At 38.5% G+C, this 72,089-nt stretch overlaps 2 protein-coding genes across 2 annotated transcripts; one reads left to right on the top strand and one right to left on the bottom strand.

Moving 5' to 3' along the window:
- Positions 1 to 38,034: 38,034 nt before the first annotated feature.
- Positions 38,035 to 44,647, top strand: LOC107780802 (cell division control protein 6 homolog B). Its single transcript, XM_016601380.1, has 17 exons — positions 38,035 to 38,436; positions 38,545 to 38,641; positions 39,098 to 39,318; positions 40,255 to 40,329; positions 40,405 to 40,514; positions 40,711 to 40,817; positions 40,945 to 41,004; positions 41,468 to 41,541; positions 41,674 to 41,724; positions 41,890 to 41,939; positions 42,117 to 42,252; positions 43,107 to 43,196; positions 43,603 to 43,665; positions 43,748 to 43,843; positions 43,982 to 44,071; positions 44,194 to 44,313; positions 44,391 to 44,647. The coding sequence occupies exons 1-16, from the start codon at positions 38,194 to 38,196 to the stop codon at positions 44,230 to 44,232; spliced, it is 1,602 nt and encodes a 533-aa protein (XP_016456866.1). The 5' UTR covers positions 38,035 to 38,193; the 3' UTR covers positions 44,233 to 44,313; positions 44,391 to 44,647.
- Positions 44,648 to 45,200: 553 nt separating this feature from the next.
- Positions 45,201 to 47,982, bottom strand: LOC107780804 (large ribosomal subunit protein uL10z-like). The gene is made up of 5 exons (XM_016601382.2): positions 47,480 to 47,982; positions 46,693 to 46,761; positions 46,072 to 46,170; positions 45,604 to 45,996; positions 45,201 to 45,518 (listed from the first exon to the last, which is right to left on the bottom strand). The coding sequence occupies exons 1-5, from the start codon at positions 47,735 to 47,737 to the stop codon at positions 45,378 to 45,380; spliced, it is 960 nt and encodes a 319-aa protein (XP_016456868.1). The 5' UTR covers positions 47,738 to 47,982; the 3' UTR covers positions 45,201 to 45,377.
- Positions 47,983 to 72,089: the final 24,107 nt, after the last annotated feature.

Genomic DNA, 72,089 nt, shown 5'->3' with positions numbered 1-72,089 from the left:
CGTGGACAGTAGAAACCAAGGCTGGTGCATGTCTAGCCAAGCTGGTGTAACGGACAGTATACTCTGAAACAGTCATAGCACCCTGGTGCAAATACTCAAACTCTATGCGCCATGCGTCCTTGAGGCTCTGAGGAATATACTCTCTTAGGAACAAATCTGAAAACTGAGCCCAAGTCAGTGAAGCAGCCTCATCTGGACTGTTTAGCTCATAGGTGCGCCACCACTCATAGGCGACTCCTCGAAGCTGGAAGGTAGTGAAAGAAACCCCGCTCGATCCTGAAATACCCATGGTACAGAGAATGCGATAACACTCATATCCTAGAGCATCCTCCGATGCTAGACCACTAAATACAAGGGGTTTGTACTTCTTGAATCTCTGAAGCCTCAACTGCTCATCCTCGGAAGCCGCTGCCCTGTCCTCGGGCTGAACTGGCACTGTAGGCAGTACAGGAATAATCTCAGGGACCTGATCAACATGCACTCGCTGCTCAGGAGTGCAAGCGTCGGGAGTCTGTGCTTCTCCCCCGGCCTGAGATATAGTTGCAGCAAGGGGAAGCAACCCTGTCTGAGCCAGAGTGGTGTACATGCTCATGAACTGTGCCAGAGTCTCCTGAAGAGCTAGAGTAGTAGTAGCAGTAGGCATGTCAGGTGCTTGGACTCCGGTTAGATCGCTGGTGGTACCTCGACGGCAGCTCGCACAGGTGCTCTAGTTGCACCACGTACGCGTACTCGGCCTCTTCCCCGGCCCTGGCCTCTGTCAGCTGTAGTAGGGGGTGCGGGTGCTTGATCGTCTCAGGTAGCACATGTCATCACCATCTGTGAGAGAATAGAAGACAAAAGTTTAGAATTGTGATGTCAAAATACCGCATGACAAGGAACTCAAATGAAGTGGAAATTTTCCTAACAAATACATAGCCTCTCATAGATAAATACAGACATCTCCGAACCGATCAGCGAGACTCTAATAAACTGGTTTGTGATCCGTGGCTCCTATGAACCTAGAGCTCTGATACCAACTTGTCACGACCCCGGTTCTCCCTCCGTGAACCATCATGACGCACCTAGTCTCTACAACTAGGCAAGCCTAAACTTGCGGAAGATAACCAAAACTTGCGGAAGATAACCAAAACTTGCAGAAGATAACCGAATTTAAAAACAGAAATAAGGCAATAACAGTGTTAAATGTGTCGCTCGGCATACACCATATTTATATAGATCTCCAAACCAATATCAAAATCCAAGACCCGGAAACTCACGAATCACAAGCTAAGAAAAGGAAATACTACATAGCTCCAACTCTCGAATTTGTCTAATAAGAACAGAAAGTACAAAAGGGCTAAATACTAAAAGCAGGAATAGAAAGGGACTTCTCGGTCTGCGGACGCGGCAGATGTACCTCGAAGTCTCTAGAGCAGTCGCCTCCCTCAAGGATAGTAGGCCTGATCAGTGATACCTGGATCTGCACATGAAAAACATGTGCAGAAGGGGCATGAGTACACCACAGCATTACTCAGTAAGTGCCAAGCCTAACCTCGATTAGGTAGTGACGAGGAAGGTCAGGGCCCTACTGAGGTTAAACAAATATAAAGGTCAACAGTATATGACAGAACAGTATAAATAAGTACGGCAGTAAAATAACACAGGATATACAGAACAACAACAATTATACAGAACACAATAAACATGGAAAGGAAATACAGCTCAGCACCAATAGTAACAATCGGGGATCTCCCAGGATACCGTCTTGTAGTCCCATCTTTACATATCCAATAAATCTCCTGGGATACCGTCCCGTAGTCCATCATATATATGTCCGAAGGATCTCCCCGGATCCTGTCTCGTAGTCCAACTCATAGTGCATGGGGATCTACCGGAATCCCGTTCCGTAGTCCCAAATGTAAATACCCAATACTGGAAAAATCTACCGGGTGCATTCCCGTAGTTCTATATAACTGTGCAGGGGGATCTACCGGGAATCTAACCCGTAGTCCCAAAGTAAATGTGCAGGGGGATCTACCGGGAATCTAACTCATAGTCCCAAAGTAAATAGACAAGGGGGAGCTACTAGAATTCCACATCCGTAGTCCCAAAATAAATACACAGCAGCAGCAGCAGGAAGACAAACAGAAATAGCAAAATTCATATTAAGGCAATAAGTGATTCTAGCCTAGCATGCTGCACAGAATTCAAGTAAGGCAGGTTGAATCAGTTAAAGCCGTTAAGTCACTTAGACATACTTTCATAAGCTAACAACAGGCTTAATAGTGCAAGAAATAGAAACAGGAAAGGAAACATACTAGTAATTACTTAAGAAAATCAGATTTCCAACAATTAGCACAAGTACACACTCGTCACCTCACGTACAAGGCATTTCAATTACCAAATATACCAATCCTAAGGAGAAGGTCCCCCACACAAGGTTACACAAGCCACTTACCTCGAACCGGCTCAAAATCAACCCAATACCACGTCTTTGCCACGAGTACTCGACTCCAAATGGCCCAAATCTATTCAATTCAATCGCATAATATAAATAACACTTCAAGCAATTGATTTTACAATTGAATTCTAAGCTATTACGCGAAATTATGTAAAATGACCAAAATGCCCCTCGGGCCGACGTCTCGAAATCGGGTGGAATTTACATTTTTGGAAACCTCCTCTCACGAGTCTATACATAACAAGAACACTAAAATAGGAGTCCAAATGGCCCCACAAATCCTCAATTAAAAGCCTCTTGAACTCAAGCCCTAATTACCCATTTTTCTCGGATTTCTTACCACTAATTAGGTCTTTAATCACATAAAAAAGAGTTATGAAGTCACGGATGTTACCTCCAAGTGATTCCCCTTTGTTTTTCTAAAAAATCTCTCTCAAAATCCTCAAACCCGGATGAAAATGGTGAAAGAATCCATCAAATTCGAAAAGGCAACTATTTATATGTTCTGCCAGCGATTTCCGCATTTGCGGCCCTGGGACTGCATCTGCGATCCCGCTTCTGCGAACACAATGTCACATCTGCGACTTTCATTAAAATGCCAGCTTCCGCATTTGCAGACCTCTAATCGCAGGGGCGGTTCTGCTTCTGCGAGTCGTTTACCGCATCTGCGGTTCCTGAGGAATTGACACAAGCCGTTTCTGCGGCGCCGTTTCTGCGGTCCCCTAACTGCATATACGAAAATACAAGAAGACCAGCAGCTGCAGCAACTTCAACTCCAAAATTTCCTCCGTTAATTATCCGAATTCATCCTGAGGTCCTCGGGACCTCAACCAAAGGCATCAACATATCCTAAAACCTTATTCAAACTTGTTCAAATCTTCAAAACACCTCAAACAACATCAAAACAACCAAAATACATTGGATTCAAACCTAAGTTTCTAAAAATCTTCCGAATTTCGCTTTCGATCAAAAACCCAACCAAAGCACGTCCGAATGACCTGAAACTTTGCACATACATAACAAATGACTCAACAAAACTACTGCAACTTTCGGAATTCCATTCCGGCCCTCAGATCAAAATCTCACTATCTAACCAGAAAATTCCAAAATTCAACTTTCGGCATTTCAAGCCTAAATTAGCTACGGACCTCCAAAATACAATCCGAACATGCTCCTAACCCCGAAATCACCCAACGGAGCTAACAGAACCATCAAATTTATGTTCTGAGGTCGTCTCCACATTGTTCCGACTACGGTTACTTTTCCAACGCTTATGCTCTCATTTAGGGACTAAGTGTCCCAAAACTCTCCGAAACTCAGAACCGAACATCCCGGCAAATCTAAATAGAGAAATAAACTCGGGAAAACTAGTTAATAGGGGATCAAGACGTAAATTCTTAAGACAACCGGCTGGGTCGTCACATAATATTGGCCTAATTATCTGATTTAATACATATTTAAAACCTATGTGCATTTTTAACCTTCGACCGCTTTTAATTAGTTCTGGAATTATTCTAGAACAAGTTACGATTGTCGTACACTTGTTTGTTTGGTACATATTGCGAATTGTGTCACAGGAATCATACCCACGATCTACAATATGTTTAATTTATTAATATTATTAGAAGTAATGGTCGAGTCACATGAAATGTGCACCCGAATTTGGAAATTATGTATCACAACTACGTCACGGGAGCCGTACCCGTAGCTATGATGATTTTTATTATAAACGCACCTAAAGCAAACTACGAAGGTTCGTGTTTAAACTAATTTGAAATTCAATATGAAGCTTCTAATTATAGATAGGTGTTGGGTAGACATGTTGACTCCAATTATTTTGGGACAAATTGGGCCAGCAGAGAGCCCATTAGGGCATTTGACCACAAGTTTTTAAAGAATAACAACGTCGACACTGTTTGGGCTATGAAATTGAGCCCCAGAAATGAGAAAGGCCCAGAAATCACACCAGGGATGATTTCGATCAGGCCAACCCATTTGGGCCAACGCCTGGCCCAATTGTTACTAAAGCCTACTGAAGCTCGACCCTCTCGAACACACTTATAACAAAAGATTGCATAAATCCTGGAAATTAAATGCCATATTATGGGTTTTAATTAATTAACAATATTAGCAATACAATATTAACTTAAACTACTAATTGATCCATTAACATCAGGTGTGTTGTTACTTCAATCACAACTGGAATTCTACGATAACTAATCTGAATATTTCCTAGCAATTAAACATTGAATAATCTTTGAAAGTGTATGAACTTAGACCTCAAAATTTTAAAAGAAAAGAAATAAACCATGGCCAGCATACTAATCAACAGACCCTTCCAGTGAACACACAAAAGAAACGAGCTAGTGACATTATACAATCATCTTGGACTTTCAAATGAATCCAACACATGAAAGAGGAACTACTAAAACCATTCAGTACTAATTGTCCCAGCATATTTACACATCAGAATCTGTCTATATCGAAATTTTGTATTTCTTTGGCAGTAATCCACAGACTATGAACCATTAGTCAACCAACTATGACTAAACAAAATGAATAAAGCTCAATCTATGAAATGATAGACAAACTTAATCTAAAATATCAAAACAACTATCCTAATGGCTATGATGGAAATTTCAGCAATAGTCTTTTTGAAGGATGCCAGATCTTCCATATACACCCAGAGTTCCATTTTAGCTTTGAATCCTAAGGATCTAACCATGTCAAATATTAGATCCACCAAGGGCATGGCTTCCCACATGTTACCAGTAATACTACCATACAAATGCAGCCAACAAATACAAGAATATTAGCCCAGAATGACAAAAAACAGTATACATAACCTAAATCCAACGGATACAAGTACTATGTTTAACGCACAAGACAACATGTTTATTATGGCATGAGAAACATTGAACTTAACAAGGAATCATATGGTCAAAGAAAACTTAAATGTTATTGCATTCATGAGAATGAATCTCATTATATAAAAACAACATCAAATAGGAGTCTCTTGCATTCATATCAAATCAGATTTGCAAATACTTAAACATAGGGTGAGATGTGTACCTAGCTGCTTAAGAATTGCTCCAAAAAATACTAAGTAAAGGTAAGTAGTTCAGGAGCAAGGAGACAGCAGTAATAATGAATAGTTAGCTTCAATACCAGATCACACTTCAGTTTTAGAACCCAAAACTCCAAAGGAGACGGCTCCAAATTTTAGTGAAGAAGAAGAATATAAAAGAGCTGATTAAAACAAGCTGGACTTTTCATAGAGTCTTCAGGTCTGTTTTTTGTGTGAATTAAATGTGGGGAGGGTCTTAATATATAACTAAAGGAATAAGGCATTGTCCTTTTAGATAAGGAAATCATTCCCTATCAGAAAAGGGCATCTTTCCTAACAGAAAAGGGACAGCTGGTTCCTTCTGATTAGCTTCAGCAATTTAAATTGGCAAAAGAGCCAGCTGTCCACATTTAGAAGCGTCTAGATGCTCTACTTGAAACCTTTATTTTACATCTTACAAATGACCCCTTCTTGTTTCTTTTTGTTCTATTACCCCCTAAAAGTTTCTAATGATTTACACACCATAACAAACAATCAACAAAACCAGCAATTATAGGACTAAAGTAACAAATAAACAACAAAACAGTGCAATTAAATCTTATAATATTAAGCATCTAAACAAAGAAAACCTAAATCAAGCTAAACCCTAGCGTGAACTAAGATGATGGAATCAACAAGCATTTTTCATGCAAAAAAATAGCCAAACTCAAAAGCAAACATGTTTTTGACAATTCAGGTTAATATAAGCAGAATGAAAGGACACAGAATTGACAAAGCGAAAAAAACTGTGAACCTTGTAACATACAAACTAAACAGAGACGATAATTATGAAGAAGGAAAATAAAGAAGAACAAAAACATAAAGGAAAGGGAATACCATCCTAGATAGTTGCCGACTTGGATCAGACTTAGTTGGGTACATGAACTCAGACTTAAATCAATCGATTGCTCTCATCAAGAGCAATTGACTGATGTAAGTCATGGGTTCAAACGACCAATTTTGCATGCCTAAATCGGAGATAGAGATGAACCTAGGGTTTCAAACCTAGATCCGAAATTAATAAAGTAATGGTGGGGGTTTTGGGAAATAGCCAACGGATTAAGTTTTAAGGGCGTGTGAGGAGTGTGAGGTGTAGTTTTGGGGTTGTTTGGGCGAACTAGGGTTTTGGGCTTCAATTTCAGATCTGGATTTAAATGATTTGGGTGGTGATTTGGGAGAAAATGGTGATGGATTAGTGTTCAAGGGGTGGTGAAGAGTGTAGAGGGTGAATTTTGGGTGTTTTGGTGATAGGCCGCCGCCGTGGGGCGATTTCTGGCAGGCGGCGGCTAGTGGTGAAGAGAAAAAGAATCAGGTTGGCTAGGGTTTGTGTTTTAGTGAGGGAGACAGGTAGATGGGAGGGTTTGAAGGGTTTGGAGGGGTCTAGGACAGTTATATGGTAAGGATAGGCTAGTTCCCAACCGTTCGATCTAAGGAGATCAACGACTAAGATTGGGAGGGGCTGAAACGACGTCGTTTGGGTTAGTGGGTGATCTGGGTTGGGTAAAAGGATTTGGGCTTGGCGGATTGGGAAAGGTAATTGGGCTTCTGAGACCAAATGTGGCCCATTTTCCAAATTAAAACAAAGCCTGCCTATTTCTTTGTCTCTTTTTTTTGGATTTTCCATTTTTTCATGATTTAAACTTACTCAATTAACTAAAAATCCTAAACTAAAGACCTAATTTATAAAAATAAATTAATTGCTTATTTTTTAACATAAAAATGACTAATTAACTTAGATTTAAAGAAAGAAAACTACTAATTTGTAACTAAAGCCTAAAAATGCAAAATGACCAATATTTTTTATTTTTGTCTATTAATGTAATTAATTAACAACTTAAACCTAAAAATGCAAATATCAGCCTATAAACGCAATGCATGAAACTTGAATATTTTTTGGATATTTTCTATGCTTTTAAAAGATTAAAATGCAATCAATTAAGCAAATATTCCTAAATATTTCATAAAAAATTAAAATAAATTAGAAAACATCTATGTTGTGATTTTGTAGGAGTATTCCGGTCATGTGCTCACAGAGACCAGATATCCCAGAAACTTACCAGAACTGCCCTGAACGCGCATTTCTCGGGATTAAGTTTCATGTTATGCTATCTTAGGATGTCGAAAGTTTCTTGCAAATGTTTAAGGTGGTCACCTACATTCAAAGACTTAATGAGCATATCGTCTATATAAACTTTCATGGTCTTTCCTATTTGATTTTAAAACATTTTGTTCACGAGCCGTTGATAGTGGCTCCAGCGTTCTTCAACCGAAGGGCATCATATTATAATAATATGTACTGAAATTCGTATAAACGAAGTCTTTTCCTAATCTTCTGGTTTCATCTTGATTTTGTTGTACCTAGAATAAGTATCGAGGAAACTCATTAACTCGTGCCCGACCGTAGCATCAATCATTTGATCGACATTTGGTAGTGGGAACGAGTCTTTTGGGTATTCCTTATTAAGATCTTTATAATCTACACACATGCAAAAATTTATTGTTCTTCTTAGGAACTACTATTACATTAGCTAGCCAATCCGGATATCTTACCTCTCGGATCGAATCGATATTAAGTAAGCGGGTTACCTCTTCTTTGACGAATTTATTCCTGGCTTCGGCAATAAGGCATTTATTTTGTCTTATTGGAGGTATGTTGGGATCCAAGCTTAACTTGTGCATTGCTACCTCCATCAGCATACCTATCATATCCTCGTGCGACTATGCAAAACAATCGGCATTAAATTTAAGAAATTCACTAAAACCAGCCCTGAGCTCCAGGTGCAGTCCCATCCCCAAGTGAAATTTCCTTGCTAGGAATTCTTCGAACAATGCAATTCTCTCCAGTTCCTCGGACGTGGACTTCATTGCATTCGTCTCTTCTAGAACTTGGAAATATCTCAACACCTGATATTGTTCTGACACCTCTGTCCCCGGACTAACTCCTTCTGGTTCGGGGTTAGGTGTTGGTTCCTGTAATTGTATACCGTGTGTTCCTTTCCTTTGCTACTAGAGACCGAAATTGCAGTCATATCCCTTGTTGCCGATTGATCACCCCTTATCTTCTTGATTTCTTTGGGCATTGGAAACTTCAACAATTGGTGAAACGTTGAGGGTACAACTTTCAAATCGTGTAACCATGGCCTTCCCAGGATGATATTGTATCCCATGTCACCATTTACTACTTCGAAGAGAGTTGTTTTCATTACTCCTTCAGCATTCGTGAGCAGCAAAATCTCTCCCCTAGTCGTCACGCTCGCAAGGTTGAATCCGGCGAGGAGCTTTGTTGCCAGAATAATGCTTTCGGTGAGTTTATCTTGCTCCAATACTCTCCATTGTATGATATTAGCCGAACTTCCTGGATCTACTAGAACACGTTTAATCTTAAAATCTAACACATTTAAAGAAATTACTAGTGCATCGTTGTGTGGTAGCAGTAATCTGTCTGCGTCCTCTTCAAAAGTGATATCATCTTCCCAAATCCTTTTACTATGAGTTATTAACACTTTTGTCTTTTTTGCTGCCGAAAAGGTGACTCCGTTAATCTCATTCCCCCTCCCCCCCCCCAAAGATTATATTGATTGTTTGGCGTGTGGGTTCTTCTCCTGCTTTCGAGGGTTCCGTGTTATCTCTGTTACAACAATAATTGTTCTTAGCTTGGTCACTTAAGAATTCTCTAAGGTGACCATTCTTCAATAGTGTTGCAACTTCTTTCCGGAGGTGTCGGCAATCCTCTATTCGGTGGCCATTCGTCCCATGGTATTCACACCATAAGTTGGAATCCCTTTGGCTGCGAATCTCATAGGTCTCGAGAATCATGCCTTTGTTATGTTTCTCATGGCTGACGCTGGCTCAACTATACTGATGTTGAAGTTGTATTCTAATAACTTGGGGTAAGAAGGATCCGGTGACCCCGACATTTCTTTATCCTGTAGTGATCTATTGCTGCGACCACAATCAGTCCTTATGTATATGGTGAACTTGTCTGCTGTCCTAAAGCTTCTACCACGACCTTCGGTCCACTCGTAGGGCAAAAACCGCCCCCTCGAAGTCCGTTTGTCCGCATTATAGTCATCTTTTGATTTTTCTCTATTCTTCTCCTGTCCTTTGGACGGCAATGGAAAGCCAACCTGATCATCTTCGATCCTTATTTTTGACTCGAACGTGTTGTGGACATCTGCCCAAGTAGTTGCTTGAAACTCAAGCAGGCTTTTCTTCAGTTTCCGGGAAGCGTCTGAACTTCTCGGATTCAATCCTTTAGTGAATGCTTTAGCCGCCCATTCATCCAAGTAAACCGAGAGCAACATTCTTTCTTTCTGGAATCGGGTAACGAATTCTCGTAGTAACTTGGACTCTCCCTTCGCAATCTTGAATATATCGGCCTTCCGGGCTAGAACTTTTCTAGCCCTAGCATGGGCCTTGATGAAAGAGTCCGCGAGCATTTCAAAGGAATCTATGGAATGCTCGAGTAATAGTGAATACCACGTCAGAGCTCCCTTCATGAGAGTTTCTCCAAATTTCTTTAACTATACAGATTCAATTTCTAAAGAGATAAATTATTTCCATTTTGCCGGCATTGTGTAGGTGGTAACATGCTCCTGAGGATTTGAAGTTCCGTTATATTTTGGCACTTCAAGCATTCTGAACTACTTTGAGATTAATTCTGATACCATACTTGGATTGTACTACAACTGAGTATACTTCTTTGAGTTTGGGCCTGTAACGACCCGACCGACCGTTTTGAGCTTTTACACCTTGCTCATCAGTTCTCGTGCATGAATTGCCCCGTGTGATGGATTGTGACTATGTAAATCGTTGTTTTTGGTTTTCAGGGTAATCGGAACGAATTTGGAAGAACAATTCTCAGTTTAAAGCTTGAAATTTGAAAAGTTCGACCCAGATTTGACTTGTTGGTATATGATCTCAGATCGGAATTTTTATGATTTGGTTAGCTCCATTAGGTGATTTGGAACTTAGGAGCGTGATCGAAATGCATTTTGGAAGCTCGTGGAAGGTTTAGGCTTGAATTGGCGAAATTGAGATTATGGCGTGTTCCAGTTGATAAGTGAGATTTTGATATAGGGGTTGGAATGGAATTTGGGAAGTTGCAGTAGCTCCGCTGTGTCATTTATGACGTGTGTGCAAAATTTCAGGTCATTCGGACGTGGTTTGTTTGGGTTTTTGATCAAAAATGAAATTCGGAAGATTTTGGAATCCTAGGATTGAATTTGATGTGTTTTTGGTGTTTCGATGTTGTTTTGAGCATTACGAAGGTTGGGACGAGTTTTAATAAGGTTATGGGATATGTTTGTTCTTTTGGTTGAGGTCTCGGGAGCCTCGGGGTGATTTCGGATGGTTGTCGGAGAGTTTGGGAAATTTGAGAAGCTGTAGAATTTTCTGTTCTGGTATTTCCGCACCTGCGGATTGGGGACCGTAGGTGCGACGCCGTAGATTTGAAGAAATGACTGCAGAAGGGGTCAAGGAAAAGAAGTGCAGGAGTCGCAGATGCGGTTGGATGACTGCACCTGCGATGGCGCAAATGCGGCTACATGGTCGCAGATGCGATTTTTGGATTTTAAGTGAAAGTCGCAGAAGCGGCTAATTGACCGTAAATGCTGTAGATTGACCGCAGGTGCAAAAATGCCTGGGTCAGAATGTATATATTTCACCCTTCGCGATTTTGTGAGGGTTTTCACCATATTTCATTCGGGAGAAAGCTTGGGAGAGCTAATTGAAGAGGGAATTCAAGAGGATTTCATGGAGGTAAGATTTTTGGACCCTAAACTTGTTTTTATGATGAATTTTAACATTTTGAACTTGAAATCTATGGAAAATCAGTAGCAAAAATTGGGGTAATTAGGGCTTGAAATTGGAGAGTTAAATTGGGGATTTGAGGGGCCATTTGAGGTCCGATTTTGATGTTCTTAGTATGTATAGACTCGTGAGAGGATGAGGATTCCATTAATGTTAATTTTGTCGGATTTCAAGATGTGGTCCTAGGGGACGGGTTGGAACAATTTCGTGATTTTTGATGCGAATTGGATATTTTTGAGTGGGCTTTGTTCCCTTAGAATATTTTAATTGTTATGTACTGATTGTGGCTAGATTTGGAGCATTCGGAGGTCGATTTGTGAGGGAAAAGGCATCGCGGGCTAGAGTTTGGACTGGATCGAGGTAAGTAATGATTGTAAATACTATCCTGAGGGTTTGAAACCCCGGATTACACATTGTAGTGTTACTTTGAGGTGACGCACACGCTAGATGACGAGTGTGGAGTTGTTCACCGTTGGGGATTGTGACTTGGTCCGTCCCGTTTGACTGTTAAGTCGCGTATTTTATTTGAAATCTTATGATATTCCATGTTCTAGAGATTTATATTATATTTTGGGTTGTATGCCATGTTTGGGGCCTTGTGCCGACTTGCTGAGACCCTTAGGGGCACTTTCACTATTTTCCTCACTTTATTTGTTTTGAAAGCACATCCTCAGTCATGTTTTACTTGTTTATCGTTTAAATCTGGTTTTATCACTTTATTTCTTAAAAATGTGAAAACTGTTTGGACTGAGTTCCCTGTTTTACTGATGGTCCGAGTGATCGTGAGGTCGATGACTGAGAAAGACCGAGAGTCTGATTGTGAGGTTAATGACTGAGAGAGGCCGAGGGCCTGATTGTGAGGATTATATTTGCCTGAGGGGGCTGGTTATGAACTTACTGTTTTTCACTCCTCCTTAAAATGCATTTTTATCGAATATGTGGATTTAATTACTGCTTTCACTCATCTTTAGATCGAGCCTCTATTGAAAATGTTGAACAAACATTTTAAATAATCTTTCATTCAAACTGAAGTTTTTTTTAACTTATGAAATGGGTACAAATTTCTGTTTTTGCCCGAGGGGCTGTATACGAACTAGGTTTTGCCCGTGGGGCCTATCATGGTTTTCATCTCTTTTATTATAAATGGTATCGAACCCCGACTGGAACTGTTGGAAAGAATTTTCAAATGATTTTTACCAAAAGCTGGATTTTAAAATGAGACAATTAACTCGTCTTCGGATTTGCAAGCCTGTTGTGCTTATTGAGTTATTATAAATGTGGATTCATTGTTTCCTGCTGCTCAGTCTTTATTTACTCTTATTACTTACTGGGTTGGAGTACTCACATTACTCTCTGCACCTCGTGTGCAGATTCAGGTATTTCGAAACCTGGTAGTGGGTGTTGATTGCTCAGACGCGGAGTCATCAAAGTTAGCAAGGTGGTTGTACGACGTTCGCAACACTGCTTCCGTTCTCATTTTTATTACTGTATTTGGTACATTTTTAGACCCTTGTTATTTTCAGACCTTGGTAGATGCTCATGATTAGTGACACCCCGATGTCGGACTTGAGTAATTATTCCGCACTTTTCTTTTTGATGTTCATTATGAGATTTTCAGTTTATAAATGGTATAAAAACAACTTTTATTGAAAAATGATTGATTTGGGAATTGTGTCGGCTGGCCTTGTCTTCACGAGAGGCGCCATCACGACAGGGTCCGGTTTGGGGTCGTGACAGGGCTTTTCACTACTGGTAGCGCACCCGGGATTTGCCATGCGGCCTTTTACTTCCCTCATAAACCGTAAAAGTTTATTCTTGAAAGGGTCATTCTCGTTATTGAGACCGGATTCGCTCCCCCAGCCCCGATGGAGCCGACTTCACCCTTGGAAGTGTTGTTGTCGGCCCTATGCATTTTTTGGTTTGCGGGAGCATCGGGAGGAATTAGATCTCATTTGTTTGCATTATTCGAAGTCCCTGACAGTGCCTTCTTCAACTCCGTCATAACCTTATCATGCCGCATGAGATGGCCTAGAATGATCGTATGTTGCTCTTGCAAGACCCTTACTGCGTCATTGATATGCTCCTTCTCATCATCATCGGGAGTTATCTCCCGAGCCTGTAGAGGATACGGCTTGTCATGCATCGGTATGGCATCATTCCCCTCATTGTGGGTGTCAGTGATTGAGTCCTCAAGATGAGGCTAACCCCCTTAAATCTCAGGATTGTGCGTTTTGTTAACAATGCCATTTTTGTGATTTTTCTAAGACAAAATAATCAAAACACATTAGTAAAAAAAGGCAAGGATCAACTTAATTACAGGCTGTCTAGGCCCACGGTGGGTGCCAAACTATTTACCCGTAAAATGGTACAGTTGAATTTATACGTGATTTCTAGATAAGTGAACTAATTTGATCATGAAATAATAAGATAATTGAGGAATTATGCAATAATTAGCATTAAAATGTAGACAAAACGGCAAAAGTGGCAGCTCTGGGAACAAGGTTTCTGAGTACAATAATAATGAAATCAAAAGCGAAAAAGTAAGAATGTATTAAGCTATGAATAGAATGTAGTGTAAGTTTGCCAGAAAATTCATGTCCTTTACAATGATAACTGAGTTCACTATTTATAGTTGTGTCTAGGAAAGGAAGTCCTAGGATCGTGCCCTCCTTCAGTGTCAATTGTCAATTATGAAGGTCATTGATGAAGATGTAACGGTGAACATAAATACCAAATTCTTTGTAACGAGCCTGTTTAACCAAAAAATGGGTGTTCCGGTCAAAGCTTATTTTTAGAAGTACTCGGGCTACTGATAGTCTAGAAGTTCAATATTCTCATAGTGATAAGAAAGGAAATTAGGATATGAAATAGCAAAGTAATCAATAGAAAGCAAAAGAAAGTAATTGTATTTCAATAATAATCAGAACGTGTCTATACAAATGATATCTCTTTCCCTTATATAGGAATCTATAAGTACAATGTCTATCCCTTTTTATGACCGAATCATTATGAGCATTAATGAAATTAATGAGACATTATAATAGGTAATCGTAACTGTTCATGAGGATTCTGTAACATTTAAGATCATTCACGCTTATTAATTGATGATTCATGAATCTTTCCTTTTTACTGTCTTTTTACTGTCTTGATTCATTCCACTGGTACCTCTTCATGTAACCGTTTAGACTTGAGTGACCATATCTTTTTCTCTCGTGTGTGATTTGCTCATATTTGTTATGACTCGTGTCTCTTTCAATGTATCTCTCCAGTTGTCACTTTCCTAGTAATCCACGTGTCTTTCCATATCAGCCACATATTTAATCCCACGTGTAATATTTATTTTTACCAATGCATATAGTCCCCCCACTTGACAATTATTTAGCAATTGAATATTTGGGAAGTAGTATGTATTTATGGCGGGAATTTTTGCCGTCGTTTCCCATGTATCATTATATATTCTCCAGAACCAATGTGTCGTATGTCACTTTTATTTAATGCATGTGCCACGTGGCCGTCATCGATTGGGTTTACGACTCTTCAGCGTTTTCTAGAGCTTTTTTAGGGCTGCGTCTGTCATGAAGTGACTACATCATTATGACGTTTCTATCATGACCCACTTTGTATGATGGTTGCCTCTTCTTATAAATACCTCCTTATGCCTTTGCTTTCACGAAAACCTTCAATCTACAGTACTGTTCTTCCATAATAGTTCCTGTTTATCAGCTTGTATTATTTTCTTATACAACCATGTCTTCTCCAAATCCCAATCTTCATAGAGTAGTTATAGTAGATGAACTTCCCCCTTTTTCTGCTCCTACCAGGAGTAGAAGAGGTGGCAGATTACGTAGCTTAGGGTCTGTGTCTATTCGTGGTTCCTCTTCTCAACCCAGTGTTACTCTCCCTTTGTCTTCTAGAACTAGGGCTTCTTCTTCTCATAGATCTTTTGCTGGAAGTAGGGATTCTAGTGAACCTCTTCGAGAGCCCACTATTGATGAGATTGTCCCTGTTGAACTTTCCTTCTCTACTGATCGAGAATCGATTTGTTTACCCTTCCCAGATTACTGAGGGTTTGATTTTCTTTATGCTAAGTGAATGCCATTGGAAATTTGATTTCCCAATTTTAGACCCTAATGCAAATCAAAGGATCACTTCATACAAAGCTGGTTATTCCTTTATTTATACATATCCCTTTACAATAGGCTTCATACCACCTATTGATCCAGTCATTATAGAATTTTTCCATTTCTTTAATGTTTGCTTAGGACAGATTGGTCCTATTGTGTTGAGAGCCATGGCATGCTTAAGATACTTATCCAATTTGGCCTCTTTATCCTTTACCTTTTATCACTTGATTCATCTATATTCCCCCAAGTTGTTTCGTTCTGGGGTATTTACTCTTATGGCTAGGAGTAAAAGGGTTTTGGTTAGCCCTGAAGATGACAAGGATTGTGGCTGGTATGCCCATTTTGTTGCTGCTCCGACAAAAGGTTTAGTGGGTAAAGAGAACATGCCTTTTTCAGAAAAATGGAACTTTGCACGTAAGTTTTTTTTAAAACCTTCTTCTTCTTTTTCTATTGAAGAAACAAGAACTTGCAATCTCGTAACTGTGTATTTTTTCCTTTTTCAGCAACTATGGGAGCTATTGAGGAGATTCCAAACTTCCATGGTTGGGTAGGAAAATTGTTGATTGTTGCTACTATGGAAGGAAGGTCTTGGAAGTACCTTTCTAATAGGTTTGGTTGGAAAGTGAAGACTCATGGTATCTTTCCTTTCAATTTTCTTCCTTGCTTCCATATTTAATTGAAAATTTTCTAACTTCTTTCTTCGTTAGGGTTTCCCATTCGGGGTGTTAGCGCAGCATCTATTGATGTTTTAAGACTTTTTCTGTTTATGGCTCGAGCGATGATTTTGAATTCTTCATCAAAGTGAAAAGCTGATAAGGCACCCGGTTTCGAGGTTGAAGAGGATCAAGAGGTGGGCTCGTTAGTTCGTAGATCTCGAGCTAGGAGGCATGTTATTTCAGATGATGAAGCCACCCCTCCTCCAAGTTCAGTTTCCATGCACGAGCCTGAAAGTCCCACTTTGGTGAGCTCTGATGAAGAGATGCCTGCCGCACCTCGTGACTCTAGAGAACAGCTTTTTTCTCATGGGTTTGCTAATGAAGATTTTGGCTTTGTTTCTGAGGAAGCGCCTCTTGCCTCTTTTCCAGTATCTATTCCACTTGATTCTTAGTTCCCCGCATATGTTGCTACTGCTACTGCTCCGTCCGTGGCTGTTTTGACCACCTCAACTGTCCCTACTGTTATAACTTCTCATGTTGAAGTTGGTTCTCCCAGTAACAGTAGAATAATGAAAAAATTTACCATCAAAGTCCCTGAGGATGGTAATCTTCTGAAGAAATTTGGCCAAGCCGATGTATGGATAAAACCGTTGATTGGCCCAGTTGAGAAATCCAAATTAGAGAGCCACAACTCTTTAACGTGGATGAATGATATTGTCCATTCATCTTTAAAGGTATAGGCCTTAGCTTTTTATTTTGCATGTAACTTTCTTTTCATCTGTATTCGGTAATCATATTTTCCTTTTCCTCGTGTAGATCAACCTAATTGGCACGGAGCTGATGAAGAGGATCGTCCATACTGAGCAATTAATGAATGATTGTCGCACTGAAGCGGACAACTGGAAGGAACAGTTTGATGGCCTTGAGCTTGAGAAAGAAATTTTAGATGAGGAGAAGTGTAACTTGGAGCAACAAGTGAAGATAATGGCGGCAGAGTTGGCCGTTGAAAAGGCCACTTCCAGTCAAGTGGGAAAAGATAAAGTCCTCTTTGAGTCTTTATTTGCCGAGCAACTTTCCAAATCCACTGAAGAGATTCGAGGTTTGAAAGAACTATTGAACCAAAAGGAAGTTTATGTCGGGGAGCTTGTTCAAACGCTCACCCAAACTGAAGAAGATCTTCGTGTTTATTCTGACAAGGTTCAGTTCTTAGAGATGTCACTCGCCCCCTTACAAGCTTTTTATGATACTGCTTTGACTAAAAAGAAAGAGCTAATTGCCGAAATTGAGCAGTGGGAGAGGGATTATGAAGCCCTTAAGGATAAAGCTACTGTTGATGTTAGTTAGGCTTTCTTGAACACACGCCTAAAAACTTTAATGGAGGCAAGCTAGGAAGGCTTTGACTTAGCTGCTGAAATTGCAAAAACTAAAAAACCATTGAGAAAACTCAGTAGAGTCAAAACTTTTCTTCACCTGACTTTGACATTCCCGTGGGTGATTAACTTACTCCTGGTAAAGTTGTTGTTCAAACCTCTTCTGCTCAAGTTGAACCTCCTGATGCTAGTGATGCCATCTTGAATCCTTCTGATAATACTAGTTCAGAACCTGCCCATAGTGAAAGTTTCATTAAAAAGTTTGTCGTTTTTGTGTTTTTTTATTGGTTGAATGTTTGAAAGTTTACCCCTGGTCCTATTTGGGGGTTTAGTAATGTTTGAAAAGTTTTACCCCTAGCCTGCTTTGGGGTTTTAGTATCATGTAGTTGGGTTGGAACTAAGTTTATACCAAGTTTATAATATTACTCTCCAAGTTTTTGTCTAACTCTTATAATACCTTTATTTTGAGTTTCTGTACTACTTTCTTATTGGTTTACCCTTCTCTTATTTCGGGTTTTGAAGATAAATATTTGCCTTATATTTATAAGTTTGGGCTTTATTTTTCGCCTAATTTAATGTTCGGGTTTTTGTTTTACCCTTTGTTATTTAACTTTGCATTAAAAATGCTTCACTGTTTCGTGACTCTTTTGAATAAGCACGAATTATAAAAGAGGGCCCTCTTATAAACGATACTTAACGAAGAAGACATCTCAACTTCATATTGGTATAAACATACGAAAGAAGAAGTAGGAGTATATATATTTCTTAGAATGACTTGAGGAAGTTTTATATTCTTGAACTTTCAAACTGTATACTTTACATGTATTCGAGTAACATCTACAACTCTTTCATAACTATTTTCTTTATAATAAATTTTACAAAATTGAAGGGTATATCTTGCAACTCACGACTAAATATTACCTTTAACCTAGATACTCATAAGATTGTGTAATTTACATATGCGAGTGTATACTTCATCATAGGTTTTTGAATCAGGCTTGAATTGTTTGCTCTTGATTTGCTCGCTCTTAACTTTTGATTTGTTAGGTAGATTGCCTCAGGCTTGACTTGAATTCTGATTTTTTTTCCATATCCCATATATATATATATATATATATATATATATATATATATATATATATATATATATATATATATATATATATATACATATAGTCCCCCAAGTATTAGAGCTTTGAAGTATGAAATCTCGAGCACTTGATTATTCCTTCTATGTGGTCCATTTCCTGAAAAGGAAAAACATACGGGAATCTGAGATATAATTGTAGATGATGACTGCTTTTAATCCTTTTAATTTCCATAAGAAAGGTTGTAACCCAGACTGGGGATAATTTTACATTCTGCGTGTCTTTTAGGTTTAAAATTATCATTTGGTGTGGGCTAGCTTTGTGCCTATTATCTAAAATGGTTAGTATAATTAAAAAAGAATAAATTTAAACCTTGCATCAACGATACCTGACCGGGGGTTTTCCCTTTCAAAAGTAATACTTCTTCAAATGAACAATATTCCAATTTTATGGGAGTACTTTGGTGTCCATTGTTTCTAACTCATATGCACCCTTTCCTACAATACCTCGAAACCTGTAAGGTCCTTCCCAATTCAGACTCAACTTTCCTGCATTGGTCGCTTTCGTCGATTGAAAAACTTTTTTGAGTACGAAGTCCCCAATATTGAAGTACCTAAGATGATCTTTCCGATTGTAATATCGCTCAATAATTTGCCTCTATGCTGCCATCCTTATCAAGGCTATTTCTCTCCTTTTTTCAAGCAAATCGAGATTTATTCGCATCTCTTCCTCATTTGACTCTTCGATTGCTTGGGTGTATCTCGTACTTGGCTCACCTATTTCAACTGAAATTAAGGCTTCAGCACTATACACAAGTGAGAACGGAGTCTCTCCCGTACCCATTTTTGACATCGTGCGATAAGCCCATAAGACTCTTGGTAACACTTCTAGCCACTTACCTTTTAACTCTTCTAACCTTTTCTTCAGGTTATTAATAATAACCTTGTTTGTTGATTCAGCTTGTCCATTGGCCACAGGATGATAAGGTGTTGAAGTTATCCTTTTAATATGCTAACTCTAAAAGAATTCTATGATTTTCACACCTATTAATAGGGGGCCATTATCACACACGATTTCTTTTAGAACTCTAAACCGGCATATGATGTTTTGCCAAATGAAGTCCCTGACTTCTTTTTCCCGTACTTGTTTGAAGGCACCTGCTTCTACCCATTTGGTAAAATAATTAGTTAGTACTGGTAAAAATCGTACCTTTCCTTTGGCTTGCGGTAGTGGACCTACGATATTCGTCCCCCGCTTTATGAAGGGCCACGGCGTAATAACTGGATGTAATAACTCCGCTGGGCGATGCATGTTATTACCATATCGTTGGCATTTGTCACATTTGACCACATAGTTTTCTGCATCTTCTTCCATTTTAGGCCAATAATACCCTGCTCTAATTAGAGTTTTTACCAAGGATCTTCCTCCTGCGTGATTTCACAGTGTCCCTCATGTACTTATCTCATCACATACTCTATTTGAGAAGGTCCAAGACATCTTTCTAAAGGTTAACCAAACATCTTTTGATATAAGTTGCCTTGATCCAAACAATAACGGGCAGCTTTTCGCCGAAGAGCCTGAGCCTTTTTCTTATCTTCTGGTAGGATCCCGTACTGCAAAAAATTGACGATCTCGTTTCTCCAATACCAAGTTAAATTATTGAAATTTACCTCATTTTGATCTTGATCGAGTGTCGAATGAAACAACTGTATTATGAAAGCATTTTTTTCATTTGTCACTTCTGCAGCGGATGCAAAATTAGCCAGCGTGTCTGCTTCGACATTTTCTTCCCTGGGTATTTGCACGATTTTCCAAGATTGGAATTGTCTGATCAAATCTCATGCCTTTTCCAAATATTGCTGCATCCTCTCCTCTCTAGCTATGTATGTCCCCTGTATTTGATTAACTGCAAGCTGCAAGTCACTTTTGATTACAACATGCTCTATTCCGAGCTCTCGTGCCAATTCTAGACCTGTAATTACAACTTCATATTCTGCTTCATTGTTAGTAATTGGATGGAACTTTATGGCTTGCCTTATAGTTTCTCCCGAATGTGGTATTAGAACAATGCATAAACCCACTCCTTTAACATTTGAGGAGCCATCAGTAAATAGGGTCCAAATACCTGGATTAGACTCGTTAAATACCTGCAATTCTTTTTATGCCTCTATTACCATCCCTAGGCTGAAATCTACAACAAAATCTACTAAAACATGTGATTTTGTCGCAGTTCTAGGTTGATATGTGATATTATATTTACTTAGTTCTATGGCCCACTTGGCTAATCTACCCGATAACTCTTGCTTATGTAATATATTTCGTAAGGGGTAAGCGGCCACTATAGAGATAGGGTGACATTGAAAATAAGGCCTCAACTTTCTAAATGCCATTATTAATGCCAAATAAAGTTTTTCTAAATAAGGATATCGGGTGTCAACATCCAATAAGGACTTGCTAATATAATAAATTGGAGATTGTTTACCTTTGTCTTCTCGAACTAACACTGCGCATACCACCACTTTTGAAACGGCGAGATAAATGAGTAGCCTTTCTCCGTCCTTTGATTTAGCCAGCAACGGTGGGTTTAACAAGTATGCTTTTAGATTTTTGAGTGTTTGTTAGTATTCCTCAGTCCACTCAAATTGACTTTGCTTTTTCAATACTAAAAAGAACTTAAAACTTTTCTCCGAAGATTTAGAAATAAACCTCCCTAATGTTGTTATCCTTCCTGTCAACCTCTGCACCTCTTTTTTGCTTGTGAGTATATCTGGTATCTCTTCTATGGCTTTAATTTGTGCTAGATTTACTTCAATTCCTCAGTTAGAAACAAGAAAACCTAAAAACTTACCTGAAGACACGCTAAATGCACACTTCTCGGGATTTAATTTCATATTAAATTTGCAAAGAATCTGAAATATATCTGACAGATGTTGGATATGATCCCCCGCCTGTTGTGACTTGATTAGTATATCATCGATATAAACCTCCATGATTTTTCCCAAATGTTCTTGAAACATCTTCGTTACTAACCTCTGGTACGTGGCTCCAGCTTCTTTAAGCGGAAAGGCATGACTTTATAACAGTGAGTCCCCACCGTCTGTAATAAAGGAAGTTTTCTCCTCAACTGAAGGATCCATTTTTATTTGATTATATTCTGAATAGGCATGTAAAAAACTCAACAATTTGTGTCCTGCAGTAGCATCAGTTAGTTGATCTATGTGTGGTAAAGGAAAGGAATATTTAGGGCAAGCTTTATTCAAGTCAGTATAGTCTACACAAACTTGCCACATACCAATCTTTTTAAATACCACTATAGTATTAGCTAGCCAATTAGGATATTTTACCTTACGGATAGACCCGATTTTTAAAAGCTTTTGTACCTCACCCTGAATCACCTGGTTTTTGAAGGATCCTTGCTTCATTTTCTTCTATTTGACAGGTGGATATGTTGGATATTCATTCAGCTTATGGGTCATCACCTCGATGGTATACCTGTCATATCTAAATGCGACCAAGTAGTAATCTGCGTTAGCTTTTAAGAATTCAATTAACTTACCTTTCATCTCTGGGCTCAGGTTAATTCCGATGTAAACTTTTCTGTCCAGCCAATGTATAAACAACACCACCGCTTCGAGTACCTCAATTGTTATTTTGATGTTTTCGTTCTCTTCTGGCTCTTGAATAGTATCAGGCCTTGAGTGTACATCTGTTTGTCCATCTCCAGTTGAGGTTTGTGTTATCACCAGCTTGCATCTCATTTACCACTCTTAAAAGAATGATATTTACAGAGCTACCTGGATCAATCAAAAACCGTTTCACATTAGTATCATATACAAGTAAAGATATTACCAGCGCATCATTGTGTGGAATCATCACGCCATCTGCGTTTGCATCATCAAATGTTATGTTGTCTTCTTCCAAAACTTGGCGTACTCACTTTTCGTGGGTAACTGTGACTTTTGACACCTTTTTTGCAGCTTTATATGTCACACTGTTTACCTTCTCTCCTCCGCTATCGTTCTTTTTGGTGATGGAGATTTTGGTGGCTCTTGTCTGTTCTTTATGTATGCTTGCTTACCCTTCTCACTAAATAAATCAGTTAAATAGCCTTGTTTTAATAAGTGCTCTACTTCACCTTGTAGCAATCTGCAATCTGTTGTTTTATGAACATGATCATTATGGAACTCACCCTGGAAATCTGGGTTTCTTCTGTTGGGTTCGATCTCATTTCCTTTGGCCATCGCACCTTATCTCACATGCTTCTTAAAACAGCTACCAACTCAGATGTGCTAACATTGAAACTGTAACAACCAATCTTTGCTTTTATACTTTTGTCACTATCACGTATGTCTCGCTCCTTTCCAAACTTGGATGACGAACCTGCGTCTCTGTCCCTTGATCTGGAACCAGGCCTCAGGTTCTCCTATTTAGATTGTGAATCCCTTCCTGTTGGTCCCATATAAGGCTCGTACCTATTCTTACTAGACCTTTTTTTAGTTTTTGGTCACCTCGAACTTACTCTTTCATCTTCCCGTGACTGAGTGATAGTATCTTTTTCTATCCGTAGCTTCGTGCTATACTTGTTGTAAACATTATTCCAAGTTGTTGCAGGGAATTCTCGAAGACTTTCTTTGAGTCTCCTCATGGCTTCTTAGATTATTTCATTTAAGTTGCTCGCAAACGCCATGGCCGCCCAATTATCCGGTACACGTGATAGCATCATCCTTTCACGCTGAAATCTATACACAAATTCCCTGAGAAGCCTCGTATCTCCTTGTTTTGTTTTGCAGATGTCCTACATCCTCTTTTCAACTTTTTGAGCTCCCGAGTGTTCTTTTATAAACGAATCTGCAAGCTCAACAAAAGAATCAATAGAATTTTTTGGTAAAAGAGAGTACCATATTAATGCTCCTTTTGTGAGTGTTTCGCCAAATTTTTTGACTAGAACCGACTCAATTTCTTGTTTGGTCAAGTCGTTGCCCTTCACGCTAGTTGTAAATGCAGTTACATTATCTCGTGGGTCGGTTGTCCCATCATACTTTGGTATATCGGGCATCTTAAACTTTTTTGGAATTGGCTAGGGACCAGCACTTGGCTTCCAGGGTTGTTGAGAATATTTGTCAATATTTACTCCTTTAATCACGGGTGGCACACCAGGTATCTGCTCTATGCGATCGTTCTGCTCCTTGAGTTGTTTCTGCAAAGTTAATACTAAACTTTGTAAATCAGAATTAATTGGGATACCTGACCTTCCATCGCGAAATTCACTAGGAGTTCCTCCACTGCCCGAATTGGCGAGTCCTGAGCATAGATTCTCTATGGTTGCGGTGTTATTTGGAGGCAGAGTTGGTGGTACAGTTAGTAATCTGCTAACGAAAGCCTGAAGAGTATTATTCACATCTTCTGCAATTAGTTTCTTCAATGCATTATCAACAATTTGATCTTCCCCTTGTTGGTTATTCACATGTGACATTGATCTGTCGGGTGAGTTTTCTCGGGAGTGTCGAGGAGAATTTTGGAGTGAAGGGATTGGAGTGTCATTCTCTTGTTGATTTGGTTGGTTCAGCTTGTTTTGTTGGTTGTTGTCGTTAGCGGTCGATATGATTTTTTGACAGAAAAATAAATTTGAAAGTGAAAAGATTATCAGATTTCCGGTAAGGGAACCAATTTGTTTAACCAAAAAATGGGTATTTTGGTCAAAGCTTATTTTTAGAAGTACTCAGGCTACTGATAATCAAAAAATTCAATATTCTCATAGTGGTAAGAAAGGAAGTTAGGATATGAAATAGCAAAGTAATCAATAGAAAACAAAAGAAAGTAATTGTATTCCAATAATAATTTGAACGCGTTTATACAAATAATATCTATTTCCCTTATATAGGAATCTATAAGTACAACGTCTTTCCCCTTTTATGACCGAATCATTATGAGCATTAGTGACATTAATGAGACGTTAGAATTGGTAATTGTAACTGTTCATGAGGATTCTGTAACATTTGAGATCATTCACGCTCATTAATTGATGATTCATGAATATTTCATTTTTACTGTCTTGATTCATTCCACCGGTACCTCTTCATGTAACCGTTTAGACTTGAGTGACCATATCTTTTCCTCTTGTGGGTAATTTGCTCGTATTTGTTACGACTCGTGTCTCTTTCAATGCATCTCTCCAGCTGTCGCTTTCCTAGTAATCCACGTGTCTTGCCATATCAGCTATATATTTAATCCCACGTGTAATATTTATTTTTACCAATACAGGGTCGTCGCCCTTAATGCCGCAGAATATTCTTTATTAAATACTCCCGGGCGCAGAGCACTTAATACACCTTTATGAACGTTATTCCTTCCGGTGACAAGCGGAATAACTGCGTTCGGTCTTTGGTCATCCCCTTCTTGGATTTCACGTGTCCTTCCTTTAGATGACCTCGCGTCATATCATATTTTACCCTATACATTAATAAATATAAAATAAATTTATTTAAAATATTATATTAATTAATTAGAATTAAGTGATAAAAAAATATAAAAGCAACATTTTATGCATTTGTCGCTCTGGGCATATTACCAAATGCAAGCAACTGTTTTTCACATACAGTGCTACTCCATGTACACCATTTATGTTTGTTGATTGGAAGTATATATCTTTGAATATGTCCAAACCGATGATAAACTTTCAGTTAGTGGAGAGGCAGTACGTCACATGTGAAGTGTTTAATAAAGCACTTTCATGATATGTATTCAATTAGAACCATAAAAAATCCTGAGCTCAAATCTCGATGACTTCGACCATTGATATTCAGTTTAGTTAGAATCTTTGTGAATACCTAATTACTTATATACACTAATATTATGAATAACTTTTATTAATTATGAAAGTGGTTTTACGACTGTAATAAGAAGTGAATTACCATGTTTCGCATGTTACCAATAAATGGTTGATATCAAGAATTACTTGTCATAGCATGGCTTTTAAATAAATTAAAATGTATAGAGGTTAAAGACGGTGTAATTTATTTTATTTTATTTTGCATTGTCACTCTAATTTGACACATTATAACATGTTACTTATATTCTTTCCGAGTTACTAGTCAATTAATGTTTATATGGATAGTAACCTACAAATGACACTTATGTTATCTAATTGTATAATATATTTTACTGTCAGAAAAGAAGTTAGACTATTTGTGTCTATAGTATATAGTATATTAATATAGCACTATGCAAAATCTGAAAATTATAAAATTAAATCAGAATATTATTTGAAATTTTTACCTAGTTATACTATATAAGAAATTTATTTACCTATCTTCTCTATGTTTTGCAGTTTTTAATAAGTATCTAGGTTTTTCTTATAACTTGTATACATTGCTTCTTAAAAGGCTCCTACCCTATTATTAGTGCCTTCAATTAAGGGATTCAATTACATCCTTTCCTTTTTTTTCCCTTCACCTCTTCTCTCTCCTATTTTTTTTAAAATCAAAATCCCTTAATCTACGTCCAGAATCTCCATCTTCTCTCTTCACCGTTGCCTATAGCTTTATATTATAAAAAATATTCAGAAATTGTATGATAATTGTATCATAATTGTAGTTGAATTGTATAAGATACATCAATGCCTAAAACATAAATGTATCATACTTGTATCATAATTGTATCTAACTTATATCTGGTACATTAATACCCAAAATTATACCTGATACAATACTAATAAATTAATATATAATTATCATATTTGCGATACCAATTGTGAAATTCGTCACAAATTGTGATGACCTTCACTTGATTTACAAGTAAATTCTATGTTCTTAGACCTCAAAAGCCTCCTTTTATCTCACCTCGATTTGTGTGCGCAGTCCGGGCATAAATCCGGAACGCTTTTATGTGAAAATTTGATGAAAATGCTAATGTGGCCTTTAAAATTGAATTTAAATTGATTTTGGTCAATATTTTGGGTAAACGGACCTGGACCCATGATTTGACGGTCCCGGAGGGTCCGTAGAAAAATATGGGACTTGAGCGTATGTCCGGAATTGAATTCTGAGGTCCCCCGAGAAATAAATTTTTGAAGAAAATTGTTCAACTGAAATTATAAGAGTTTTTTTAAATTTAAATGTGTTTGAATTTGATAGTATCGGGCCTGTATTTTGGTTCCAGAGCCCGGTACAGGTCTTATATGGTATTTAAGTTGAGCCTGTAAAATTTGGTAAGAAATGGGCTTCATATGACGTGAATCGGACCCTCGGTTGTTAAAATTTGAACTTAAGAGTTCTTAAAATTTTCCTTTGATTTTGATGCTAAATTCATTGTTAAAGATGTTAATTTGGCGATTTGATCGCACGAGTAAGTCCATATGATGTTTCTGAGTTAGTATGCATGTTTGGTTTGGGACCCCGAGGGCTTGGGTGAGTTTGGATAGGTTTCGGGATATTTTTACACTTAGAAAAGTTACAGGTTTTGCTGTCTCAGGTGCTCAGTGATTTTGTTCTTCGCGAACGCGTAAGGCAAATTCCCTCAGGTGTCAATTTGTTCTTCGCGAACGCGGAGCTCAGGACGCGAATGTGAAGTTGTCGGGGAGTTACCCTTCGCGAACGCGTTCAGGCTCACGCGAACGCATAGGGTTAGTAGGCCTGGGGGAGGGAGTCCAAATTGCTCTACGCGAACGCGGCCCTTTGACCGCGAACGCGAAGACCTAAGAAGCTAAAGCTCCGCGAACGCGGGCCGTCCAATGCGAACGTGAAGGCCATTTGGGTCTGACCTATCGCGAATGCAGCAGGCCCATCACGAACGTAATGAAGGCCTGCCCAGCCTTTTAAAACAGTATCAAAAACGGGCAGAACTCATTTCTATCATATTTTCGAACTACTAAGGCCTAGAGGCGATTTTCTTCATACAAATTCATCCCCAAGGTATTGGTAATCAATTCTAAACTTTACTCTTTCAATTACCCAATATTTTTCATCACTTTTTAATTAAAAATCAAGAATTTTCATGGTAGAAATTGGGCATTTGGGTAGAGTTAGGAATTTTTGAATAATTGGAATTTAGACCTCGTTTTGGGGTCGGATTTCGAAACTAATTGCATATTTGGGCTCGTGGGTGAATGGGTGATCGGGTTTTGGTCCGAACCTCAAGTTTTGACCAAGCGTGCTCGAGGTCGATTTTTGATTTTTTGGGAAGTATGATAAAAAAACCTATAATTTAGCATTGGGGTTGAATTCTTTAGCATTTATTAATGTTGTTAAATTAATTTGGGCTATATACGAGTATATTGGAGGCGAATTCTAAAGGAAAAGCGGTGTTTGAGGCTTGAGTTGACTGTGGAAGTTCGAGGTAAGTGTTTGGTCTAACCTTTGCTTGAGGGAATATGTATTTTGCTTTATTTGCTATGTGCTAGTGTAGTGTACGACGTATAGGTGTGGTGACAAGTATCTATACGTCGGTGTCAAGCATGCCCGTGAGTCTTAAATTGTAATCGTTGTATTTCTTAATAGGTACTACAAATGCCTAAATTATTGATTCTCCGTGTTGGGCAAGAATTATGATTATCTTCGTGGTATTTGATTATTGTTGAGCGTTGACTCCAGTTGAGATTTCATTTGTGAACTTAATTATTGGTACAAGTTTGGTTATAGCTGATTCCCTTGCAGGGACGTATTTAATTCTTACTGTTGGTTCCTTGCCGGGATATGTTTATTCTTGTTGTTGATTCCCTTGCCGGGATATTGTTGTTTCCTTATTGTTCCCTTGCCGGGATTCTTTTGTGATTGGTGTTGATTTGTATATTGGGATCGGGTTGCATGCCGCAATAATATTATATGGGATCGGGTTGCACGCCGCAAACAAGGAGTAATAAGGGAGGACAGGAGGGGTCGGATTGCACGCCGCAACAGTGATATATGATTTGGATCGGGTTACACGCTGCAACAGCATTCTATGAATTGGATCGGGTTGCACGTTGCAACAATGTTATATGACTTGGATCGAGTTACGCGATGCAACAATAAAGAATAAAAGTGGACATTAATCCGTTAGTATTTTCCTTATTATTACTGATGCGAAATTTGAGATGTTTTTTATGTTTTCTCCTGAGATTCTGTTGGTACTCGATATTCCCTGCAGCATGTTCCCCTTCCCATATTTAACTACTAGTTTTCGTTATTTTTGTTTGTCGTATATGCTTTAACTACACAAGTTTATTTGGTAGTCTTGTCCTAGCCTCGTCACTACTTCGCCGAGGTTAGGCTCGACACTTACCGGCACATGGAGTCGGTTGTATTGATACTACACTCTACACTATGTGCAGATCTCTGTACCGGAGCTTTTGGACCTTAGAGTGGTTGCTGCCTTCAGTCTTGCGGAGACCCGAGGTAGTCCTGCAGATGTTCGCAGGCCTCGGCGTCACCTTCTATCTTTTATATTCTATTTTCATTTACTTCAGAGACAGATTGTATCTTTCTTTTCAAACAACTGCTTGTAGTATTCGTAGATGGTCCGTGATATTGTGACACCAGTTCTGGGTAGAGTTGTATTTTAGAGTTTTCGCACTAGTATTTGCTTAATTATCAGCTTTCATCTTCCGCATTTCTTTTCTTATTACTATTATTCCACTGTGGATTGCATATTAATTTGAAATTATTAAAAGGTCAAGGAAAAAGGGTAATAAGATCTATAACGCTCGGCTTGCCTAGCTTTCACGAGTAGGCTCCATCATGACTCCTGAGGGTGGAAAGTTCGGGTCGTGACAAGTTGGTATCAGAGCTCTAGGTTGCTTGGGTCTCACAATTCACGGACAAGCTTGGTGGAGTCTGAGGGATTGGTATAGAGACATCTATGCTTATCCCCCATAGGCTGCAGAGTTAAGAACAGTTTCACTTCTATTCATCTCTGTCGTGTGGTTTGGTTTCTCAATGCTAATTGAATTTCTACTCTATTCTTTCGCAGATGGCGAGAACATGTGCCTCTTCATCCACTGACCAGTAGCTCGAGCCCCCAGCAGCAGTTCCCATGAGAGGCAGAGGACGAAGCTGAGGTCGTGCTAGCGGCAGAGCTCAGCCCAGAGCAGCAGCACTAGTGGCGGAGCCTCGGGTAGAGTTTAATGATGAGGTTCCGGCCCAGACAATTTCAGTGGGCCCAACTCAGGTCCTAGAGGGGTTCATTGCTACCCCAGTACTCCAGGATAGCTCCGGTCCGTCTAGTGGGCCTTATGGAAAGTGTCACCCAGGTAGGCTTACTTCCTTTAGCACCAGCCATCTCTCAGGCTGGGGGAGGAGCACAGACTCCCGCTACCCGCATTTCGGAGCAGATGGCTTCCCAGTTTCAGACTCCAGCAACTTAGCTAGTTGGATAAGTTCAGCCGGGTGCAGTAGCTTAGACCGGTGATGGAGCAGCTATGTCTGCCGATGCTTTGTGGAGATTGGACAGGTTCACCAAGCTGTTTACTACTACTTATGGTGGTACATATTCAGAGGATCCTCAGGATTACTTACATAACTATCATGAGGTTCTTCGGAACATGGGGATAGTGGAGACCAATGGGCTCGACTTTGCTGCTTTTCGCTTGTCAGGTTCCGCCAAGACTTGGTGGAGAGATTATTATTTGGCTAGGCCAGCTGGGTCGCCTGCCTTGACTTGGGATCAGTTCTCTCAGCTATTTCTGGAGAAGTTTCTTCCGATCACTCATATGGAGGACTATCAGAGGCAGTTTGAGCGTCTCCAGCAGGGTTCTATGACCTCACTCAGTACGAGACCAGATTCATTGCTTTGGTCCGTCATGCTCTTATTATACTTACCACCGAGAGAGAGAGGGTGAGGAGGTCCATTGAGGGACTCGCTCAGCCGATTCGATTACAGATGGCTAAGGAGACTAGGAGCGAGATTTCTTTTCAGTATGCGGTCAATGTGGCCAGGAGAGTTGAGATGGTTCTATCGTAAGGGAGTCGTCAGGGGCCTGACAAGAGGCCCCGTCATTCAGGCAGGTTCAGTGGTGCCTCATTTGGAGGCAGGGATTCCTTTGGTAGGGGCCATCCTCCCAGGTCATTCCATTTAGCACTTCAGACTTCTCATGGTGCTCCAGGTGGTCGTGGTTCTCATATGCAGTATTCTAATCAGCAGTCCTACCGTACATCATCAGCTCCTATCAGAGCACCTCCCCTTCAAAGCTATTCTCATAGTCAGCCGGCACGCAGGGTCAGTCTCAGTTCCCTCAGCCGCAGCACTCAGGTGGATGCTTTGAGTGCGGTGAGTATGGTCATATCCGGAGGGCTTGTCCGAGATTAGTGGGTGTTCAGTCACAGCAGTAGGGTTCCAGTGCTATAGTTTAGGCACCAGGTGTTCCACCACCCGCTCAGCCAGCTAGGGGTGGGGGTAGAGGTGCTAGAGGTGGAGGTAGAGGTATTAGAGGTGGAGGTTAGGCTGCTAGAGGTGGAGGCCAGCCAGTAGGAGGTCGTCCCAAGGACATAGCTCAGAGTGGTGGGGCCCAGCCCCGATGTTATGCTCTTTCAACCAAGCTGAGGCTGAGGCCTCCGATGCAGTTATTACAGGTACCGTTATGGTCTGTAGTAGAGATACTTCAGTTCTATTTGATCTAGGGTCTGCATACTCCTATTTGTCACCTTATTTTGCCCCATATTTGGTCATGCCTAGTGATTCTTTGAGTGCTCATGTATATGTGTCTACACCGGTGGGTGATTCTATTGTGGTGGATCATGTCCATCGTTCATGTATAGTTGTGATTGGGGGTTTTGAGACCCGAGTAGATCTGTTACTTCTAAATATGGTTGATTTTGATGTCATATTGGGGATGGACTGGTTATCACCTTACCACGCTATCTTGGACTGTCATGCCAAGACTGTGACCTTAGCTTTGCTGGTTACCTCGTTCAGAGTGGAGGGGGACTCCTAATTATTCCACCCATAGGGTTATCTCATATATGAAGGCTCGGCGTATGGTTGAGAAGGGTGTTTGGCCTATTTGTTGTATGTTCGTGATTCTAGTGCTGAGGTTCCTTCCATGGATTCTGTGCCTGTTGTTCGTGAGTTTCCAGAGGTCTTTCCTACAGACCTGCCGGGTATGTCGCCCGATAGGGATATTGACTTTTGTATTGATTTGACTCCGGACACTCACCCCATTTCTATTTCTCCATATTGTATGGCCCCGCCAGAGTTGGAAGAATTGAAAGAACAGTTGCAAGACTTGCTTGATAAGGGCTTTATTAGACCTAGTGTCTCGCCTTGGGGTGCGCCGGTGTTGTTTGTTAATAAGAAGGACGGATCGATGAGGATATGTATACATTATCGGCAGTTAAACAAGGTCACAATCAAGAATAAGTATCCATTGTCGAGGGTTGATGATTTATTTGATCAGCTTTAGGGTGCCAAGGTGTTTTCAAAGATTGATTTGAGATCTGGCTACCATCAACTGAGGATTAGGGCGTCCGATGTCCCTAAGATAGCTTTTCGCACTCGGTACGGGCATTTTGAGTTCTTAGTGATGTCCTTTGGGTTGACAAATGCACCAACAGCTTTCATGGATTTGATGAACCGAGTGTTCAAGCCTTATCTGGATTCCTTCGTGATTATCTTCATTGATGACATTTTGATCTATTCCCGCAGCCGGGAGGAGCACGAGCAGCATCTTCGAGTTGTTCTTTAGACTCTGAGGGATAGTCAGTTGTATGCCAAGTTTTCAAAGTGTGAGTTTTGGTTGAGTTCGGTTGCATTCTTGGGTCATGTTGTATTAGCAGAGGGTATTCAAGTGTATCCTAAGAAGATTGCATCAGTTAAGGAGTGGCCTAGACCCACATCAGCTACAGATATCCAGAGTTTCTTGGGTTTGGTAGGTTATTACCGTCAGTTTGTGGAGGGGTTTTCATCTATTGCAGCCTTGATGACAAGGTTGACCCAGAAGGATGCCCAGTTCAGGTGGTCGGATGAGTGTGAGGCGAGCTTTCAGAAGCTCAAGACAGTTTTGACTACGGCGCCAATGTTGGTTTTGCCCACGGGTTTAGGGCCATATACAGTATATTGTGATGCATCGCGTATTGGACTTGGTGCAGTGTTGATGCAGAATGGCAAGGTTATTGCATATGCTTCATGACAGTTGAAGATCCACGAGAAGAATTATCCAGTTCATGATTTGGAGTTAGCAGCCATTGTTCACGCGCTGAAGATTTGGAGGCGTTAATTGTATACCATGTCATGTGAGGTGTTCACGGATCACAAGAGTTTGCAATATGTGTTCAAGCAGAAGGAGTTAAATTTGAGGCAGAGGAGGTGGTTGGAGCTGTTGAAAGACTATGATATCACCATATTGTATCATCCGAGAAAGGCCAATATGGTAGCCGATGCATTGAGTAGGAAGTCAGCCAGTATGGGCAGCCTCACGTATATTCCAGTCAGTGAGAGACCACTTACTTTGGATGTTCAGGCTTTGGACAATCAGTTCATGAGGTTGGATGTTTCTGAGCCCAGACGTGTTCTAGCTTGCACAGTCGCTTGTTCTTCATTGTTTGAGCGTATTCGAGATCGGTTGTATGATAATCCTCATTCTTGTCCTTAGAGACATAGTACGACACGAAGGTTCCAAGCAGGTTACAGTTAAAGATGATGGAGTTCTGAGGATGCATGGTCGTATTTGTGTGCCTAATGTGGATGGACTTCATGAGTTGGTTCTAGAGAAGGCCCATAGTTCCCGGTATTCTATTCATCCGGGCACCGCTAAGATGTATCAGAATTTGCAGCAACATTATTGGTGGAGAAGGATGAAGAAGGACATTGTTGCCTATGTAGCTCGATGTTTGAATTGTCAGCAGGTAAAGTACGAGCATCAGATACCTGGTGATTTGTTTTAGAAGATTGAGATTCCTGAGTGGAAGTAGGAGCGGATTACTATGGACTTCGTTGTTGGACTCCCATGGACTAAGAGGAAGTTCGATGCAGTATGGGTTATTGTTGATAGGCTGACCAAGTCAGCGCATTTCATTCCTGTGACAGTCTTCTATTCTTCCGAGAGGTTAGCTGAGATATATATCCGGGAGATTGTCCGTCTTCATGGTGTGCCCATGTCTATCATTTCTGACCGAGGTACGCAGTTTACCTCACATTTCTGGAGGGCAGTTCAGTGTGAGTTGGGCACATAGATCGAGTTGAGCATAACATTCCATCCCCAGACGGACGGATAGTCCGAGCGTACTATTCAAATTTTGGAGGATATACTCCGAGCTTGTGTTATGGGCTTTGGAGGTTCGTGGGATTAGTTCTTGCCTTTAGCAAAATTTGCCTACAACAACAGCTACCAGTCGAGCATTCAGATGGCTCCCTATGAGGCATTATATTGTAGGCGGTGTCGGTCTCCAGTTGGATGGTTTGAGCCGGGAGATGCTCGGTTGTTGGGTACAAATTTAGTCCAGGTGCCTTGGATAAGGTGAAGATTATTCAGGACAGGCTTCGTACAGCTCAGTCCAGGCAGAAGAGTTATGCCTACCGCAAGGTTCGTGCTGTGGCATTTATGGTCGGAAAGCGGGTATTGCTCCGGGTGTCGCTCATGAAGGGCGTGATGAGATTTGGGAAGAAGGGAAAGCTAAGCCCTAGGTTCATTGGTCCTTTTGAGATTCTTGATCGAGTGGGAGAGGTGGATTACAGACTTACGTTGCCGCCGAGTTTATCAGTTGTGCACCCAGTGTTTTATGTGTCCATGCTTCGAAAGTATCACGGCAATCCATCCTACGTGTTAGACTTCAGCACTGTCTAGTTGGACAAGGATCTGACCTATGAGGAGGAGCCAGTGGCCATTCTGGACCGCCAGGTTCGTCAGTTGAGATCAAAGAGTTACCTTTCTGTTCGCATTCAGTGGAGAGCTCAGCCTGCCGAGGCAGCTACCTGGGAGTCCGAGTCCGATATGCGGAGCCGATATCCCCATCTTTTCCCCGACTCAGGTACTTCTTTTCTATGTTCGTTCGAGGACGAACGGTTGTTTTAGAGGTGGAGGATGTGATGACCCAAAGATCATCACTTGATTTACAAGTAAATTATGTGTTCTGAGGCCTCAAAAGCCTTCTTTTATCTCACCTCGATTTGAGTGCACTATCCGGCGTAAATCCGGAACGCTTTTATGTGAAATTTTATGAAAATGCTAATTTGGTTTAAAATTAAATTTAAGTTGACTTCGTTCAAAATTTTGGGTAAATGGACCAGACCCATGATTTGACGGTCCCGAAGGATCCATAGAAAAATATGAGACTTGGGTGTATGCCCGAAATTGAATTCCGAGGTCCCAAGCCCGAGAAATGAATTTTTGAAGAAAATTGTTCAATTGAAATTATAAGAGTTTTTAGAAATTTATATGTGTTTGAATTTGATGGTATCGGGCCCGTATTTTAGTTTTGGAGCCTGGTACAGGTCTTATATGGTATTTAAGTTGAGCCTGTAAAATTTGATAAGAAACGGACTTGATATGACGTGAATCGGACCCTCGTTTGTTAAAATTTGAACTTAAGAGTTCTTGAAATTTTCCTTTGATTTTGATGCTAAATTGGTTGTTAAAGATGTTAATTTGGCAATTTGAACGCACGAGTAAGTCCATATGATGTTTCTGAGTTAGTATGCATGTTTGGTTTGGGGCTCCGAGGGTTCGGGTGAGTTTCGGATAGGTTTCGGGATGTTTTTACACTTAGAAAAGTTACAGGTTTTGCTGTCTCAGGTGCTCAGTATTTTGTTCTTCACGTTCGCGTGGCTTCACTCGCGAACGCGTAAGGCAAATTCCCTCAGGTGTCAGTTTGTTCTTCACGAACGCGAAGCTCAGGACGTGAACGCGAAGCTATGGGGGAAGTTACCCTTCACAAATGCGTTCAGGCTCACGCGAACGCATAGGGTTAGTGGGCCTGGGGCAGGGAGTCCAAATTGCTCTACGCGAATGCGGCCCTTTTGACCGCGAACGTGAAGGCCTGAGGAGCTAAAGCTCCGCAAACGTGAGCCGTCCAATGCGAACGCGAATGCCATTTGGGCCTGACCCATTGCGAACGCGGCAAGCCCATCACGAACGTGATAAAGGCCTGCCCAGTCCTTTAAAACAGAACCAAAAATGAGTAGAACTCATTTTTATCATATTTTCGAACTACTAAGGCCTAGAGGCGATTTTCTTCGCATAAATTCATCCCCAAAGTACTGGTAATCAATTCTGAACTTTACTCTTTCAATTACCCAATGTTTTTCATCATTTTTTAATCAAAAATCAAAAAAATTCATGGTAGAAATTGGAAATTTGGGTAGAGTTAGGGCTTTTTGAATAATTAGAATTTAAACCTCGTTTTGGGGTCGAATTTCGAAACTAATTGCATATGTGGGCTCGTGGGTGAATCGGTAATCGGGTTTTGGTCCGAACCTCGAGTTTTGACCAAGCGGGCCCGGGGTCGATTTTGACTTTTTGGGAAGAATAATAGAAAACCTATAATTTAGCATTTGGGTTGAATTCTTTAGCATTTATTGATGTTGTTAAATTAATTTGGGCTAGATACGAGTAAATTGGAGGCAAATTCTAAAGGTAATAAAAATAAGGCAATTCCTTGTAAATTATATTATAGAATTGTGACCTAAATTTTTTAATTCAAATTTAAAGATAAAAATATTGTAAAGATATTTAAGGCTGTAATTAATTATTTTATAAGCAATAATGTGCTTTTGCATTATCCAATCCTCATCAATCCAAGGACTGTAACAGTAAGGAAATCAAGACTATAGCGCAAATATCAGTTGTAATAGCAACATGACAATTTATATGAGTAAATAAATAGCACAAATATTGTTCATATTCATGTTTATATTTATAAATATCGCTCTTTACGGTTGTGCGAGGAAAACCTTTATAAATAGGATTAAAATTTTTTCTAATATAATGCACAAATTTAGGGTCAGAAGGAAAACTATAGGGTAAGTACATAACAGTAACTATTTTTGCCAATTCTTCCCGATGTTTTTTTGGATCATAATATAAAATAAGAGTGCTAATTCCCGGTTGAAATTGATTTGACTCGGTACTAAGGTCAGCCTGAATAGGTACACTTGTCTCCTCGGCCAAAGCTTTCATATGAAGATATCTAACTTTTATCTTAAGGGTGTAGCAATATGTGTCTAGTCAAACTTCTCGTCCCCTCCCCCCTTCCCCCGACCTCCAACATATTTAAAGGCCAACTCTTTGCCACAAGTTTTATACTTAGCCTTATTTTTTTTCTCTTAGTTGAGTAAAAATTGCCAAACAATAGATGTTTCTGTCCGTTTAGAAGGTCGTCTAAAAAAAGTAGGGGTAGTAACAGGAGGGTCAGATGGGGCATCACTTGGATTATTATCAGTTGGGTTAACTTCAGGAGCAGGACTAGTGGGTGTATCGTTATCCGATTGCGTTTCATCAAAATCTATTTCTTCATCATCATTTTCATCAGTAGTTGGATTACCATAAAGAACATTCATATATTCATGGTTTAATTGTTCACCGGGTGCAATATTATGGCAACATTATTTCTCGATAAATTGTAATAAACTATTTTCGCTATCAAGAATAGCAGGTGTAGGACGGGTAACATGTTTGGGTCGGGGAGCCGAGGAAAGTGGAGAAAGAACAGATTGGCCACTAGATTCATCAAACTTGGATTTTCCCTTATTCTTACTAAATATTTTTTTTAAGGAATAAGCTATCTTAATTAACCAAGCAATACAAAGTAAATAAAATAAATAAAACTATAATATTAAAACTTAAGAGTTGGAACGAGTTTACCGAATTGACGAACAACTTGTCGAAAATTAATTATTGTTGAAGACTTGAAAACTTCAATTCAACAACTTCATAATTTTTCATAAATTGTAACAATAAACTAAGCAATTATAGAAGAAAATTAGAGAGAGATTGATGATTTTGTGAGAAAAATGAAAGAATGGGGGGGGGGGGGTATTTATAGTTGAAAATAGGAAAAAATGTAATTATAAAAAGTTTGGGGTTAAAACAAAGTTGGAGGGTTAAATGACTACTTTGTAAATAGCCAACAACTATTTTGGCAAAGGAAATAGCTAGATTTTAAATGCCCCAACACGCAGATTTTTTTTAAAATTATGGCCGTTGGGACCGTTTGGAACCGTTTAGGCCCGCTAGGACCGTCCGGTCCCGGTCCGGTTCCAATCTCAAATGGTCCGGCCTTGCGGGCCTCAAGGTTTGGATCGGCCCACTTTCCAGGCCCACCTCCCCCGGTCCCGGTCTTAAACGATTCAACCCGTTTAGGCCCACTACCTGCCTACATGGGCCGCAACCCACTTGCCAGCCTTATGCAAACCAGAGTCTCCAGATATTTGGGCCGTGATTTATATATTGGGCCGACTGCTTTGCAATGCAAGTCCACTAAGGAATCCACTAAGGAAACCAGACTTCAAAAAACACTACGAAACGGCGGGAAATGCACTTGTAGCAGTTGCCTCTTGCGCGCGAAACGGATAGAATCTCTGCGTACAATCCATCCTATTTAAACAATTTACCATTATACTTAATCTTCGCAGTCTGTATTCGTTTCCCTTCCGACGAACGCCGCAAACAACTCTCAAATCGCCGGAAGTTCAAAATGCCGACAATCCCCGTCCGTCGTTCACCACGCATCTCCGGCGGCAGCAAAGTCGCCGGTCAAACGGTTAGTAGGAATGAGATCGGAGTCTCCACTCCTTCAAAACGCAAAATCAGATCCGATTCCACTACTGAAGACAATGTAGTAACTTCAACTTTAACTCCATCACCCATGGAAATCTCTCCGTGCAAATGGAAATCACCGCGTCGATGTGTCAATGACAGCCCTAAGAGTCCTCTTAATGTAAATCAACTTCTCCAATTACGCGATGTTTTCAGTAGATGTTTCCTATAGAAGGCATTTTCCTAGAGGATTCGTGTTAATTGATCTTTTTTCTCCTGTGGAATCCAGGCGAATCGTGGAGATAAAACAATAAATTTGAGCAAATCACCAGTGAAAAGGAGATTATCTGAAAGTTTTCTTGAGAAGCCTATATGGAATCCAAGAGGTGAATTTGATTATTTGGTTTAACTTATTTCTCAAATCGAGTTTGTTCACTGATATGGCTCAATGTTTGCTAGGAGTTTTTCAGTTTGTTTTTAGAGATTTGTGTATTCGCTGAATGTCAAGTATCTCTAGCACTAAAGAAGCACTATCTTTTTTTGATATAAATATAATATTTCACATGGAGCAAAATTGATATATATTAGTATCATATAGCATGTCTCAACTAGTTTGGAATTAAGGTGTAATTGTAAATAGTTACCGGCAATTTGACCTATTTACGAAATGATGTGATTGTGTAAATATGTTTCACACCATCAATGCACATAACTTAAACTCTTTCTTTAACTGAGACGTAATCTTTTTTAATTTTGCTAAATTGAGAAGGGTTTGAACTTTATATCTAGTGACATGTGATTTTTTGATTTCAAGTTGTGTTAATTGCCATCTCTATCCATAGATATGGAGCAGTTAAATGCAGTGAAGGAGGCATTGCATGTGTCTAGGGCCCCATCAAATCTGGTGTGTCGACAAGTTGAGCAGAATAGGGTTCTGGAGTTTTGTAAGCAAGCTGTGAAAATAGAGAAGGCTGGGAGTTTGTATGTTTGTGGCTGTCCAGGAACTGGAAAGTCTTTGTCAATGGAGAAGGTCAAAGAGGTCCTGGTTAATTGGGCAGATGAGGTATAGCTTATTGCTTGTGTTCCAAACTCAACTTGTTGGTTTGCGATGAATGTTTTCTGAGGGAATGAAGCTAATGCTTAATGATCTGCATTTCCTTGGCCAAACAAGTTCATCTATCTGTGTCATGAACTATTTCCATTTGCAGCATCCTAAAGTTTGAAGTGGTATAAACCATGAAAATAAATGCTGTCAAATTGCTAACTATCGCTTTTATAATGTAGTGAAATACCCGTACATCTTTAACAAATAGTACCATACTTCACTGGGATTGAGATAAGTAAAATGAGGAATTGGGTCTTCAAAGTAAAATATTCCTATTGCAGTTACTACAGAACCCTTGAATAAAGTAATAAGGGGTAATTTATTCTGATTCCCGGGCTTTTAGCTCGGAGATGGAGTTCATTTGACTGTATAATTGCAAGTAACTCTTTTATGAGACTCTAACATTGTTCTTTATTGTGCATAATCTTAAAACTTTTTGACCAAAAATTGTACCAGTTTTCAGGTCAGCTGGACTTTTTTTGGTGAAGTTTGTATTGTTTTCTGTTTGCTCTTCTTGTTTGATGATCTGAGGTTCTCAAGGATATATTGTCATTTATAACATACACACATACGGCTGGATTTGTCCACAATTGAGTGACCTTTGGTCATAGTTTTAAGTCCTCAGTTGATGGGGTTCATGTAAAAGTTCAAAGCCCGAGAGCTAGATCAGTGTTTTGATTTGGACATGTTTGGTTTTTTTATCATGTGCAAGAAGCATTTCATTTTGACTGTAAGCTGATCTTGAATAAACTCAATGGAGATCTTCTGCATATGCTAGTATCCCTAAGTGGTTGAGGGGTTGGCAAAAGATTTTCTTTATCAACTATCTTCCGGAGTTGCATATCCAACCCTCTGAAGACCATTGCTAACCAACTATTTGTTTTCTCATTTCAGTCTGGCTTTCAGGCTCCAGACATATTATCTGTCAACTGCACTTCTCTGTCAAACACATCTGATATTTTTGGCAAGGTAAATTGCTATTGTACTGATTCGGATGCTAAATAACGCGATGCACATTTGCTTACGTTTTGTTAGCCATCACAGATGCTTGATAAAATTCAACCACGGAGAAAGCTAAATTGTTCAACAGCACCATTGCAGTATCTTCAGAAAATGTTTTCTGAGAAGCAGCAGCCAGCAGGCACGAAGATGCTGTGAGTCACCTTTTAGACGGTTTTAAAAATTTCTACTATTGGGGACCCCTTTTTGCCCTTTCAAGATTCTGTTGTATTTCAAGTAAAATCATCGGATGCCTAAAATGTCAAGAAAGTCGTTTTAACTCGAAGAAGCAGTTATGGTGCTTGTTAGATTTTCTTAATCAAACTACTTATTTGCTTAATAATTGAACAGGTTAATAGTTGCTGATGAGTTGGATTATTTAATCACAAAAGACAAAGTCGTGCTTCATGAGCTGTTCATGCTAACAACGTCTCCTTTCTCCAGATTTATTCTGATAGGTAGGTGCTGTTAGACTAAAATGCTCAAAATTTCTTGGTCTAGTCATTTAACTTTTTTCTAATACTACTTATGGTATTGTAAACAAAAAGAGAATCTCTTATTCTATAATGGTTGCTCATATGACAGGAATTGCTAATGCAATAGACCTAGCTGATAGATTTCTTCCAAAGCTACAATCCATGAACTGTGAGTATTTCCCTTCCTGTCAGCTTTTCTTTCTAAATTCTTTTCCATCTTCGTTGACTCCATCTAGTTTTGGAATGAGAGGTTAAACAGGTGTTAACTTTTGGACCTAAGTCTTCAAGGTGTTAAAATTTTTGTGCTCCAAGCTTCTTATTGTTAACACAGAAAGTATAAGCTCTACAAACTGTCAGACCACGCTTGATGACTGCTGCAAAAATTTGTTTTTCAAATACGTCTTGACACAAGCAATTTGAGAGAGGAAAATAGACTAGCTTTGGTTATGGGGTTCTTTGATTTTCTGTATTATATGAGTTTTCTTTCATAAAATAAGCCCCGTCATCTCTTCTCAAGGTTATGTGGTACAAAAGGACCTGTTTTCCAATTAACCTCTCAATGCAACTAATGCTAGATTCCTTTTTGTATGTACACCACTACTTTATCTCTGACTTATGCTTTATTTTTTCAGGCAAGCCTGCAGTTATAACATTTTGTGCCTATTCTAAGGACCAGATCATCTCCATTCTTCAGCAAAGATTTGAGGTAAGAAAATGTGTAGATTGCTGGTGATATTTACATCCCATGTATGTTATCTGCACAAAGTATGGATGCAAAATCATTTCTTATGGTTCTGTAATTAATAGACTTTGTATTACAATTTGACTGCTTGAACAGGCATTTCCTTACACTGTCTTTCAGCCTCAAGCATTGGAACTATGTGCAAGGGTAGGTACTTTGACATCTGTGTTTTGCTTAGTTTGATTTCTTTTTATTTACTTATGCAGTAAGAGAATCCAAGTGGCTCTCATTTATCCATTGCTACTTCAAACCACTAATCCAAGATTTATTTATTTCAAAATAATTCTCAGTTTCCTACTTCTAATGTGACAGAAAGTTGCTTCTGCATCCGGAGATATGAGGAAGGCTCTATGGGTTTGCAGGTTGGTGAATATTGCTGCAAGATTGGCTGATCACAGTTTGACCAAGTTTCCCGATTCCATATAGATTATGGCCTAACTACTTTGCTATTTTATCTGACAGATCTAAATCTAGTTAATAGCTTGTTGTACTACTTTCCCTTGATTAGAAGTAATTCTTTCTTTCCATCTTTGTTTCAGGAGCGCAATTGAGATGTTAGAAGCTGAAATAAGAGATTCTATCAGCAGCCTTGATTTACCATCATTACATGGGAGAGTTTCTTATCAACATAGAGATGGTGCTTGTGATAAATCACCTATACACGAAAGCAATGTTGTGAGTATTAGCATCATTTTCACTTGTTATTATGGTTTTGAGTTTGTCAAACTACTGATTCTGGAGGATCTATAATTGAGAGAGTCGGTCTGGTTTTTATAGCCAAGTCATAGCGTGATTCCCAACTTCAGCATCTGCATAGTTTTCTTCTTGTTGCTTCTTTTTCTCTGATTCCATATTATTAAGTTTCCTCTAGATATTAATAAAATCTAGAATTTCAAAGGGTGGAAGAATGGTAATGGTACTGCAGACTAAAGTTAGTTTTGAACTTCTGCTGCTTCACATTTGTGCTCGTTTGCTCCCTTGAGATATCAAATTCTACACTATACCAGGCCTAGGGAAAACACGATATATAAGTATTTGAGAATTATCACTGTTACCTTTCTACAAAAAAGTATTTGAGAGTTATAACGACATTTCTAAGGCCTGAAGATCGGAATTTATCACATAACGAAGGTGTAAGTTATAGACCTAGGGACCTCATTATTCATATATGATAAAAGCAGACAAGTTTAGCTGAATTTTTATAAGCAATCACTAGTAGTATTCCAGCCTGCGATGCTACTGTTCTATATTCTCCCTTATCAACCTTCCTTGCTGCTTAAACCTGCTTAGTAACTAGTACTACTAGTTTCAGTGCACTGCTTGTTACTACTAAAACTTTCATTATTCAATGAGCACATTGTCCAGCAATATGTATCTAGTTCTTAAATAGCACTTTTTTTTTTTAATTATCTTGGCCCCTTCGTCTGCAGTAAGAACTTAGCTGTAACTTTATAAATTCTGTATCCTCAATTGCTTTTTCTTTTTACACTGCATTTTGTGTTTTGTTATAAGTTGGAACTTTTTAACAGGTTAGGGTTGATCATGTGGCTATTGCTTTATCTAAGGCATATAGATCGCCTGTGGTGGATACTATACAATCACTTCCACAACATCAACAGGTAAACATTCCCGGGGAAGATATCTAAAGTTCATTTGGTTTCATCTCCTAGTAAGTTTCTAAGTTCTCGACTACCAAAGGAACCAAAGAAGGAGAAAATAAAAAGAAAAGAACGATAGAGGAAAGCTATTGGATTATGGTTGAAGCGTTCAAATATTTGTCGTGTATTGGCAGCATCGAATGCAAGAACTAGATTCAAAAGTTGATTTGCATGCGATGTCTTTACTCTTTACCAAAAGCATCATCACAGAATATAGGATTTTAGTGATTTGCAAATCTATTAACGCTCAACAATAAGTGTTCAACGGAGCCACTTTTTTTTATGAGGTCCTTCTAGATTATTGTTGTACGGGCATATAAAAATCACTTGGTGGTGCTGAGTAATGCGTAAATATACTTTGCTGCAGATTATACTTTGCTCTGCTGTCAAGCTATTCAGGGGGAAGAAGAAGGATGCGACTATAGGCGAGGTAATTTCTGTTTGTACTATAAAGGTGAGATTTAATAGCATAAGGAGAAAAAAGATGTGAGACATTTTACAATCTGTTGCAGCTGAACATCTCTTACCTTGATGTCTGTAAATCAACTTTAATACCACCAGTTGGAATCATGGAGCTATCAAGCATGTGTAGAGTGCTAGGTGACCAGGTAAAATCTTGAAAAGCATGTAAACAACATGTTCTTCATTTCAGTTTCCTTTTCTCTCTATCTTTCTCAATAATCACTCATCAGTGCTTAGTTAAAGAATGGGAAGAAGCATAACTGAAGGTGTAAATAAAATTGCAGGGGATTCTAAAGGTAGGAAAGGCTCGAGAAGAAAAATTAAGTAGAGTAACTCTAAAGGTAGATGAAGCAGACATCACCTTTGCATTGCAGGCATGAACCTATTTCGTTGCTCTTGTTTTGATCTGGTTTCTTAGAGACACCTGCTAACCATAGTTGTATGCTTTTAACGGATGAAGTGATGCCACTAATATATGACACTGATTTTGGATCAGGGAATACGCTTCTTTCGAAATTGTCTTCAACAAGTGTGATGAACAACTTAGTGCAAGATTGTGATTCTCTATTATTTATTTCGTTGCTACAAACAGCCAATTTATGGTCCAGACATGAAGGTTAGTTTTTTCCCCTTGTAGTTTGCAATGCACTACTGGAACTGGATATATATTGACTCTGTTGTGTATGAAAACAGACATCAAACCTGGTCAATGCGGCTATGGAATGAAGGAACAAGAACATCTAGGTCCAAAGATTTTATTATAGTTGGAAAAAAGTTATATAGGGAAAATTGTGACAAAGAGAGTTGTAAATGTACACTAATGTGTAACATGCAAGTTCTAGTGTATTATTACCATATGCTGATTCTCAATTTCAAGAATCTCTGGATTAAAAATAAAATCATGTAATGCCACACTGTTGATTTTAGTGAAAGGGTGAACATTATCCTGAGCATTTCTTTTCGTAGAGGTCCCAACACCTTTTCTCCTTGGTTCCATAATAAGCAGAGCTTATGAACGTAACTGCAAATTAGTAGGGGAGCTACACTGACATTTTGTTGAGGAAGAGATTAATTTTCTGGGCTTTTTCACCAAAAGGCGAAAAGGAGTATCAATGAACTTTAAGCTAACTGGAAGCTTATTAGACTGAGAAGGGCATGCTTTTGCTCTCTCAAAATTGCCCTTCGTGGATTCCACCAACTCTTTGAACTCAAAAGCATCACTTAATATCATCACAAGGGAAATTCTGCACTCTGGAAATTTCAGTTTGTAATAAGATCAGCTAATCTCTTCTCCAACTATGAATGAAAGTTAACTTTCAAATGGATATCCTTATCCAGGTGGTCTAATATTTAGGACATCATTGCAAATTAAATTAGAGCAAGATTCCTATGAACCAAAGAGCTATATCGCATGCTGATTCTATATTATTAAGTTAAGGCCAAGAAGCATATAGCTATCCAGATGCAACAATCAAAGCCAATGAGAGGAGCAAATGCCAAGGATAACAAAAAGCCAAAAGTTAGAACTCCACTGAAACAACAGAACTAATACATCAGTGCATGAAACATCTGAATGATAGCAAACAAAATGGAAATTGTTTAAAAGCATCCTCCTAGACACCCATAATAGCATTCATCATTGCAAATATAGGACCTGAAGCCATCACTAGATTGAACTACTTAATCAAACAATCCGCCGACAAAGTCATCATCATCCTCCTCAGCAGGTTCTTCTTTCTTTTCCTCCTTGGCAGTAGCAGGTTTAACAGCAGGTTTAGTAGCTACTGGAGCAGCAATAGCTGTAGCAAACTTGCTCGGGTCCTGCAAGTTCAAAACATTTTGTTAAAATAGTGTCAAGAATAATGCATTAGTTAAAGGGCTTTCAAGAATTGCAGTTAGTGTTAACCTTCAAGTACTCTTTCACTTTTTCAGCCTGTGGGAATGAGTATTCTGTTGCTATGGCAAATGACAGAACATTCTTGTACCCGTTGATGAACATGTGAGGAATAGCAGCAAGAGTAGGATATGAAAGAAGCATAGAAAGACCAACAACATTGGAAAGTCCAGCAGCAAACTTAGCAATAAGATCATCTTCTGTGAGGTCAAGAACCTCAGGACTGAAAACAGAACCACTGTCATAGACAAATTGGACTATGAGACCATAAGAGAATGGCTTAATACCCAACTTAGACAGAAGTGCAGACTCAGAGGAGCCCACTTTCTCCCCCTTCTTTATAATCTCCACAGGGATGGTGATCTCAACAGTGCCCTTGTTGATTTTAGTTGGGATATTGAGTACCTAAAAAAAGGGGTTTTGAGATTATCCATACAGATAAAAACATGAGCAGCTTGGGAAATATTGAAAGAATTGAACCTGAAAGAAACTGGTTTGGGAAGGATCAAGTCCAGTGTTTCCAGGAGGAACAACCACATCAATTGGTGCAACCAGGCCAACGCGAGCAGGTGCTCCAACCTTTTTTTTGTCAATTGTTTAAGTTAGAATTCTCATACTTCAGATAAATAAAGTACACACTACTCAAAAAAAAAACAAGTGAAGATTGATAGATGTAAAACTATTTTGTATGGCGTTTAATCATCAAAGATTGCAAAACTAAGAAGCCAGATCACAAATGACTTGGGACCCAAATCAACTCATAAGCAACATCTTTTAAGGGGAAAAGAAACAATTCAATCAGAACTTTGGTAGCAAAAGGCTAGTCATTGAATACCAATCGATTTTGTTCTAGAACTTCATTTCAATAACAAATTAACGATTACCAAATGAGTAGATAAGCCAAAATGTTCTTATAAGCCAATTTGACCAGCTTATAAGCTTAGCCAAACACACTATTAATCTCTTTTACATATATGGAGGCGCTGATAATACAGTAGAGTTATGACCAGCAAACCAAAAAGAATAAAGATAAATCTTAGATGCCGAAAGGAAGAAAATGGGAAACGAGAAAGGAAAACGTGACCATAATTTACATTATACCTTGTACTTGGATACTTCATCGCTGACTTCTTTCAGGTCTCCTCTAGTGAAGATCAATCCCACGTTACCCTGTTACAATATTACACATGAGGCGGAAGCGGAAGAGAATCATTAAAGATCGCTAAATGCTATAGTTAGATTATCAATTACCATTCAATCCCAAACTAGCTAGTTAAATTGATGATATGAATCTTCTATATATTCTGCTCTATTTAGAAACATTTTTTCTAATCTATTTATGGAATAATAAAATGTAGAAATAACAACAATAATATTAATAGTACCACCAACAATAATAATAACAACAATAAACTAAGCCAAATTTCAGCAAGTCCCTCTACCTTACCTCTTACGGGAAAACAGTACCTATTCCTTTAGTCCCAAGAAACCAAAATAACAGTGATCCGAAAAGGAAAGGAAGAAAAAAAAGATCATCTCACAGACATGTAAAAAAATCCCAGAATTATTATTATGAAGCCAGATCTGATTTTAAAAAGATATTTCTCTATCGAAATAGGGTTAATGGATCTCAGAAACAGAAAACAAATAAGCTTAGTTTCTAGTCTGACAATTTGAACGTCCATCTCAAAAGAAAAAAAAAATGAGACAAAAATTTGTACATAATAAGAAACTACACACGAGCACTTTAAAGCAAAAAGTGTACTGATTTTTCTGGTCCTAAGAAACAAAACCAAAATAAGAAAACACCCAAATCTATATCCCACAACTAAACAAAGAAGCAGTAAGAAACCAATATAATGAAGAAAAAGGTGTAAAAGAAACAAACCACAAGGCAAGGGATGAGGGCAAGGAAAGCATTATTGCCGGTCTTCTCAGCATGGATCCTAATAGACCTCTTCATCATTGTATTTTTCCCCATCAAAACGATAGAGTCACCACGTAATCCCTTGCGGATCATCTGTAGCTGATTAGAACCCACATTATCTGCACCCACAATTAGGATCTGTTGATATGTGTCAAGAAGCTTGCATAGCTTCTTGTCATAGTTAACCTTCTTCTCAGCTTTTGTTACTTTCACTGCCATATTCTTCAATTCGTTTTTGAAAGAAAAGAAAAATGGTGGAGAGTGTGAAGGAGAAGTTTTCTGCAATGGGATTGGGAACCCTAAGCTAAATATATATGGAAAGGTGGTCAGGTTTGCAGGTTGCAGGGAGACTAGTGCTTGTACGTAAATGGATATACGTGCAGAAATTAAATGGAAATAATTCTTGAATGGGGAACCTAGAGATTTAAAATTCCGAAAAGAAGACTTTTAGAGAATTGAAAAAACAAATTTTGGAATTAGGAAATTGAAATGTTATCCAACAAATGTCCTTTGAAAGATAACCTTTTGTGAATAATCTTTTGATTTTTTATAAAAAGGGTTTTCTATGTGGAGGAAATATATTTTCATGAATTTTTGTCTTGATAAAGTTATTGGCTAGTAATATATTATGTCAATGTTTTAAGAATATAAAATTAAGAAAAATAACATTTACTATCATTAATAAAAAAAATTAAGTTCCATCATTTGTAGACCCAATTTACTTCACTGTATGAAATTTTCTAACATCAAAGGCGAAGATGGATGAGGACCAGGAGATTTTATAGTTTACAGGATTGCATGTGGTAACTTGCTTGACCTATTCAGACGGTTTGTTTCCTTTTCTTTCGCTATTTCGTTTTCACTTTCTTTTATTGAATAGGGGTTTTTTATATTGTTTTCCATTTTAAGCATATTGTTAAAAGTTGAAGGTTATTGTGATTTATTTTGTTATAAAATAGATCAACATTAGTCCAAGTTAATTTTACATGAATCAAATCGAAATAAAAGTAAAACGAGTTTTGTTGTTTCGGTTTTCAACGGGTTCTTTTTTCTCTTTTCAATTTTTAGAATATAATAAATATTTCTTTTAGTGAGGAAAAATAAGATAAAATAAATTGACTTTAGTTTAACTTTTGAAATTGTTAGTGTGTACTTGTAGCTTTTGAAAACATGAACATTTATCTGTATAGCTAGTCAATTTTTCTAGCTTTTGAAAAAAATAAATATAAAATGATATATATATATTTGTTTTTCTTGAGCACCAAGAAAGAAAAGGGTACTAGCTAGTTTGTCCTATTCATGCTCTTTTCAATTGGCTGGTGCAGTCTCACGAGTCCAAAATATGGTTCTTTTGGACAAGTAGCACCTTAATAGATGTAAAAAAAAGATGACATTTTTATATATAGTGCCCAAATACTGAGCGTTATACATTAACGTTAACTGTACCGTTAATGTATAGCGCACAGTATTTGGGCGCTATATATAAAAAACTGACACTAACAGTATAGCGCCCAAATACCCGGTGCTATACATAAAACTTTATGTATAGCGTCCAGTATTTGGGCGCTATATACCTTTTTCCTGGCCCCACCAATAATTCCCGACTTCAATAATTCAAAAGCATATAGTGTCCACTTTTTGGGCGCTATATATAAAAATTAAAAAAGAAATCCCGGCTAGCCATTTCCTATATAAAGAGGTTAGGATTGTATAGAAATTCATTCAAAAGGTGTATAGTGTAGAAATTTCCCGGCTAGCCATTTCCATACTCTTGTTGAAATGTTTATTGTTGTTAAATTCTCCAGCATTTTTTCATTATGTCTGAAGAGCGTAGAATAAGAGTTTCATTATATTGGGGGGTGAGGTTGTGATGGAGAATAACTCTGTGGGCTACAGTTTACCTGCTCAGTGTCATGTTAAATTGCCACTTACAATGGAGTACGATAAATTGATATCGTTGTTATGCAAAAAAATGAGTGTGAGGAAACGTTCAGTGATACTTAAAGTAACCGGAAGATATCCGTATTCCGTCACTCCGCAAGGGGTTGCTTTTTACTCGGAGTTTAACATCGACGATGATGAAACTTTGAGTGATTTTCTGAGGACTCCGAATGAATGTCGGGAATTTCTTGTAATCACAATGTTGGAGATGTACGTGAAGGCCGAAGACCTTCCAAAAAACGAGGTCGTGCATAGTAGAGATAACCCTCAGTCATCAGGTGGTTATTCTGGAGCAGTTTTTGCTGGACAGGTTCCGGATGAAAGAGTTTTCCTTGATTTAAACTTATCACCGCCGGCGAATGAGCAGCGAGAAAATAATTTATACCCTGCTTTCCATAATTCACAAGACGAGTAATAAACTTCAATTTTTATTTGTGTTAATTATATATATTTTTGGTGTATTGAATTTGTATTAACGCTCATATATTTAATAGGGGGTACCGGCCGGATATGAATTTTACAAGTGGCCCATCCGGTAGTCATCACCTAATTGAAAACGTCCATCGTGGAATTACATCACATTACGACTTGTAAGTTAAGTGATATAGCTATATGGAAAATATTTATTAATTCAGTAGCTTATATTTTTGTTGGCTGTGCAGTGAAAACGAGCAAGTTGAACCACCCGTACTCACTCAATTGCCCGAAAATGACGTATTATATCGGGATCTAGCAGATGCACAAAGTGAGGAACAGAACAGTGATTACGATAACAATGCCGATGAATCCGGAGACGAGACACCCTTTCCTCGTGAGGATGGTGATGCGCAGGATGAGGAGAAAGGACCTGATTTAAAGAGAAACCCCCCTAGAAGAAGAGTGTACGAGTTCGAAGTGTCGTTTCATTCAAGGGAGATTCCTTACATTGTTAACTTGCCAACCGTGTCGGATGTGGAAGCTCTCACAAGGGATTTTGATGAAATCCGGACAGCAATGTGGGATGAGTCTAGACCAACGGTGCTTGCAAAGGGGATGCTTTTTCCTGATAAAGCGCGCGTAAGCAGGGCTTATAAAATGCACAACGTAAAAGAGTGTTGTGAGATGCAGGTATGGGAGTCAAGTCCGATGGTATACAAGGTTGTTTGCCGCAGGTGGTTTTGGCCATGTAATTGGATGTTGCGTGCAACCAAGAAGAAGACAGGTATGTGGAAAGTGGGTAAATACATTCCCACCCACACATGCGAAATGGACACATTCAACGGGAATCACTTCAACTTGGATATTGACTTGATTTCTCTTGTACTTATTCCGCACCTCAAAGCGTCCATAAGGTAGAAAATCAAAGAGTGCATTACATCAGTCCACCAGGAATATGGCCATACCATTACGAAAAGAAAGGCATTTCTCGGGCGCAAGCGAGCATTTGAAATTGTCTACGGTAATTGGGATAAGTCATTTGCATCTATGCCAAAGTACATGGCCGCACTGTAGCACTTTAACCCCGGGACAGTTGTTGAATGGAAGCTTGAGCGGAGCCCGGGAACACCAGAATACATATTCAATTACGTGTTCTGGGCGTTTAAGCCAGTAATTGATGGTTTTTCGCATTGTCGGCCCGTAATATCCATAGATGGAACTCATGTCTATGGAAAATACGATATCAAGCTATTGATAGTCGTGGCAGTGGATGCTAATGGACAGATATTTCCTCTAGCTTTTGCTATTTGTGCCAATAAAAGCACAGAGACGTGGATGCTGTTTTTGAACCACCTGAAAGAGCACGTTGTCAAACAGCGTTCAGGTATTTGTCCAATATTTGATCGGCAGGGTGGTATATTAAGTTCTGTGGAGAACTTGCCTGCATGACAAGAACCTTATGCATACCACCGTTACTGTGTGAGGCACTTTAAGGCCAATTTCCAGATGGCACATCCCAACAAAGATCTACATGATTTGATGTGGATTGGCAGCAACAGACCACCAACAGCATAAATTCCGGAGGCATATGGATTCTATCAGGCAAGAAGACGAGGCAGCCTATTGTTGGTTAATGAGACATCACCCAGAAAAGTGGACTTTGCATGCGGATGGTGGCAGACGATAGGGAATTCTTACTACGAACGTGTTAGAGTCCTTCAACGAGTCGGCAAGAGGATTTCCCGTTACAGCCATGGTGCGGATTTCGTTCAAGCAGATGTCGGAGAGGTTTGTTGAACGGTCTGTAGTTGCAACGGAATTGATGGAAAGGGGTGTTGAATTTATGCCAGTGCCGATGCAAAGATTTGAGAAATACAGACGGCGAGCATATTGGCATTCATTTTTGCAGTATGATAACGAAAGAGGTATTTTTGAAGTTCGCACCGCTATCCATAATAATCGGGGTAATAATGTACATACTGTAAATGAATCTGTAAGGTTATGCTCCTGTGGGAAATGGTCCATCTACCACATGCCTTGCTCACATGCCATCAAGTGTTTTCAACGTGTTGGTTATGCGGAGACCAACTATGTTGATCAACAATATAGTGTTTCCAAGTACCTAAACACATATAGTGGTCAGTTGCAGCCAGTGGGTGCTGAGCATTAGTGGCCTCCGGAACCATTTAAAATGGTGTGTAACAAGTCCTATTTGCGTAAAATACAGGTGCAGAAGAGAACGCGTATACAGAACCAAATGGATGTTAGTGATACCGTTTATGCGTGCAAATGTGGTATATGCTTGCAAACATGACACGACCGTCGTAAATGTCCTTCAGCTGGTTTGGGTGGCAAAACTAATCAAGCTCGTGGTGGGTGTTCTTCTAGTGTACCTAACTACCCATGAGTTGATGTTGTAATAATTAGTTGTTATGTCTATGTTGCAAGATTTATGAAATAAAATTATGCTTGTTAATTATGATTTGTACTTTCCCATTTTACCTATTTAAATAATAATTTAATAAAATTATCTGTATACTGTCTTGTCGAACTGAAAAAGCTGACCAACTAACATAAAGTTGTCTTGTCAACATCATGATATTTAACACGCAAAATATAGCGCCATTAGATAGTACGTTATGTATTTAGCGCGGTTGAACACTACGTTATGTGTGTGTTGTCTCGCCTATAAATAACGGGATCATTGTAGTTATTTTGTGTGCTCAAAATTTACTAAAAGCAAATATTTCATTAAAAGTAAGGTTTTTTTACTAAAAGCAAATATTTCACAAATGGCTCAACCTCTTCGTCCACCAAAGTGCAAGTGTGGAAAAGCATGCTTGATGCAAAATTGTTGGGACGGTGGTGAAGTTGGACGCCGCTACTGGCACTGTATGAACCAGTTTTATAAGGTTCCCGGCAAACCTATTTGTAATTTTGAGGAATGGGTTGATGAACCATGTTATGAGGAATGCTACAGAGAACAACTGTAGTATCTTCATAATGCGTGTTTAAGACAACGAGAACATGAAAAAGAAAACAATAGAATTATTGCAGACTTGAGGGTGAAACTGAAAGAGGTGAGAAAAGAAAAATGGAAAACACAATGGAATTGTGAAGCATAAAAAGAACGTAAAAAAAATATAAACGGGAACTTGCGGAGGTGAAGGCGAAACTGAAAGAGGTAGAAGAAGAAAAAGAACAACTGGAAGAACAATTTAAGTGGTTGGAGCGAAGAATAAATGGCAACCTGGGCTAAACATTGGCATGTATGTGTTTAATGTATTTTTCATATTTCATGTATTTTTATTATGTTGGCCTGCTATGTTTGTGTTTGTGCTTGTGTTTGTGCTGTAGTAACGTTTTCCTTGTTTGTTGTACTAAATGTTATTTTAATTGAAGTGGAAGTTAAGTTTAAGTGCTTGTGTTGTTATATGAAACTACCAAATGAATGGGGAACTAAAAAAAGTAATGGGCATATTCGATTAAATATTGTGGTTAATGTATACAAAAATATTATTTACACCAAATAAAAAAAAGGAAGGCCGAATCAATGTGTCCTGCATCAGGTGTGTCTCAATGCAGCCGCTGGCCTGAGCCGTATCCCCTCCCGCCCGGGTGCACTATCAGGATCATCATCATCAAGTCGTCTCCTTATAGCCGGATGCGGCGCAGGATGACATGTATCGATGGTGTTGTCAGGTCCAGTAGAAGGCTACATAATAATATGAAACTTAGTATAGAAAACTACATAACAATTCACAACAATTTATATTCTCTTACCATCATCGTGTCTGGATCCTGAATGTAGTCATCTGTCGCAGCATCGCATGAAGCCTTAAAAAGGAAATTAATAAAGTTAAAGAAAATAAATAAGTTACAGTTAAAACAAATTCAAATTCAATACTAATAAACTCATACCTGCGTATGTGATGTGGAGCCATAACTCAGTCGGCGCCCACTATAAAAATCTTGGGTCAGTCACTTCTCATCAGTGGTAGACGGGCCTGGGAAGTATCTACCCCAATCCACTCCTTGAATATCTGAGCCCGTGATCAATAATTGACCCGATGGGGTCACCTGCGATGGCACTGGAGTGCGATAAATTCCAAGGCTGTAAGACGACATGTCTATCTCATGCATGCCACCTGCCATATCAGCAGCAACATCATCAGCATGAGCCTCAACGCCCCCTTACTGGGGACCACCTCCTCTTCGCCCACGACTACATCGTCCGGCACCACTAGCTCGTCGGGCACGTCCAGCTCGTGGGATACCACGACCTCGCTGGTACTGCGCTGTGTCCATATAATCAGCCTCGTGTGCCAAACGCTGATCCGATCGGGCTCGCTGTAGTGTCTGGGTAGCCACATCCATGAATCGACGACTATACTCCTGCATGACCACAGGATCGTGGACATGACTCTGCATCTGCTGCCCCCTATGATAGACGGTATGCAATCCAATTGTCTGCACAAAGTAAAAAATATAAACTACATATTTGGCACTAAATTACAGGTATATAATTAATAATAACAGAAAACATACCAGGGCCTCGTGTCTCCCGGCGTATGGGACGTACCGATCGTTTGCCTGATGAACTGGCGATAAAAAGTCGGAAAACAGTGCGGTACCATGCCATATAACATTGAATAGGAAAGTGTTGTCGAGGTGGGGCCAAGTCACCTCGCCTGTCCCAAGTACCCAACTGCTCGTCAAGCCATGCCATAAATGTGTCGTCCGCCCTGGACCGATCATCCCTCTCATAATGTAAAGAAGGCCATGTAGGTGACTCGGTATAGGCTGCGGCAGGCCAAATTGACGAAATACCTGCTCGGAGGCATGATGCTCGACAATATCGAGACATATGAGCAGGACAGAAGCCCTCCAAATATGTCGGCCGAACGTGCAATACGCTGGCAGGGTACCTATCACCTCATCACTGTACGGCGTCCAGATGAACTATCAAAGAAGAACACAAACTGTTAGTATGCGCAACACTAAGTTAATCTATAACAGGTAAGTTTAGTTAGATATTCACCTGTGCGTCTTCTAGCAGATCCAACACATTCCTGCAGAGGGGGAGATTGTGATGGGCATCATACTCTCGTGTAAGAGTACGACGTATAACCCACCTACAGGCTAGAGGGAGATGCGGAATTTCTACATTAGCCGGTAGCTGTGGTAGAGGTGGCTGAAACTGCAGTAATTGCTCCCAGGCCCAAACCTAACATACAAAGTTGACGTAAAGTATAAGATTAACTATAACTAGGTAGAATTGTAACTAATGGACATATTATTTGAATTTGTTGTCACCTATTAGAGCGGTAGAAAGCCACCAACGTCTCTCTGTGTGCCGATGCAAGCGCGACACATCTGCCTGTATAAATATGAGATGACAACACCACCCCAGCTGTAGATGGCTGTATCCTCGAACCGGCCAATATGATGCAGAAAACGGAGGCTCACTAGGTTCCCCGAAGTGTTCGGGAACAAGACCCCCCCAAGTAGAAGGAGCAACAGCAGCCTCGTATATCGCTGTACATCCACCTCCGCTGACTCGTCGGTGATAGTATGATGGATCTGCTCTAGGTGGTCTCTAATGGGGACCAACTGCATACGACTGGACCCAGACGCTACAGTCTCGTCTTCCGGCCTGAAACCCGTGAGCATGTACAACATATCCCAATAAGATTGCCGCGAATAATATCTCATGGTCACAGGCAGTAAACCTGGCAAGCCATCAGCGGACAAGCCATATAAAATCTCAGCGTCCTGAAGTGTGATGGTGGCCTCGCCGATGGGTAGATGGAAAGTGTGCGTCTCCGGTCGCTACCGCATAATCAAGGCCATGATCAAAGCCCAGTCGAGCTGTATCCGGCCAATCCTAATAATCCTATATAATCTCATCTCCTCCAGGTAATGGACCAAGCGGGGATGTAGAACTCTATGACTCAAAAACTCCCACAATAGATCCACTCTCCTGACCCGGAAAGTCTACGTAAGTAACTGTCCGTCCCATATATACTCGGATCTATGCTGGGGCTGTAGGGCTAATAGATCCAACGTCCGTGTGCCGGGATGTATAGTCGCGTCCATGTCGTCAACTGTAAATTAAAACAACATTAATTGTATTTTATTCTGTATATTAAATATTAATTTTTTGAGATATACAATTTTTAGCGTTATACAAAAATTATACCTATGAGTTTCAGGCTCGATATTGAATCCCAGTAGCACCAAACTATCATTAATAATTATGTGTTTGTTTTATAATTTAAATTCATATTTTTTAATAACTTAATTGTACAAATTATATATATATATATATATATATATATATATATATATATATATATATATATACATATACATATACATATACATATATATACATATACATATATATATATATATTTTTATATATATATACCTATGGGTTCCGGGCTCGATATTTTGAGGCCCAGTGGCACCAAACTATCATTAATAATTATGTGTTTGTTTTATAATTTAAATTCATATTTTTAATAACTTAATTGTACAAATTATATATATATATATATATATATATATAGCACCAAACTATCATTAATAATTATGTGTTTGTTTTATAATTTAAATTCATATTTTTTAATAACTTAATTGTATAATTTAAATTCATATTTTTTAATAATTTAATTGTACAAATTATATATATATGTGGGGGTTCCGGGTTCGATATTTTGAGGCCTAGTGGCACCAAACTATCATTAATAATTATGTGTTTGTTTTATAATTTAAATTCATATTTTTTAATAACTTAATTGTACAAATTATATATATATATATATACCTATCTATGGGTTCCGGGCTTGATATTTTGAGGCCCAGTGGCACCAAATTAACATTAGTAATTATGTGTGTTGATACAATTATTAACTTAATTGTACAAAGTTTGCATTTCAACTACCAGTATAAGATACTTAAACAAAAGAAATTCTAAGCTAAAATACTACACATTACTACGCTACAAGGCTCTAAATTTTACTACGCTAAAAGGGTCTACATTTTACTACGCTAAAAAGGTCTAGATTTTACTACGCTAAAAAATAATCTAAACTAAACATAAACAACAAATAAATTTAATTGCAAATAAAACACAAAACGACATGTAAACACATATATATAAATCAGGATATTAACAGACAAATTTATTTGACAAATTTATATTTTTTTATAAAACATTAATATTAAATCCGGATAAATTTAACATACTAGTTTTGAAAAAAAAAACACAAACCGAAATAGAACACATACAAATCAAATAATATGCATTATTATAAAAGTTTCAACTTAAAATAAACCGAAATACCTCGATTTAGAATTTTCGGAAAGCAAATAGATTGAATTTTTGACTCCGGAAGTGTGAATCAACAATAATACGAAGCTCTACTCGAATGCGGGACCTATGTTCTTCATCTTTTATGTGACGGGGGACCCAAAATTTTTTTTATTTTTTTTTAAAATGGTGGGGCAGCGAGTATGGGAGTGGGGGACCAAGAAAAAGAATATGTAAAATATTGAGGAAGTAGAAGCAAAATCGTCATCTTGAAGAAGACGATCGATTTCTAAAAAATATGTATAGCGCCGAGTATTTGGGTGCTATACTGTTAGTGTCAGCTTTTTATATATAGCGCCCAAATACTGGGCGTTATACATTAGCGACACAGTTAATGTTAATGTATAGCGCCCAATATTTGGGCGCTATATATAAAAATGTCATCTTTTTTTCTTACACCTATTAAGATGTTACTTGTCCAAAAAAACCACATTTTGGTTCCGGACTCCAGTCTCGCTGGAATGCTACTTCAGTACTAGCAAAAAGAAAAGACGCATTTAATTTTCTGGTCGCTACTTATTTTGTTCCATTCATGAAAAGAGAAATAAGTTTCATGTTCCTTTGTTCTTCTCGTAATCCTAGTTGCGTTATATTGTCACAATCAAGTTCCCATTTTGGTATACCTTTGGTCTCGTGATTTTTTTATTCGATTTGAAAGGTCTTTTATTTATACGTAAATCTTGGTATCATTTGTGAAGGTTTGTTTCGATAATTGTTTCTAATATTGCCTTTTGCTTAGGTCTTACTTGGAACTTATGGGTTCTTACAAGTGGAAGGAGTTTTAAGATCCTATTTATTGAGTATTTGTAATGTGTTATAAATAGAATTCTATTTAAGGTGAATGTCTATATTTAGAGAAATTCTAAGGTTTATTGCTTGGTGGCTAAGCCAATCTCTCCCTATAAATAGAGGGTTCTATTCCATTATAATTCATCCCAATATCAATAAGAATTCTCTCTCTGCTTTTCTCTGCAATACCATTCTTCTTCTTTTATTGTTTTATAACACGTTATCAGCACGAGACTCTAATCAATTGAGTAGTTTTGGGATTGAGCATAATGATTGTCAATTGTTCTTTGAACTTCCTTCATGATTAAATTCTGAATTTAAGGTAAGTATTTTACTTTTCTCTTTCAAATTCTTGACATTCTATACTTTGATTTTAAATACAAGCAAATACGATAAATTTTGATTGCAACTCTAATGGAGTTTGAAAGAAATTATAACCACCCAAAGTGGTAAAATTTCTGTGCCTTGCCATGATCAAATTCGTGTATGATTGTGGGCAAAGAATTAAAAACTCGTCCCATTGAATTTGCTCCATTCTCATTCCCTTTAGAGAATATGATAGCAGTATGTGATAAGTCTGAAAGAAGATAAAATTACTACTATGAATGTATCAATGGATGTGGACGTGGCAATAGACGAATAAATTATAATCGTCATCATTGAGTAATGAGAATAATAAGGATTCTCAAAATAATCCTTCACTCTGTGAAAGTAATGTTTGTCATCGATTTGACATGAGATTTTATAAAGCACATATAGATGATTATGGTCCATTCATGATGTGAATGTGACAACATCTTATTTATGAATACATATTCATTCTTGGAAGAATATGAACGTGCTAGTGGTAGTGAATATACCATACTCACCTCTAGAAGGAGGTTTAAGATGATATAAGAAAATAATGTCATTATTATGGCATGAATGGTCATTGGTCACGTACCTATTGTACGCCAAAACATTTTGGCAATGTGATTATTAAAGGACAACAATAATGCAAGAAACATATCTTGCATATAATTTTGACCATGACCATAATGGTATAACTTTCTCCTTGAAAGAGATATATGACCATATGAATGTTGATGAATATGTGGTAGTACAAAATTAATTGAGAGCTCTGGAAGATCCAATTATACTATTTTGGAGAAACACAATTGATTACCAATAAGGTATTGTGTTGTAGTAAGTCTCAAAGAAACTTATTCAGTTTCTAAAGTATTCGCGAAAGCGGTTGGTTATATTGAGACTATAAATAAAGGAAGATTTAATATCTTCTCTTACTACAACTTGTAGCGGAATAATATTTATGTGAAAAGTTACCCGTTTTATTCTCCAGTTTGTACTACACAAATAAAAGAATACCACAATAAAATAGAACTTTATTGATATAAAACCCATATCATAATAAATTTGGAGTTTATTGATATCCAGTTGACATAGCTGGTTTAGCCATATCAATTTAAGTATGATGTGCAAAAATAATAGAGAATTCACATGGGTAACTATTAAAGAACTAGAAAGTTCTTTACGAATTCTATTATATTGCTTATTCTCATTAATTAATTGACCAACTAAAGTTGGGATTGAATCCCATAAATTTTGAAAATATCAAAGGTGAATATGGGCCCATTCATCTGCCATGTATACCACATAGGATGCATCTATGAGATGGTTACATGTGCGATTATTATTAACCCGCAACATGGTGTTTGCGAGGTAACTTGCTCAATAATTTGATTTAGAGCATAATTTCCAGATTTTTTATTCAAGAAGTTCATCTTGATAAGTTGGTTTACATCACAGCTGGTTTAGCAAAATAATTTATTGAGTGCCTCCACTTAATAGCTAAATTGTTGCTGATGAGAACAAAGTTATCTATATCAGTTTGATATAGGTCATATACGAAAATATATTATATTCTCCCTTCATAAGTGGTTCGGGGTCAGGAACCAAATAATTCCATCTTATTATTATTGATGTGCGGTGTATATTTTGATTAACATCATGACACACAAAGATGGGCTTTCAAAGTTGAGAAAGCAAGTTAGTTTTTCTAACATGAGGGGGAGACATGATAAACAGTTGAGAAAAAGTTACTTGGAATTTATTATCATTTGTATATCTAGATCCTCAAATACGATAATATGAACTTGAAGTTCATAAAAGATAATTCATCTGCAATATATTGCAAAGTATGCTAGACGCATTTGCTGACCCAAAGAAAGTAATTATATTCTCATTGCAAATGCTCCTATTAAGTCCTAGAAGGACAAAGTCTATGGTACGCTTAAACCATATAGACAAATCGGTTTCAAATAAAACTTATTGATAAAGAAGATGTGCAAATGATCAAAGTGATCATAATAAGGAGGCAAGTGATCTAGAAAATCACATGACATAACACTTCATAAAATCTCATGAGAGATTCAGGTACCTGAAAATATGAATGAAGAGATCTCTATGTTATGTCTTTATGAAAAAATGTTGGAATCGATATAAAATGTTCGTCGATGACATCTATCATAGCGCTAAGTATATATGAGGATCTTAAGTGTATCGAATATAGACACAAAATTTTTGGCCAAATAGAAGAGACGCAATTCGAATAGAATTGGTTTCATATGAAAGATAAGTATTTGGACCTGCAGTTCAAACACTTGAAAGTATAAAGTCAATGGTGTGTGCAATCACTTTTATTTATCTTATATGTCTAGCATGACATAAAAATTTGATATACATCTAAAATCTATTCTATGGCTTATATGACTTAACTTATATGACAATCCATGAAGGATTTAAGTCGCTTAAAGTATATACAATTCTTGGTCTTGAAGTACCACATCCTAAGTGCAATTTGTGCACATATGTATCTTGCTATAACTATAAGCATGATAATGTGATAGCGAGAATACCTCTATGGAGATATCGAAAAGGCCATTCTACGGAAGTTTATGAAGACATTACATCTCTATCAAGAATGATGATTTCAAGATGCAATATATTCATTCAAGTTAATATGACTGATTTATTTATCAAATCTCTACCAACGATCTCTTGAAGATGGTGCACAAGATTGGAATGTGAAGACTCAAGGATGTAAATTGATGCTTTTATCAGGGGAGTTAATGCGCGTTGTACTCTTTTTCCCTTACAAGGTTTTGTCCCACTGGGTTTTTCTTGCAAGATTTTTAATGAGGCAACCAAAAAGCGTATTGTTAGATATGTGTACTCTTTTTCCTTCTCTAGAATTGTTTTTCACTGGGTTTTATTTTAGTTAAGGTTTTAACGATGCACATTATCTGTTGAATAGACATTCAAGGGGGAGTGTTATAAATAGAATTCTATTTAAGGTGAATGTCTATATTTAGAGAGATTCTAGGGTTTATTGCTTGGTGGCTAAGCCAATCTCTCCCTATAAATAGAGGGTTCTATTCCATTGTAATTCATCCCAATTTCAATAAGAATTCCCTCTCTGCTTTTCTCTGCAATACTATTCTTCTTCTTTTATTGTTTCATAACATAATGTATAATTTTTTCAGTTTTTGTACTTGGATGGTGATTTTTTTTTCTCTATTTGTGTTTGATTGAGTTCTTTTTGCCAAGAGAAATCCAATTCACCATGGGCGAGTTGCACTTCCTTATTGTCGGGCCTATGTTTATTATTGAATGAGGAATTTTTGTAAAGCACAAAAGTTTAGAGCCTAAGAATTATAATTTGTTTAATTACTATTCGTAGCTACTGTTCAATTGTTACCAGCTTGTATCGGTTGTATTTAAATGCGCAATGAATACAACTAAGGCGAAATGCATGGGTTGACTTTATGTAGGTATATATTCAAAGGATACAACTTGTATCGATTGTATTCATTCGCGCAACGAATACAACCAAGGCGAAATACATAAATACAGAAAAATAGAATACTCTTGTTGAGAGTCGAACCCAAGACCTTCGCTTACTAAGCGGACGCTCTAACTAATTGCGCTATGAGAGCTTGTTGTTCTCTTTTGTCGGGTTCAAAACAATTGATCTCTTATTTGTATATTTGCTATAAAATTCAAATATAACTATAAATGATAATTTTCTCAAAGTATAGCTACGAATATAAATATAATGTATATATTTGATGTGTCGCCTAATTTTCTATAATTTAATCTCAGTATGGTTTTATAGTCCTGAGCTAATTGGTGCTCTTGATTTAAGGTTCATGTTTACTTGCAACTACTTAGAGGGTGTTTGGCTAAGCTTATAAGCTAGTCAAACTGGCTTATAAGCACTTTTTGGCTTATTTACGCGTTTGGTAAAATTAAAAGTGTTTATAAGTTAAGTGCTTATAAGCCAAAGCCATAAGTTGGTCTCCCTCAACTTATCAAATTATAGCTGATAAGCACTTTAAGTTTGACCAAAATATTTGCTATTCTATCCCTAAAATACTTCTTTTTAAAATAAAACTCTTCGTATACCTAGTTCTTCAGTTGCATATTATTAATTTTAGCACTTTTATCCAAACACATAACTGCTTATTTTTTAAATCAATTTCAGCACTTAAAAGTGCTTTTCAGCACATAATGCTTATCATCTACTCTAAATCAGCTAAGCCAAACAGGCTCTTATACTTTTACTCATTATAACAAATATTTTATAACAAAAAGAGAATGAAGAAGAAGTTTCATAATAAAAATATTATTTACATAAGGAATCAAAATATACCTTTTCTATTTTATAGTAAATATATTTCATATTACCAAAACAGAGGCGTATGCTTATTAAATAGGATGGTGGGGGTGTTTTCCTAACTTCATTTGTACTTATTAGGGAAAATTGTTACTAGGAGTTTAAATGTAACGATTCGATCGGTTGTTTTGTGCGTTAACATTCCGTAAGGCGGTTTGAGGTCTTGAATAACTTTATATGATGCGTTACGACTTAAGTGCATGGTTGGTTTTGATTTTCGGGAGGTTCAGGATTGATTCAAAAGAGTAATTCTCAACGTAGAAGCTTTTAGTTTGAAGAATTGATCAAGGTTTAACTTGTCAGTAAACGACCCCACATTCGTATTTCGATAGTTTTAATAGGTTCGTATGGTGATATTGAACTTATACATATGCATGGACTTGGATTTGGAGGTTCCTAGGATGATTGCGCTCTCTACCTTGGTTTATATCTATATTTTGCATCTCTTATGTTACTTTCACGTCTATGTTTCTTACTTAGTTTACCTCTATATTTCCTATTTGGTATGTTACTACTGTATCTATGTCCCTACCCCTTTTTTTATCGTTACATCTACACTTTCTGCTTGATTTATTACTGTTACATATCCTTACCTATTTCATGCCTTTATTTGTTACGTGAATTTACTTGCCTTTACATGTTACCAGTCTTTACTTGTCACATGCCTTTACTTGTTAGATGTCTTTACTTTCTACATTCTTTACTTGCAACATGCCTCTACTTGTTACATGCTTTTACTTATTAAATACCTTTACTTGATACTTGTGTTTACTTGCTACACGCCTTTACTCGTTTCATGTTTTACTCTTCTATGCTATGTCAGATTGGGTGACTATTAGATTGTTTGTGTGTTTATGATTTGTTGGAGCCTTCTCAATGTATATGTGTGAGGGTAGCTCTTGGATACTGGGTTGCCTATTGTACTTCATTCAAGTTTGCATTTCCTAGTTAAATTCTACATATTCATTCTCTTTGTGCTATATTGTGAATTTTCCTGTGCTAGTTATTATTGGATGTTTCATATGAACTGGTATATTGGGATCGAGTTGTACATTCAACGGTATTTATATTGATATTGGGACTGGGTTGTCGCCACAATGATATTTATATTGATATTGGGATTGAGTTGTATGCTGCAACATTATTTATATTGATATTGGGATCGGGTTACACATGACAATGATATTCATATTGATTTTAGGATCAGGTTGCATGCTGCAACTGTATTCAAATTGATTTTGGGATCGGGTTGCATACCGCAACAGTATTTATTAATATTAAGATCGGGTTGCACGCCGCAATGGTATTTATTATTGATATTTGGCTATTTCATGATTATTGTTTCCTTCGTAGAAATGATTCATAATGTTATGTCTTTGGTTTCCATGTCTGTTGAACTAGCTCCTTAGTTCTCCAATTGATGCTCTTTCTATTATTTGTCATATCTCTTGCCTTGTTGTCCTGCTTATCATCTGCACAAGTAAATAGTAAGTGAGTATCTTTTGACTTAGAAATCTCATCACTACTTTACCGAAATTAGTCAAGATACTTACTGAGTACATGGGGTTAGCTGTACTCATACTACACTTCTGCACCTTGCGTGTAGATCTTGGAGCTAAGTAGTTGTGGAAGATGAAGCCTTGCATTGAAGACATACCAACATTTCATATTTAAGCTACCTCTTGTTCATGGTATATTAGACTTCATTTCTGTTTATGTAAACTTCAAACAAATATTGTATATATTCTTTATATCAACTTTATAAATCCAAATCATAGTGGCTCATGACTTGTAATACTCGTACTTGGGATAATTGTATTGAATTCTTTTGCTATTTTATTTATTATCGTTGTTGGTTCCTTAGTATAGTAGTGGCATATGTTGTTTAGCTTACATAGAATGTCAAGGTTAGGTACCATCACGACTAGGTAGAGTTTTGGGTTGTTATAAGTTGGTATCAGATCTATAGGTTCATAGGTACTACGAGTTATGAGTAAGTATTCAGAAGAGTCTTGCGGATCGGTATGATGATGTCCATACCTATCTTCGAGAGGCTGCAAGGCATCTAGGAAACTTGCCTTTTTTTTCCTTATTGTGCGACCTTGATTCGCTTGAAGCCTAAATTTCTAGTTTTTTCTCTTCGATTCGTGTGTGATATTGACTACTCTGACTCAAATGTGCACCGACAACTTGTGATGTTGTAGATGGGCTACGAAGGGCTATGAATACTTGATCATCGTCTCGATGTATTGTACAATCTTGAGATGTGGATGTATTGGTGGATCTTTCAATCGTTCATTGGAGGAATGAAGTAGATTCGTATACCTTATTGACGAGTATAAACTGGGGAAGGTTAATTGGTTGTTTAGTGGTTGCAACCATGGTAGGATCATATGAAGATGTCAATTTGAGGTTAATAGGTGGGCTATCTCCCACGAGCAGATTTGAGGTTGTGTGATTCATATTAGGCTTATACTCAGTGGAATGTATATACTATTAGTTCGGGCACTTGAGGACGTTGGCTTGACTGTCTTGAGGATAAGTATGTATTCGGCAGATGATCAGAGTGTGTTTTGCCTAGTGCTATGCGAGCTTATGAGGAGATTCGGTTAGATAGCAGCGTGAGGTCATGGCGAGTTTAGAAGGAAGGGTATTTTGGGTTAGTAGATGAGGTGTTTGTGGATCCAAGCCAAGTGGAGGAGTCTACCATCAATGATCGGGTCATTTGGGCATGTCTTGCTATAGTTCTTGGATTTGGATGCATTGTGAATTTGATATGGTTTGAGAAGGGGGCCATCAAGCATGATTTGGGCAAGGAATTTGCTGAACGCATTGATGTAATATACTTTATGGATATATGGAGGCTGGGGAGTGGCTCAGTTTTGATATTCCCTTGTGGATGTGGTGTGCATGAGGACAGAATTGTTTAATTACTTCTTTTGTAGTATTCATGTGCTAGTGAAATGCTAGTTATTCAGCATGTTTGGTTATGCATTCGAGACTAGGTCAGAGTGAGTGACTATAGAGAATGGTCATTGTGGGTTCAAGATTCATATGTGGTATTTAAGGACCTCCGAATTTGTGTGTGGCTAAGATCTGAAATTAGCATTGCATAATGCCGAGACTTACAACACTTGTATACCATTATTGGTTCTACATCGCAATATTTGAGAGATGGAACAAACAATTTCAGATTTGTTAAAAGATCTCTTTGGAGCGAGCATTTTGGTTTGAGTTACTTTTGGGTTTGGCAGTCTACGTGACTTGGTTGATTTAGATAGATCCAGTTCGGATGGATGGGCTATGTACTGGTGGGTATTGAAGTGTTCATAATGGTTTTGACCATGGCTTGATGTTAATGTCTTCTATGGGTATAGAAGATTTGTTGCGAGTTGTGATGTTCTCCTGGATTGAGTTAAGTGGAAGGTTTCTGGTTAATGGAGTATTTGTCCCACTCGTGATTCAGAGTTGATGATGATATTCCCGTACTTTGATATCATGCCGTGTAGGATTGAGATTGTATGGATGAGGTTGTGCTTCAGCCTTGAAAAAAAGGTTACGAGTTTTAGACAGCTTGGGAGATTTCAGATGTTTACGAGGATGCTAGCATAATTTTGTGTTGCCTGAGAAGGATATATCTTATATAAGACACATGGTGTATTGATCTGTGGATGCTTGATTAATACTACAAAGATCGCATGGTTGGTAACTATCAATGTTTAGGTTTATTACTCGACATGGAAAATTTATGGGGTTACTTCTTATGAAGTGATTGTGTATGAGTAATGTATCAGTCATTTGAGTGGGAGAGTTGGAGACCAGATATGAAGATTTCCTATATTCCTAAGAGTTAGAGACTGTATGTTCTTAGAGGCAAATTATTCCTTGATTGCGGACTACGAAGGAGTGTAAGGATTAGTCAGCTGATTGTATGGGCTATGGATATGTCACTGTGGACTTTAGGAAGCTTATTTACCTATTTTGGGATGATCGAAATTGATTTGGTGCCCATTAATTGGCCTAATGAGAATGTGTATTCTATATCGGATCGGGTTTGCTTACTCTTGCGCATCATCTACTGTGGGTGTGTCATCGGGCGGAATGGATATTATCCATGCCATGATCTGTTTCATATGTTACTCTCCTATGCTATGATGGGTTGTGAGGATACTTGATTATTCACACACATGTTATGGTCCTGTTTAGGCCTTGCGGCAATATATGAGTGAGATGGCTCTTGTAATATTGATTTGCTTATTGCACCTTAGCCATGCTTACCTTTTTCGTAGTGTATTATGCTTATTTATCTCCCCATGGTTATATATTTACACTTTATCATGCTTGATGTTGATGCACATGTGTTTAGCGAGCACGGGCATTATGGCTCGATGGGTATCCCCATGTGAATTGATATATTTGGGATCGGGTTGTGCGCCACAACAGAGTTATGTGGGATAGCATTCCTTGTGTTTATTTCATGTGTTTTTGTTTTACCTTTGTTGGATGATTTCATGGCATTATGCTTATTGTCATATCAGATGCACTTGTTGGACAATTTTCTTATTTTGTTTTCTTTCTATTATTGGTCATATTCAACCTGGTGCGTATTTGGTGCATGGACCGCGTTATGTGATGTTCCATATGGCCTTTGGTGTGACTTACCAGTTAGGTATCTTGTACTGGGTGAGGTGATTTTTTGGATCTAGAATTAGTATAGTCAGATTTGGATAAGATATGTTTGGAAGAAAAATATCATTAGTTAGTCCAGAATTTGGCAATGGTTCTTATCGAGCACGGGAACTCCATGACTTGTTGATTTGATAAGTGATTATGAGCTTCTACATGCTTTTTTGTCATTAGTAATATTGTGAAGGTTTAGGATAATATATTATCTGATATGAGGTATATCACAGGCATCAGGTTTGGTAACGAGAAGCTATTGTGGTCGAAAGGTAGTGTTATGAGTGTATGAGCTATGTGGTGCATAGTGTGGTTATATCTTTAGGGTATAAGTATAGTTTGGTGCAGCATGTGAAGAATGATAGAGTGTATATGTAAAAGAATTAGATCTTAAAGGGAGTTCCAAAAGTGGGAAACTGGTTCTAAGGAATGTAAGCTAATGTCTAAGGAAGGATTTTTAGTTAGGATTGTGTCAATGGTCTTATATCGATGGTGGTGACGAGATATTACCCATGTGTATGCGTATGATGAGTTTATACAGTGATTTGATGCTTTGGAATGACTCTTGGCACATTCGAGGACGAATGTTTATTTAAGTGGGGGAGCAATATAATGACCACACCGGTTATTTTGAGCATTGGCATTCCGTTCGGTGGATTGAGGTTTTTAATAGATTCATATGACGTATTATGACTTGCGCGTGTGGTTGATTTTGATTTTCGGGAGGTTTGGGATTGATTCAAAAGAGTAATTCTCAATTTGGAAGCTTTAAATTGGACGAGTTGACCAAGGTTTGACTTGTGAGTAAACAACCTCAAATTTGTATTTCAATGGTTCCAATAGGTTTGTATGGTGATTTTGGACTTAGGCATATGTCCAAATTTGAATTTGAAGGTCCTAAGATGATTTGGCTCTCTTACCGAAAGTTGGCAATTTGAAGGTTTAGAAATTTTATAAGTTTAACTATGAGTTGACTTTAAGGATACCAGGTTCAGATTGTTATTCAAGGACTTAAAATAGATCTGTTTGTTATTTGAAACTTGTGTGCGAAGTTTGGTTTCATTCCGAGTTGATTTAGTATGATTCAGATGCTTGGTTATGAATATTCGAAGTTCTTGAATTTGAAGGTTTCATGATGAGTTTTATTGTTTGATTCTTGGTTTTGATGTTATCGACGATGTTTTGAGCCTTTGAATAAGTTTGATTAATATATTTGGAGTTGTAGGCATGTTTGGACGGGGTCCCAAGGGGGCTCGAGTGAGTTTTAGATTATTTTTGCTAAGTTGAGTTGAACTGGTTCTGGTTTTCTCGCATTTGCGATGAGGAGGTCATAAATGCGACTATCGCATTTACGAGGGTGGTGTCGCAATCGTGACTGTTGGCTGTTATGGAGGGGACCTTGCATTTGCAAATATTGGATCGTCTGCTGTTGCGAGTTGTGCGTGCTTTTGCGATTGGTCACTTGGAGGAGGGAGGGGGACTTCGCATTTGCGATGTTTTCTGTCGCAATTGCGACATCCACTAGGTCGGTGGGGGTTTGCATTTGCGATCCTAAGATTGCTTTTGCGAGGTTCTCATTTACGAACCTTTGGTCGCAAATGAGACATCTGCAGCTGGTTATAAGCTGTGTGTTTTGGGAATTAGACCCATTTTCTAATATGTTAAGCCCCTGACTTTGTTAGAAGGCGGTTGTTTAGAGGATTCTCTTCCCAACTTCTAAGGTTAGTAACTTTTAATTATTCTTGATTTAATTCCATAATTTTTCATATATTTTTACTCTTAACTCCAAGATTTAATAGTATGAAATTGGGATTTTGGGATAAAACTGATGAGAGCTAATTTTGGTAATTTTGACCCCAATTTAAGATCGGATCTTGAAACTAATTATATATTTGGATTCGTGGAGTTATGTCACGACCCGATCCCCGAACCCGGTCGTGATGGCGCCTCTCGTGAAGACAAGGCCAGCCAGACCAAAACGGAACACCTCTTTTAAACAGTTAATCATCATAAACAGTAATAACATATAATATAATGCTCATAAATTGCGGAATTTAACGATAATAACAGCAGGAACCATCCCGACACAGCCCAAACCGGGGTGTCACAAGTCATGAGCTACTACAGAATCTGCTATAGGTCTACAAAGTACGGAATCCGATACAACAGTCTAAAGAAAACATAAATGATAGAGGATAAGAGAGACAAGGGGCTGCGGACGTCAACAACTACCTCGTAACTCCAAATCACTGCCTAGCCTAGAAGGAATCAGCGCTCAGGTGCGGACTCTGCTATACCTGAATCTGCACACATGGTGCAGGGAGTAATGTGAGTACTCCGACTCAATGAGTAATAATTACAAATAATGGCTGAAAGTATGAAAACACGTAAAGGCACAAAGCAATTCCATATCAAGCAGTAAAATCATTTAAAGCAGTAAATCCATGAAAAAATCAAATGATATTCCTTTTTAAAACAAGTAAAACGGGTAATTTCACAGGTAATTAACAAGTAGAAATCCACCCCTCGGGCACAGTATCAACCGCTCAGCATAGTATCAGCCCCTCGGGCTCACTCTCAGTACAGTATCAGCCCCTCGGGCTACCTCACAATCACTCAACATAATGGTCAGCCATTGTTACCTGACCAACTTTCATCAAACAGTGTCATTGTTACCACTGTTTCAAATCACATGGGTACCCGCGCTCACTGTGGGTGTGCAGACTCCGGAGGGGCCCCTTACGGCCCAAACGCTATATCAAGCCACCTCGTGGCATCATCACTCAGCATATCCTCACATCACTCAAGCCACCGCATGGCATAAATAGTATCTCAGGCCCTCGGCCTCATATCACTCAGCATATCCTCACATATGGCCCTCGGCCTCACTCAGTCCAAAAATTATCATAAGCCCCTTGGGCATTAGTAAAACAGTAGTTCTCAGCCCAAAACATGATGTAAAAATATCATTTAAGTTTCAAATCTAGTAAAAGTGGCTGAGTTTGTGAAACAGTAGATATCAACAGGACTGAGTTCAAATAATAAGTCAAGCAGTAAGGAAACAATGATAAAAATCCCCGAAGGGTTCAAATAGTTGGCACGAAGCCCAAATATGGCAATCAGCCCAAATCATGATGATAACAAATGAATTTCAGTCAAATATTCGGTAAAATCATCAATCGGGATGGACCGAGTCACAATCCCCAGTAGTGAAAGACCCCACGCTCATCATCCAGCGCGTATCTTGCCTCAATATAGCACTACGATGTGCAATCCGGGGTTTCAAACCCTCAGGACATCATTTACAACCATTACTCACCTCGAACTGGCTAATTCTCTAGCTCAAAACGCCTTTGCCCCTTGAATTGGCCTCCACGCGTGTCGAATATATCCAAAATCGGAACAAATACGTCACAATATGCTAAGGGAACAAAGCCCAAGCGAAAACATTCGAAAATATCAAAAATCTCGAAATTAGCAAAACTCGAGCCCCGGGACCACGTCTCGGAATCAGGTAAAATTTACATTTTCAGAATCCTCATACCCTTACGAGTCTAACCATACCAAAATTATCCAATTCCGATACCATTTGGTCCTTCAAATCATCATTTTACATTTTTGAAAGGTTCCACAATTTTCTTCCCAAATTCCATCTCAAATCACGAATTAAATGATGAATTCAGTGATAGATTCATGTACTCTAACCAAATCTGAGTTAGAATCACTTACCCCGACCAATTTCTTGAAAAACCTTCGAAAAATCGCAAAAATCCGAGCTCTCTAGGTCAAAATATCAAATAAAACCCAAAACTTCGTATTTATAGAGTACCCCTCGGATTCCGACACCGCTGACCGTACAAAAATGACCGTGGTCCGTGCAAAACCAGCGGGGTCCCCACAAAAATGACCGCGGCCGCGCAGGTCTTACTCTACAGGGACATGCTTTAGTATTTTGGACATAACTTTCTCTATTGATGTCAAAATTCAGATATCTTTACCTTTCTGGAAACTAGACACGAAGGGCTACAACTTTCGTTTTTGAATCACCTCAAAGTTCTTTGTAGATCAAAATATATGAACTTCCAAGTAGGACTAGCAACCTGCAGTCTTCACGACCGCGGACGCGGCCACTTTGACGCGGCCAGCACTAGGTCAGCGCGCCCAGCGCGAAAAGGAGCGCGGTCCGCGCCAAAACTGCTGCTCCCTCCATTTTTCTAAGTTCCGGGGTGTCCGTACTCGCTCAAAACTCACCCGAAACACACCCGAGGCCCCCGGGACCTCAACCAAAAGCACCAACGCATCCTAAACATTATTCAACCTCGTTCCAATCATCAAAACACCTCGACTAACACCAAAATCATCAAATCACATCGAATTCAAGCCTATGAAACTCAAGAACTTCCAACTTCCATTTTTGATCAAAAACTCAACCAAACCACGTCCGAATGAACTCAAATTTTGCAGACAAGTTCAAAATGACATAATGAAGCTACATAAACTCTCAGAATTCCATTCCGACCCTCGAATCAAAATCTCACCTATCAACCGGAATTCGCCAAAATACTAACTTCGCCAATTCAAGCCTAATTCTACACCGTACCTCCAAAACCACTTCCGATCACTCTCCTAAG

The sequence above is a fragment of the Nicotiana tabacum genome, chromosome 8 (assembly GCF_000715075.1).
Source record: "Nicotiana tabacum cultivar K326 chromosome 8, ASM71507v2, whole genome shotgun sequence".
Lineage (NCBI taxonomy): Eukaryota > Viridiplantae > Streptophyta > Magnoliopsida > Solanales > Solanaceae > Nicotiana > Nicotiana tabacum.
Note: the sequence above shows the minus strand (reverse complement) of the source record. Positions and strands in the feature narration are given on the sequence as shown.

Coding starts and splice junctions, on each gene's coding strand:
- LOC107780802 (XM_016601380.1), top strand. CDS start 38,194: ATGCCGACAATCCCCGTCCGTCGTTCACCACGCATCTCCGGCGGCAGC. Junction 38,437..38,544: donor GCCCTAAGAGTCCTCTTAAT/GTAAATCAACTT, acceptor TGTGGAATCCAG/GCGAATCGTGGAGATAAAAC. Junction 43,844..43,981: donor GTAGAGTGCTAGGTGACCAG/GTAAAATCTTGA, acceptor ATAAAATTGCAG/GGGATTCTAAAGGTAGGAAA.
- LOC107780804 (XM_016601382.2), bottom strand. CDS start 47,737: ATGGCAGTGAAAGTAACAAAAGCTGAGAAGAAGGTTAACTATGACAAG. Junction 46,171..46,692: donor ATGAAGTATCCAAGTACAAG/GTATAATGTAAA, acceptor GACAAAAAAAAG/GTTGGAGCACCTGCTCGCGT. Junction 45,997..46,071: donor CCCAAACCAGTTTCTTTCAG/GTTCAATTCTTT, acceptor CCCTTTTTTTAG/GTACTCAATATCCCAACTAA.